Source organism: Theobroma cacao, chromosome 9 (assembly GCF_000208745.1).
Source record: "Theobroma cacao cultivar B97-61/B2 chromosome 9, Criollo_cocoa_genome_V2, whole genome shotgun sequence".
Classification (NCBI taxonomy): domain Eukaryota; kingdom Viridiplantae; phylum Streptophyta; class Magnoliopsida; order Malvales; family Malvaceae; genus Theobroma; species Theobroma cacao.
The window spans coordinates 14,063,004-14,126,458 of NC_030858.1; the positions used below are offsets into that span (position 1 = coordinate 14,063,004).

The following is a 63,455-nucleotide window of genomic DNA, read 5'->3' on the forward strand; positions in this document are numbered from 1 at the left end:
ACCAAACCATAATCTTTTTACACTAACTTTGTCAAGTATTCTCTAAAAACCCAAACACATCCTGTTGGTGATCGGTTAATAAAATGTGAAATAAGTGCAAATTTGAATAAACATTAAAAATTCCATAAAAACAAATAATAGTCAATCAAGCATCCAAACTATACATTAATATCCACCATAATCCTAGAATTTCAACAGCCCACAATAAAATTTCAACAAAATTAAGCATTTGTACAAAGAGATTTAGAGAGAGAGAAATAAATTAAGTGAGAGAAAACTTTTTTGGTGTAGCTTTGTTAAGCTTTTCTTCAAGATTTTTCCTCTTCTTTTCTCCTTGTGGAAAGCTCCTTTTTGCCTTTGAAGTTGCTCCTTAAGATGCTCCCCTTTAGTCCTAAAAAATGATTGTATTTATACTCGCTTTTGATGGCAATTTAATGTAAAATCAAATGGCCAAAACTATGCAAAATTATGTGTCAATGCCTAGGTGCTCAAGGGCTAGAACCTAGGCACCCAAGTTTTTGTTTTGTGGCTTGTTTTAAGATGTTGGATAGTGCATTCGACACCTAAGCACCCAAGCTTCTATCAACACTGACTACAGTCTGTTGCAGTCAATCAAATTCCTCCACATTTTTTACCATGATTTCTTCCAAAGTAGGTGAAGTTTCAAACATTGTAGTTGTAGCTCTTCCTCTTATCTTTTCATAGGTCTAAGAATTGTGTCGATTGGAGTTCTGTAGCTCGAGTTATGCTCAAAACATTGCAGCATGTTTGGAGGCCTTTCTTAAGCTACTTGCACCATCCTTTGCCATTCGAGTTCCAAGTCATTGCACATCCTTCAATATCATAAAGTCAATTAATTAGAGGCAGAAAAAAGGGATTTTAATAAGAAATTCATTGAAATTGCATAAATGATAAATGCCATGACATAAATTAAATTTCTACTACTAAGCATAAACTTACCTATGGATTACTTAAAGCTATAAGACTTAGCTCAATTTTAGGTTCCAAAAACGCATAAGATAACTCTACATAATAGAGTTATCATTGTGGTATGATTAGTGTTATTCATATTATTGTGGTGTTGAGTAGTTCGTATTAATTATTTTGTGTATATTGATCGTTAGATTTTTGTGTATACTAACTAATTGTAGTCAAAAGTTGCTTTTTTTATTGTGGTTTGTGTTAAGATAATCACCATGGCAGCAAAGAAAAAGGCACATGTTAATGGAAGTGGAAGAAGTATTTATTGAAGTAAATTTGTTTCAGCCAAAGTTGAAAAACGCCACCTCAGTCCCTTTTGCAAAAATTCCCAATACTAAAGCATTGCATTGATGTTCAGAGATGGCTTTATCCTAACACATACAACATTATTGATGCACAATAGTGGGAGAAATTCTTTGCCCAACCGGAGCCAGCGATAATGCTAGTTGTCTGTGAATTCTATGCCAACGCTATTAAACATGTGCATGGGCGAACATTTGTTCTAGGACGTCAAGTATCTTTTGACAACTACACTATTAATTAGTTTTATAACACACATGACATTAAGAACGATGAGTACGATCAATTCTTGAATGGTGATGTCGATCTGGATGAGGTTTTTGGATCCATTAATATCTTGGGTGTGAAATAGAAATTAAACAAAGGTGTTCCAATATCTTTTAAAGCTAACGCAATGGACAATAACTGTAAGGTTTGGCATCATTTCTTAGCTATAAAAGTGCTTCCAATGAAACACTTATTGATGTGACAAAGGATCAAATGGTCCTCTTATACGCAATTGTGATCGATAAATCTATTAACATTAGGCAATTAATCTTTAACAATATTATCATGACAACTCGTTCAACACGTGATGGACTGCGGTATCCCTCATTGATCATTGCCTTGTGCCATCAAGCTGGAGTTATTTGGTCATCTAATGAGGAATTGTTACATCCAAAAATTCCATTGGATGTTGGAATCATTCACAAGTTTCACATGCAAAAGCAAACTACCATTAAAGGAAGTTCATCTACTGCACCTCAGCCCCAACCACATAACCAAAATCTTTCAATGTCTTAACGAATGGAACGACTTGAGCATTTCATGGACCATCAAGTAGTGTGTTTTCAAGCCATTGAAGAGATCATGAAAGCATATGCCCAGCATGTTAACATGGACATGGCTACCTTCCCAACGTTGCCAGCTTATCCCACCCTAGATGACCATGATGATGATAAGAAGGAGGATAACATGTGACGTCATCTGCAAGTATAAAGGAGTATTTTCGTTCATTATTTTCTGAAACATTGGGGACAATGTTCACTTTAAGTTTTTTTTTTTAGGGGGGGGGGATTAATATGATTTCGTTTAGTATATTGCATTTACATTTTAAGCTAGTCAGTTTGCATGTTAGATTAGGAGTGTGTTAAAAATAGAAAGTAGAGTTAATGCACCATGAAATTGATTTACCTATCCAATGATCAAACCTAGTTGTCTTGTTATTCTTGTCACTTTTAGTAATATGTTGAATTTTGATGTATAGCATTATTGTAGGATAAAAATTCCACAATTGAGCTCTTTATCTTTTATATTGAGTTATTGTATACATTTACAAAACGATTATGTGAATGCAAATTTTTAGACTATGTCTGGAGTTTTAGAATTTGTTTGATCCGTCTTGAGCCAAAATCCTAGACTACATTTAGTTAGGGAAATGACTTAGGCCATCTTTGGATTGATTGAGCCTTTCAAGCTAACCCAATTAAATTTTATCCCTAGTGTACCCCTTTTAAGGCAAAAATTTTTATCTTTTCTCTTTGTCACCCATATAAGCTTAGTCTAGCTTTTAAATAATTTTCCAATCTTACAACCCTCACTCTTAAGCATATATTATTTTAGGAAATATATGTTGAATTATTCAATGAAAAGAATGAGAAAATGAAATGGAGCAAAATTCAAAATTTAATGTAAAGTGTTCATCCTATTATCACTGAAAGAAATAAGTTTGGGAGGTGCAGACTTGAGAATCCAAAAAAAAAATGCTTGATGAATGAAAAGTGACGGGAAAGAAAAAGGTATACTTGGAAAAGAGAAGTAACGTTATATAGGTCCTTCAATAATTTTATGCTGAGGGTGATTTGAGTCTTATTATATCTTATATCCTATCCTTATCCTAGCCATATATTACAGGCTAAAAAGAGGTCCTAAAGATCCATAGTCAAGTGTTAGCTTGCATTAGTGGAGAGATACGTGAAAAGCAAACTTATGAAATTCTAAGCTAGTCTAAAATTTATATGAGCATAAACTAATATGAAGTGCATGATAATCATTGTAAGAGATTTCACACACACACACAGAGAAAATTAATCCAAACATGAGCTCATATTGGAATGAAATGTAAACTTAAGCAATATTTATGTTTTGCAGTGAGTTGGGAAAACAAGAAAATTTATAAGGAAATTAAAGGTGCTTAATGGATTGGTGCAATTTCCTAACTTGATGTTTTCAACTATGCTATCTTAGTTTTATTTTTAATTTTGTTCAAGGACTAGCAAAATATTAAGTTTGGGGGTGTGATAACTCTATTATATAGAGTTATTTAGCTACATTTTGGATGTTAAAATAGCTAAGTTCTTGTGTTTTAAGTTAATTTTAGCTACTTTTTAGGTTTTTAGTTAATTAGTTTTAAGCAAGTTAACTTAGTTAAATTCAAGTAATTCTATTTCATTTTCATGTCGGAAGTCCTATTTTAAGCCAATACTAATTTAGTCTTTGTTTTTGAAGGTTTTCAAATGCATAAAGTTAACATGTTTCAGTAATTCGGACATAACTCGAGCTATAGAGATTCAATCAACGTGATTCTTGAGCAATTAAAAAGATGAGCGGTAGACCTATAACATTTCTATTTATCATTTCACTAGATTAGCCTCGAGGTAAGAGAAAAATCATGTTGCAAGATGAGGTACTGCAGAAGTTTTACTTCAAGGTAGCACAAGGAAGTAGTGCTTCAAGACCGTAACACCCAAAAGAGCAGCATTGCTCCCATACTAAATCCCCAGAGCTTAACATCATGGAGATCATGGAGGAAGGCCGCAACGCCAATTGGAAGTCATTGAAAAAAATATATTTAAGTGTAGAGCGTCTCATTACCTTGACATGTTTCACTAGAACTCAACTATTCGATATTTCATTTTTGAGGGCTTTTTTATGGCTATAAATATGTGATTTTCAACAGTTGAAAAGGGAGGTTTGAGAGAGGAAAGAAATGGCAGTTAGATAGAAAAGAAAAAGGGTCTACAAAGGGAGGAAACTAGAATAAAGCGAAAAGGATTGAAGATCGAAAATCAACTATAACCTTGTTCTTCATTTTAGTTTTTGTTATTTTTCTCTTATTCTCTTATTGTAGAAATGATTTATTTTCTTGAAACTATGATGTTTGCTGAAGAAATGATGATGGACTAATCTCTTTTTCTAAGATTATGGGAAATTTCAATATGTAGTTTGAAAATACGATTTTTCTTTGCTTAGTATTAATGGGTATTGTATGGTTTATTGAAATCTATGTTCAATGCTTTTCACTACTTGATTACCAGTGAAATGATTAGGTTGTCTATATGCAACTCGAAAAAGGGAGTTTAGACTAAACCATTGATTTAAATAGCTTATGTTCGATTCACTTAGAGGTTAGGTGATAGATTCATATTTAGGATAGACGTATACCTAAATACCATAGGTAGCCAGATTAGAACATAAACTTAATGAGCTTTTCTTAACTAATTTGCATAGGCATATGGGATTAATTTTGAAAAGTATGTGTGCAAGAATCTCTACAGAGACTTGTACATAAAATTGGATTCTAGGTTAGCTATTCACCCCATTAAGCTAAGTTTAAAGGAAAAGATTATAGTCAAATGAAATATTGGAAGACACCATGATCCAAGGTCTTTGCAGTAATAGTTTCTTTAGTAAAAACTTCATTCATATCTTTAATTGATTTCAGTAGCAAATTTCACAATAATTAAATGTTAAAAATCAAGTGCTTGGATAGGACTAATTTTTTTACAACTTCAATACTTAGTGAAAGTTTAGGAGCAAATCTCTGTGGGAAACAATACTTGACTTACCTTTGTATTACTTAAGCAATATGTATGCTTATGTGTACAAAATCAACAACAAATGCCCTATTATGTGAAATTTTTAAAGGACATATTGACAAAGAAGAGAAGATTTGGTGAGTTTAAGATTGTGGCACTCATTAAGGAGTGCAGTGCTATTATTCAAAATAAACTTCCTCCAAACTCAAGAATTTTGGTAGCTTCACTATTCTTTACACTATTAGTGCTTTATTCTTTGCTAAGGCTTTGAGTGATTTTGGAGCTAGTATCAACTTTATGCCTTTGACAATTTTTCAAAAGTTGGGTTTAAGGGAAACTAAGCCTAACACGGTGACACTTTAACTTGTTGATCACTCTCTCACTTATTCTCAAGGTATTATTGAGGATGTTCTTGTAAAAGTTGATAAATTTATCTTCCTGGTAGACTTTGTTGTTCGTAATATGAAGGAGGATCGTGAGGTTCCAATCATACTTGGGAGACCATTTTTAAACACTGTTAGAGCTATAATTAATGTGGAGAAAGGAGAGCTTCCTTTGAAAGTGCAAGACCAAGAGGTAACTTTCAAAATTTTTAAAGCTTTAAAATTTCCCAATGAATATGATGAATGTTTTGTAGTGAATGTTGTGAGTAGAGTCACTAGTGAGGTGTTTGACAAGTACTCCAATGACCCACTTAAGGCAGCTTTAGTTGTAAGTTCTAAGAGGAATAATGATGAGTTTCTTGAATGTTTGAACTTGTTGGATGCTCCATCTTATGTATAAGAACACAATTTAAGTCTTTGGATTTTTCATATAATTCTTCACCAATAAAGCCATCTATTGAAAAACCTCTTACCTTGGATCTTAAACCTTCGCCAACACATGTGAGGTATGCTTATCTTGGTAACTCATCTACTCTTCCTGTTATTGTTTTTTCTACTTTTACTAACATGTAGGAAGATAAGTTTTTGAGAGTGCAAAAAAAGCATAAAAAGGCATTAAGATGGACCATTTTTGACATCAAAAGGATTAGTCCGTCCATATCCATGCAAAAGATCCTTTTGGAGGATGAGCATAGAGCCACCATTTAACATCAAAGAAAACTCAATCCTATCATGAAAGAGGTGGTAAAAAATGAGATCATTAAAACATAGGATGCTTGCATCATTTGTTCAATTTCGAATAGTTTTTAGGTGAGTCTAGTTTAGTGGTGCCAAAAAAAGATGGGATAACCGAGGTGGCTAATTATAGCAATGAGCTCATTCACAAAGGACAGTGACTGGATGGAAAGTATACATGAACTACCAGAAGCTTAACAAAGCTACAAGGAAAGATCATTTTCCACTACAATTTATTGATCAGATGTTAGATAGATTGGCTAGTAAGGAGTTTTATTGTTTCTTGAATGGATATATTGGTTACAATCAAATAGCAATAGCTCTCGGTGATCAAGAAAAGACTACTTTTACATGCCTTTATGGCACTTTTGCCTTTAAGAGGATGTCTTTTAGACTTTGCAATGCATTTGCTACTTTTCAAAGATGCATGATAGTAATCTTTTCATATATGATTAAATAATGTCTTGAGGTATTTATGAAAGATTTCTCTATTTTTGGTAATAATTTTGATGATTGTCTTTTGAATCTTGATAGGGTCTTTAAAAGGTATGAAGAGACAAACCTAGTACTGAATTGGGAAAAATGCCACTTCATGGTGCAAAAAGGCATTGGTGTTGGCCACAAGGTTTCAAACAGAGGCCTAAAGGTAGACAAGGCCAAGATTGAGACAATTGAAAAGCTTCCACCACCAACTTCAGTAAAAGGCATTAGAAGTTTCTTAGGACATGCTGGGTTTTATAAGAGGTTCATTAAGGATTTTTCAAAAATTGCCAAACCGTTGTCAATTTGTTGAAAAAGATATCCTTTTTAAGTTTGATGGTGCATGTCATGCTGTATTTTCAGAATTGAAAAAGAAATTGGCATCTACACTTATCATTATAGTCCTAGATTGGAATCTCTTTTTTGAGTTTATGTGCAATGTTGGTGACTATGCAGTAGGTGTAGTGGTAGGCCAAAGGAAAGCAAAAATTTTTCATTCTATCTAGTATGCTAGCAAGACATTGATTTAAACTCAAATGCACTACACTACTACTTAAAAAATTTGTTGGTTGTTATGTTTGCATTTGATATGTTTCATTCTTACTTGGATGGCACTAAGGTTATTTTGTACATTAATCATTCTGCAATTAAATATTTGATTGCCAAGAAAGATACCAAGCCAAGGTTGATAAGATGGATTCTTTTGTTACAAGAGTTTGATTTGGAGATTAGAGACAAAAAAGGCATAGAAAATCAAGTAACAGACCATCTGTCAAAGTTAGAGAATGATAAGCGAGGTAATGGCTTAACTTTGATCAATCAAACTTTTCCTGATAAACAATTGTTGCATGTTGGTCAAAAGAAATTACCTTGGTATGTTGATTATGTCAATTACATTTTGATTAACCTTCTACCTCCTGATTTAAATTTTCATCAAAGAAAGAAATTTCTTCATAATGTTAAATTTTATGTTTAGGATAACACTATCTTGTTTAAGCAATGTGCTAACAGAATTCTTAGAAGGTGCATTCCGAAAGAGGAGGTTGAAAGCATATTGAAACATTGCCATTCTTCAAATTATGGAGAACATTTTGAAGGAGATAGAACTATGCAAAAGTGCTTCAATCAGGTTTGTATAGGCCAACTTTATTCAAAGATGCTCACAATTTCGTTTTGCATTGCGACAAGTGTCAACGAGTGGGCTACATTTCAAGAAGGCATGAGATGCCACTCAATAACATTCTTGAATTAGAGATCTTTGATGCTTAGGGCATAGACATCATGGGTCTTTTCATTTCCTCCTTCAACAACCAATATATATTGTTACTCATTGATTAAGTTTTGAAATGGGTAGAAGCCATGACATTACCTACAAATGATGCAAAGGTTGCATTGAGGTTTTTTAGAAAGAACATTTTCACCAGATTCAGCACACCACGAGCAATAATGAGTGATGTAGGTAGTCATTTTTGCAACAAGTATTTGACAACTATCCTTACTAAATATAGAATGACACACAAAGTTGTAATTACCTATCATCCACAAATAAGGGGAAAAGTCAAAGTTTCTAATCAAAAAATTAAGACGATTTTAGAGAAGATTATATCTCCATCAAGGAAGGATTGGGTCTAGAGACTGCATGCATTTTGGGCATATAAGATTGCCTACAAAACTCCAATAGGTATGTCTCATTATAGATTGGTTTTTGGAAATGCATGTCACCTTCTATTGGAACTTGAACGCAATGCTTATTGGGCCATTAAGAAGTTGAATTTTGATTTGAAAGCTGCTGGTGAAAAGCATTTTTTGCAATTGAATGAGTTGGATGAGTTTAAACTAGATGCCTATGAAAATGCCAAGATCTACAAGGAAAAGACTAAGAAGTGGCATGATAGGAAAAATGTTGAGTGCTATTTTTAGCCAAGCCAATATGTGCTTTTGTTTGACTCTCATTTGAAGCTATTTCTAGGCAAGCTAAATTCGAAAAGGTCAGGACCTTTTTGTGTTTTGAAAGTGTTCCCACATGGAGTTGTGGAAGTAGTTGATGGTAAGACAAACAAGAAGTTCAAAGTAAATGGGCAATGTTTGAAGCATTATTGGAGAGGTAACATTGATCGTCAACGATCCTCAATTAGTCTTTCCAACCCCAGTTAAATAAAAAAAAGTCTAGCTAATGACTTTAAAGAAAGCGTTACTTGGAAGGCAGCTTAAGTTTTCTATACTTAGTCAATTTTTATAGTGTGGCTCTTTTATTTCTCATAGTTATTTCAATTGCTATTTTCTTTATTTTTAATTTTAGTTATTAATTTTTTTTCTTTTTCTCTTTTGCAGGTTCTCTCTTTATTTTTTACTTTACTTTATTCAAAAAAAAAAGAACCTAATGTCGTCGCGCTAGCCACCCAAGGTTGCGATGCCAGATTAATGCATACAAAAGGCAATTACGTGTTACCCCCTTTAAAAACCTTAATTCCCCCTATTTGCAACCTTAACTTAAATTCTCTCAAAAAAAAATTTCTCTCCAAAAGTGCAACAACCTTTTTCCACCACCACCCACCAAAAAACTCTTTGAAAAACTTCAATTTCTTGTGTCAAAGCACAAGTTTGAAGGATTTTAAGAATCTTTACTCCATTAAACATCAACAAAGTGCAAAAAATTTCAAGTGGCTAGTCCTTTCAAGAATTTTTAGTTTTGTTGGAATTGGACATTGTGGAAGGGATTTTTTGTGCATAGTGATGGGTTTGTGTTATGTTTGCTACTGTGTAATTATGCTTGAAAAATTATTGGTTGGTAGTGGGTATTCTTAGAATTTAGTGTTCAACAAGGGTGAATAGTGCCAATTTATGGACTTCCAATTAATTTATGATATTGTGGTGATTTTCGATAATATTCACATTGTTGGAATATTTTGTGGAGAGAGTTGAGTAAATTGTGATTATTGGTGATTAGTTTTGTGGTGCATTGAGTATTTGTGGTTAGAAGTTGACTTATGAGTTTGCAAAAATTTTGATAATAATATCATGGCATCTAAGAGATCTAAGAGTAGTAATAATAATGGGTTTGATAAAACAAAGTTTATGTCAACTAAGGCCTTTTTCACGGCATACTCAATCATTGTTGCAAAAGTTTTCGGTACTAGAAAAAGGCATCAATGTGAGCCCTACTCGTTTTAGAAATATTCATAACATTATTACTAAGAAGAATTAGGATAAGTTTTGTGCTTAACCAGAGGCGGTGGTGATGCCAGTAGTGCATGAGTTCTATGCTAATGCCCATGAGCATGAAAATGGGATTGTTTCTTGTTAAGGGCGTTGAATGCCTTTTGACAGTCATACCATAAATCAATTTTATAACTCATCGGACATTAAGAATAATGAGTATAGCCAATATTTGGATGGGAATGTGGACATGGATGAAGTCATAAATTTGCTTGTAACCTTAGCACCAAATGGAAGATGTCTAAGGGAGTTCTAGTTTCATCTAAGACTAGTGCTATAGATAGTGAGTATAAAGTTTGGTACCATTTTCTTGTAGCCAAAATGCTTTTGGTCAAGCATCTTAGTGACGTCAACAAGGATAGAGTGGTGTTGCTTTGTGCTATCATTTCAAGTAAATCGATTGATATTGGCCAATTGATTTTTAATAACATTGTTCACACTACTCGTTCAGTTAGGGATGGCTTTTGGTACGCATCACTTATCACTACACTGTGCAAACAAGCGGGAGTTCAATAGACTTGAGAAGCTATTGCATCCAAAGGTTCCTTTAGATGAAGGTATCATCCATCAGCTCCATACTCATGAACACTTCACCACCGATGGGAGTTCTTCCTCTACACCATGACCTCCACTGCGCCCAACAAATCTCACAATACCACAAAGGATGAAGCATCTTGAATGCTAAATGGCACATCAGGCAGAGTGCACTAGGGTAATGGAGCAGATTTTTGGGCTTGTGTGCACCATATGAAAATGGACATATCCAAGTTTCCATTCATGCTAAAGGATCCCAACACTGATGATGATGAAGAGGATGAGGAGGAGGAGTAAATCAGGGGAGTATTCCCTTTTTTACTTTTAGTAACATTAAAGATAATGTTAACTTTAAGTTTTGGGGGAAAGTTTAAGCTTTAAACTTTGCATTTTATGTTTTTAAGATTCAAGTTTAGTTAGTATGTTACTTTTAATTTTTTGCATGTTTTTGGAAAAAGTTAGCTATAGTTAGTTGCACCAATTTCTTTGTTTTACTTATCTAGTGATAAAAAATAGTTATCTTTTTATCCTTTGCTCTTAGTGAATGTAGATATTGTTTGAGTATTATGTTCAACTCTTTTGCTAAGTATCATTGTAGAATGTGATTTTTTCACCATTTGAGTACTATGTTTTTTGTTTTAAACTATTGTGTACATTTAAAGAAAATTTATGTGAGTGTACATTTTTGAATAATGTCTTGAGTTCTAGAATTGTTTGAGTTTCTCTCGAAGAAAATCCTAGGCTACACTTAGTTAAGGAAATGACTTAGGCCATTTTTAGACCAATTGAGCTTTTTCAAGCCACCTTGCAATATTTTTATCTGTAATTTACCCCTTTAGAGCTTAATTTTTTCCTTTTTCTTTGTTAAACACATAATTAAATAACCTTAGCCTTTAAATAAATCTCCACTTTAACACCCATCACTCCTAAATATATATATATATCATTTTAGGGAGTGTATTGAGCTATGTGATGAAAAAGGTAGAAAATGTAAAGTTTGTGAAAATTTCAAAAAGTTGTGTTAGTATTCACCCCACTACCTACTATAAAAAGAAACAAGTTTGGGGATGTTTAATATTAAAGAAATGAAAATGAAAGTAAAAATAGAATAAAGTGTTTGATGAATGAAAAAGGTTGGAGAAAAGTGGAAAAAAGATGTGATTAGGAGAAGTAAAAAATCAAGCTTTTTATAGGTTCTAAAATGATTATGTGCTTAGGGTGATTTAAGCTACATATTATCCCATATCCTACCTTGACCCTAGCCATACATTACAAGCTGAATAAAGTCCTAGGATTCTTGATTATGTGTTAGTCTGCATTAATGGAGAGAGAGAGATAAAAGCAAACTTATGAAACTTTGACTAAATTTGAATCTTGTATAAGCATAAACTTGTCCAAATGACATGATGTTCATTGTAAGAGACTATATACATACACATGAGAATCCATTTGAAAATGAGCTTGCAATTGAGTTGAAATGTGAACTTGGATAATATTAATACTTTGCTTTGAGTTGAGGAAATAAGATAACTTACAAGGAAATTAAAATTGATCTTGGATTTGGTGCAACCGACTTGTAGTAAATGCTTTCATCTTTCATGTTTCTTTCTTTTATTTTAAAGTTTTTCTTTAAGATTAGCAAAATATTAAGTTTGGGGGCGTGATAACTCTATTATATAAAGTTATCTTGCACATTTTGGGCATGAAATCAGCTAAGTCCTGGTGTTCTTAAGTTGGTTTCAGGTAGTTTTTATGTTTTTTCCATTAATAAGTTCAAAGCATGTTGAATTATTTTAATTCTAGTAATTGTAGTTCAATTTCATGTTAAAAGTCCTAATTTGAGCTATCACTGATTCAATTCTTTTTTTTTGAAGGTTCTCAAGTGCATAAAGCTTAATGGATGATGAACCATGCAAGGATGGCTAGGTGTAGACTCTCACCAAATATGCTGTGGTATCTTGAGCATAACTTGGACTACAGACACCTGATCAATGTGATTCTTCACCCACTAGAAAGATAAGAGGAAGGGCTACAACTTTTTTGTTTATCACTTCGCCTAGTTCTGATCCAATCATGGTCAAAATTGTGTTGAAAGTATCTAGATGCTGCAGTTTTACACTAGGCAACTTAAAGGGCCAACGCTGCAACCTCAAGAAATTCAAGGCTGCAGTGCTAAGGAGGCCTGAGCATCCCCTTACATTGGGCAGAGAGTAGGGCACTGAGGCACCAACCACCCAACTTTGTGGCGCTCTAATGCCAACAATCCCCATACATTTTCTCGAGAGCTCGACGCCTAGGTGCTAACCACTAGGCTGCTGGGCACTAGCATGTGACTTTAAATTTTCTACAACTTTCGATTTTTTATTTTTAGGGCTTTTAGAAGGGGTATAAATAGGACTTTTCATAAGCCAAAAGAGGTTTGGAGCATAGTAGCTTTTCAGAGAAAAAGGAAACTTTTTACAAGAGAAAAAAGGAGAAAAAATCAAGAGAAAAAGAGCTTTCGAAAAAAGCTAGAGCTTATTTCTCTCACTAGATTTGTCTTTTTCTCTCTCTTTCTTTGGCTGTAAAAATGACTTATTTTCTTGAGATGTTGATGTTTGTTGAAGATATTATGAGCTAAATTGATTTTTCTAAAATTGTAGTAACTTTCAACATGTAATTTGAATATTATGTTTCTCCTTTACTTAATATTAATGGGTAATGTGATGTTTATTCAAATCTAAGCTTATTGCCTTTGATTGCTTGATCGACAATTGGAATGGATATGGGTATCTAAATGAGACTTGATGAAGTAAGTTTATATTAGACCATGGTTTAAATAGTGTGTGTTCATTTCACTAGAAATTGAGTGAATTGGTTAGCAATTAGGGTAGATATATGCCTAAATGCCACATGTAGTCAAATTGAACATATGCTTAATGAACCTACCTTAATTGATTCCTATAGACATATAGTGACCCAATTAGCTTAAGGATTTGTGCGCACATTTCAACGGAGACTTATACATAAATTTAGATTTCAGACTAGCATCACCACCCATTAATTTAAGTATTAAGAGAAATATTAGTGTAAATGAAATATCGAATGAAACCATAATCCTAAACTGTTAGTCCACTACTTTTCTATTAATTTTAGTTTCCATTTCTTAGACTAGTGTTGTTAACTAAATTTTATCTTTAATTAATTTTCAAAAATTTGGTTTTCATGAATAACACTAAGGTGCCTTAATTTAAGTATTTAGCAAAATTTTAGATACAATTCCTCATGGGATATGATACTTACATACCTCTATATTACTTGTGTGACACATGCACTTGCATATGCAAAGTCAGCAACAATCCCTTGGCAATTATCTTTGGTACTATTTACTAGTACACATAGAAATAGAGAAATATTTTCGTTTTTTAAGGTAAGTGGATTCCAATGGAGGGACTAGTGAATGCAATCCTAAGCTTTGCATCATCCATAAACAATTCTTGTTACAAATATGGGGATTTTATAGTAAATGCAAACAAGAAAGAAAAGGTTCTGTAGGATGGACTACTCCTCCACCAGGCTGGTTAGCATTAAATTTGGATGGTGCATTTATAAGGCCATTGGGGTTGTCTACTGCAAGTGGGGTGATTCAGGATTCTAATGGAGAATGGCTTAGTGGTTTTACCATTAGACTTGGAAGGTTCATAGCATATCAAGTTGAGTTATGGGGTGCTTATAGAGGACTTTGTTTAGCTTAGGAGCTAGGCTTTTAAAAAATAGATTTACAAGTCGATAGTAATTAAGTTAGTAGTGCAAGCCATTACTTCTTCAAGGGGTCATCCTTATCCTAATTTGAACCTAATTCAAGCCATTCATCAACTTCTTCAGAGGGAATGGGAAGTTAATACGTGACACCATCTTCAAATAGGGTAATATGGTAGCTGATTGTATGGCTAATAAAGGTTTTGACGTAGATAATGACTATCTTTTATGATGTTCCTCCAGTAGATACTAGGAAGTTATTATTGAACAATATGTTGGAGATTTGTTTTCCTTGTCTAATTAGAGTTTAATGAATTTTTTTCTTCCCTAAAAAAAGTTAACTTTATTTACATAACAAAAAATATTCTTTAAAAATTTTATTTTCTTTTGTATCTAAGTGTACTTTTTTCACTTTTTACATTTTACTTCACAAGTAAAAGAGTAAGTATGAAGATTAACAAACCAAATGTACCTAGTATTAGGTGAAGTTAGTGAAGTTCCTACCTAGATTATTAAACAAAAACTAGAATTGAAATTAAACCCTATTGATTAAGGATGGATAGATCTTACTGTATATATTTACAAAAAAGAACGTTGAGTATTTTAGCTGGAGATTGGTATAAGTAATCCATTATTCAATTGCATAAATTTTGTTTATAGGTACCATTTTTAGTGAATTATTTTCATGTTATTAATCTAATGTAGAATATCTTTCAATCCATAGGTTACGGCCTTTTATTTTAGTTTAGGCCTTTTATCTAAAAAAAATTAAGCGCTAGATGTTCTCTCTTTTTCCAGATAAATCATTGAGATGTTCCCTTATGATTTTCAATTTAAAACAGTGTTTGGTAAGACAGAAAAACAAAGGAAGGAAATTGGTGGAAAAGAAATAGTTTTTCCCTCTATCTTATCCTTCATTTTGTAGGAGAGAAATAGGAAGAAATTGGACAAATTTGCACATTTTTTGCCTTCAAATCTAATTTTTTGCAAAAGTGAGAGGAAATTACTTAACTTTTTTCATTTATAATTTTACCTCAAATCTCTTTTTTTTCCTCTAATTTTTTTCGTCCTTCATAGTAAAGGAAGGAAAATCAACTTTCTTTCGTCACAATTTTTTCCCTCTCTATCTTCCTTCTTACCATATATAGTGCTAGATTCATAACTGTCTAAAATAGACCACACGTGCATTTATAGTAGTAAAATTGTAACAAATAGTTTTTTGATTAAGATAAACAAGCCATATGTAAAGGTGAGGTGAAGATAGTGTATCCAAAAGTTGTTTTCCAACAATTTAAAGACATTAGCCCTCAAGTTTTATCGGCTTTAACGGCTTCACATCAAAATATTTAAGAACAAAGGTCCCCCGTAGAGGACTAAACCCTTCTCCACCACCTAACTTTTCCTTATCACTCCCTCTTTAATGTATATGGTCCATCTTGGGGGCTCTTATAACAATTAAGTACAATGGTAGTTGTAATCTCAACTTCAGAGGTGTAAGATCCCGTCCCTCGAATGTTAGTTAACAAGGCTTGATAATTGAGTTCCAAGGTGAATTGAGGCTGATAAAAGTGTTGGAAAACATGAGAAGTTGGAAAGAAAAGTACAAAATAAAATAAAGTTTTTATAATAAAATAATATTAAAATAAAGAGAAGGTTAAATTAATAATTAAATAAGTATAAGAGACTTTATGTTATTAAGTTTTGTCTAAGTGGGGGAGATTCGTGTAGATAGCAATTATAGAGGTTAAATAATATTTTAATGTAAGTGGAAGTTGGTGGAATACACATGCACAAACACTTTAAAATGTGTGCTTAGATATATGCATACATGCATGAATTATATATAAGTGTATGCATAAGAACAATGCATGTATATATAAATATATAATTAATTATTGCATACAAGATTAAATAATAAGGTGGTAAGTGGCAAGTGAAAAAAAAAAAAACACTATGCCATGTGAATGTGTCGTGGCCAGCCACATGTGGCCTTATATTGCATGCAATGATCATTGATCAATGCATGCAAGTGGGGGACATGTGGGGCCCCATGTGAAATCAAAACAAGCACAAGTATGCCCATTAAAGGCCATTTAGTCATGAAGATGGTTTTTATAATAGGTGTTAGCTCCATATATTTTTTATGATAGTAAAATATTTTTTTTATTTATTAATGTTTAATTTTACTATTTAAATGTGCAGGGTAAAATTAAATTTCTTTAATAAATCTTATGATTAAAGGCAAGTCAAGAAGCTTGTTAACTTAGAAGAAAAGTTAGTCAGTTAAAGAAGCAAAAAAGAAAGGACTTAGTGAAAACAGAATATTGTTAATTGATTAACGAGAAGTCTTAATCAGTTAAGAAAAATTTGGATGCTATATAAAAGTGAGAGAAAAAAGCCTTAATCAATTAGCACAATGCTTACCTGATTAAAAGGATACTGGAAGCAAAACATAAAAACTTGTTAATTGTTGAAGCAATGAGGTTAATTAGTTAAAACTCAAGACTTAAAAGTGCCTAGAAGCATCAACATTTAAATTCAAAGTGACGTTGATTGTTAAAGGGTGCCAAATAAGAGATTTCAAATTTAAAGATATTTTAATCGATTAACGTTTATTTCAATTGGTTAAAGTTGAAGAAAGAGAAGCCATAATCAATTAAAGGGAGCTGGATAATTTTGAAAACAATATGTTCTTAATTTGTTAAAGCCATCTTTAATCAATTAACACAATAAAAAGAGTCGTTAGACAATGCAAGTAGAGAAAACTTAATCGATTAAAGCTTGTCTTTAACCAGTTAACAGAAAACTATCTATCCATTTGAATTTAAATACTAGAAGACAAAATAATAGCTAGAAAGGCTCAAACATGTTCATAATGGCTAGAAACTATCTTTAACAGCTAGATTTGATTCTCTAAAGATAAAAAGGTCCTCCAATGATCAAAGATAAAGAGAGAAGCTACCAAGATCACATTTTAAGCAAAAAGCTAAAGAACTTTCTTTTACACACTTTGTCTTTCATTTATATTCTTGTTAAAATTTTTGAGCTTGATTGTATTCATCTTAGATCAGCAAGGGTCATCACGTGTATTTCTTTTTCTTCTTCATTCTTGGTTGAGTGTGAAAAGCACTCTAAAATTTATTGTAAGAGATTATAACTTGGGTTAGAAGCTCACCTTGTAAAAGCTTGGTGGAAGTAATTAATTCCACTAATTAGTGAAGTTGGGTTCAAAATCTTTGATTAAGAGATCAAGGTAGTGGATGTAGGTCAAAGGACCAAACCACTATAAATATTTATGTTTTGTCCACTTCTCTTTACATCTTCTTTACTTAATGCTTTTTAACCTTAACAAGTTTTAAACCTTCCATTTCTTAGCATGCAAAAAGTTTTTCAAGCACAAGAGCTATCTTCAAAAATAATTTTGAAGTACTATTCAGCCTCCCTCTAGCACTCCATTGAGACCAACAAGGAGTATTAAAGCCCAACCCTTAAAATTAAGACTTAATATCCTTAAGAGAGATCTAAATGGCTTCGCAAAAATCTGTTGTTACTAAAGGTCAATCCACAAATAGACGTCTTTTATTTGATGGATCAAATTATGTTTATTGAAGTATTAGAAAATCTATTTCCATTAGAGCTTTTGATTATGAAATGTGATATGTGATTATAGGAGGATTTTATATTCCCACCTCACCTAGCTTTGTCATAGGAGAGAAAATTCCCAAAGTAAGGGCAGAGTGGACTAAAGACGAAGTAAAAAAGGTTCAAGACAATATTAAAACCATTAACACTCTCCATTGTGCATTAACTCCTATTGAATTCAATAAAATCTCTGGCTATATCATAGCAAAGGAAATTTGAGAAAAACTTAAAATCATTCATGAAAAGACTTCTCAAGTTAAATTTTGGACTCTTTAACTTGAAAAGTCCCTTCATGAATGACTTTAAGTTTTTCTCAAATTTCCTTGGTTGTGGTACAACTAGAGATTTGAGTTCAAAATTGCTTTACTCACCCATAACAATAAAATGTTCAAAATGGAACCAAGTGAATACAGCTCTACCATGTTTGATAGGTTTACCAACATTACAAGCAAGCTTAATCAACCTGGCAAAACCATTCTTGAACATTAGTTAGTTAAAAAATCACTTAGATGCCTCCCAAAAAGCTAGAAACCTAAAGTCACTGCCATCCAAGAAGCTAAGGATCTTAATATAGTTACTGATGATAAAATCTGTGGCTCACTCCTCACACATAAACTTGAGATGAAAGAAAAAGAAGAGGAGGAAAAGAAATAAGCCAAAGAGAAAAAGAAAAATCTTGCTTTGAATATTAGCACATTTAAGGAATAACTAGAAAATCTTTCAAGTGATGATGATGAAGAGTTAGCTATGATGGCTAAAAGATTCAAAAAACTCACGGGGCAAAAAGGTAAAATGATTGGAAGAAAAAGTTATGAGAAGGATCAAGGTTCTTCATGGAAAAACAAGTGCAAGAGTGATCTCAACAAAAAAGATGAAATGGTTTGCTTTGAATGTAAAAAACTTGGACATTTCATATCCGAATGCCCACTGTTTAAGGAAGAATCTTCAAAGAAGATAAAAAACCAGAAAGAGCAATGGTGACAACAACATGGTCTGACAGAGATTCCTTAAGCTCAGAGGAAGCAAAAGAAAAAGTGGAAGAAATAGCAAATTTCTGCTTAATGGCAAAAAGAAGAAGAATTTGAAGTAACATCTAACTCTTATGATATTTCTTATGATAAACTTCAAGGTGAGTGCAATTGCCTATATGCTGAATTTAAAAAGCTTGCATTGAAATATAAAACTATGAGCAAGATAGCCATAGCATTGGATGATGAATTAAGAAAAATAAACATGATTTTAATTTTGTTTTTGATCAAAGGAATATGTTTTAAATTGAACTTGAATATTCCAAAACAAATTTTAAACTCTTGAAATTGGAACTAGAAAGCAAAAATATAGCTTTGCAAAAGGTAATGGATGAAAATGTTGCTCTCAAAGCTTCAATGGGAGACAGCTCAAAACTGATATTGAAAAATGAAGAGAAACCAAAAGGTAATACAATTTTTAGAAAGAGAAGTAATGCATCTTCATGTCATTGTTATGTGTATGGCAAGAGAGGTCATTTCTCATATGATTGTTATCATAATGGAAATAACCTTCCCAAAACCAAATTGGTTTGGGTGCCTAAAGGGTCTCATGTGCTTTCTAAACCCCACAGACTCATTAAATTATGGGTACCTTTAAAGAAAACTAAAAATTTGTTTTGTAGGTTGAGTAAGAGCAAAAGGATCAATGTTTTGAAGCTCAACCAAAGGAAAGGCAACGTTAATTGGTATTTAGACAGTGATTGCTCAAGACAGTGTTTGCTCAAGACATATGACTAGTAATGAGAAATTATTTACAAAGCTTGACAGAAAGAAAAATTGTAGTATTTCTTTTGGTGATAACTCCAAAGGTATTATTTAAGGAATTAGAATCATTGGTAACATTTCTTAAATCTAAATCAAGCATGTTTTATTTGTTAAAGGTCTAAGACATAACTTACTAAGCATCAGTCAGCTTTGTAATAAAAAGTTTCAAGATTGCTTTGATTCTCAAGGTCAACTATCGTCTATTTCCCTAACTCATTAAGCTCAATTCTAGATCGACCTCTTTTTGAGCCAACCTTATCAACAAACATTCCGTCAGCCGGTGGAGGATCTTTAACTGAATTTACCTCCTTGTTGGAAGCGGCGATAAGGTTTAGAAATATGATATTTTAAATTGTAGATCAGATTGAAATATAATTCTTCAAACGAGAAGAATGAGATCAGAGATTGATAACAGATTTTTTGTGTAGATAACTTATTAGTTATTGACATTTGAAAACCAAATCCAATTGGATTTGGACGAATTATTTGAATTGGGTCATTGAGATTCAGGTCAATTCATATTTAGTTAATTTTGGATTTAATTCATTTTTAGTGAATATGGTTGATTTTTTTTAATCAAGTTGGATTCCAGTGGGTCAAATAGGATTTTAGATTCAAGTCAACTATACTAGCTCTAAGTGGTATATATATATACATGAAGAACCTAAAAAATCATTAACTTGATTTTTTGGATTCAAATGATGCCCAAAATGTATGCAAAAGTCCTTTGATGCTCGTAATAAGCTTAAAATTTGGTTAATCAAACACGACGAGCATAATGAGGCAATATTTTTTAAACAAAAAAAGTGGTGCACTAGCAGCTAAGGTGCATGGGTACCTAATAATCAATGCTAACGGTGGTCTGCATTTTAACTTGGACACAACTAGACACTTTGTGGTTGAGTGCTAGCTTAAGGGTGCAACGGCGCAATTGGCAGGATACTCTTTAATTTTGAACAACTCGTACCAAAATCCAATGATTAAATTATAATATTTATATTTTACTTAAACCCGATTAATAATACCTTATTAAAATATAAATTTCAATTTAGTTAAAAATAAATCAAACTCAAATTCCAAAAAAAAGCATTGTTTATGTATTTTATTAGTTAAAATTAAATCAATAAATCCAAAGTAAAATTTATGTTTAGATCATTTATAAATTTTAAAAATAAATTATTAATTATAAGAAATTCATATACACCCAAAAATAATACAAAAAATTCATTTACAGCTAAGCTCAAATAATAATAATTAATATTAAAGATATTACGGGTACCTTAGCCAAAACCATTTATAAACTAGATAAAATGTCTTTACCCTCATAAATTTTGATCGAAATTACACGAAAATCTATTAATTTTTGAAATAGATATTTTGTTCCAAAAAAAAAATTTCGTTGGACACGTAGGTCCAGCCATTCCGTTAACTTGCTTATGTGACAAGGGTAAAAAAATAATTTTATCTTTGATTAATTTTTATAATTACTATTATATTTTTTATTTTTTTATTAATTAAAAAAAAAACTACCTCATGTGGGAGCATTGGAGCTCCCATGGAGAGCCCCAATTGAGTTCCCTAAGTGACCACCAGTGCTCCCCTTTCTTGGTGAGTTAGGGATTGCTCCCTTATTTTTTTAAAATATAATAATAATTTTTAAATTAATAAAAAAATATTTTAATTTTTTTATAATTTTTATTAACGATATTTGTATTTTTGAAATGAAATATCTATTTTAAAAACTAATAGACATCTATTTAATTTTTATTAAAACTTAAAGAATAAGGATATTTTACTTTTTATAAATTTGATTTTAAACAAATTAAATGGATTGCTGCTATCAAAGTCTCTTTCTTAAGATAATTGACAGTTAAAATATTTGATTTTAAACAAGTTAGATGGATTGCTGTTATCAAAATCTCTTTCTTAACATAATTGGCAGTTAAAATGTTTGATTTTAAACAAGTTAGATGAATTGCTACTATCAAAGTTTCTTTCTTAAGATAATTGATAGTTAAAATGTTTGATTTTAAACAAGTTAGATGGATTGCTGCTATCAAAGTCTCTTTCTTAAGATAATTGACATTTAAAATGATACCATCGAATATGACTTTTGTAGTAAATTGTAATGAATGGAGAAGGACATATGGATTTTAAGGCATACCTAACTACGTAGGTGGGCGAATGCCTGAAGTTTATTGGAATAGGACGCGTAGACTTGGCAATACTAGGCACATTGTTACTTGTGTCACGGCTCTAGATTTGACTAAAATTCCGCACCTGACAACGTGTACTTTCTTACATCAACAGTGTCCCCACCATCTATTGCTGCACCGTCAAAATCTATTAGATTTTGATAAATTATTTTCTAAACATAAAACTTCATTTTTTTCTTTTTTTATCAATTAAAATAAAGGAGGATGGACAAAGAAAGAAACAATTATTGAAAACAAAAAAAAGGGAACCGAAACTAGAAAAAATTTAAAATTGTTGTAAACATAATAACTCAGCACAAAAAATAAAATCATAAGAATTTTAAAAAACATTATTTATATTATGTCAACAATAATATTAAAATAATATAAAATTACATCTACTATTTAATAAGAAAGTTAAATACTATGATTTAATGATGTTGTATTTAATATCCTTTAAACAGTATCATTAATTATATAAAGTATTATAATATAATTAATAGATATTGTTAATTTTTGGTAGCTTCCAGATGCTTTTTTTTAAAAAAAATTTTGGATTTGTGAATAATTAATTTTTGATTGATTAAAAAAATTCTAATTGTAATCTGCTGTGATTGTTAATTCTAAGTAATGTTTAATAACTCAAATTAAGTTAAATATTTAATTCGTTATGAGATGTTCTACTTCTATTCTATCTATTTTTCTCCTGATTATCTAATTGTACTAAATGACTTAAATTTAAAAATTCAACATAAAATTTGTTCATTTTCAAACTTGAATATATTAAAAAAATTTTGTTTACACAAATGAAATGTGAAAGTCAAATTATGCAATTAATTATCATATTATATACAAAAATCTGAATTAATCTCTATATAATATTTTATGTAAATTGAGTTCATGTATTTTTCTAATTTATTAATTTCAATCCTAACATCATTAAATTTTCACCTTTCAAGTGTGAGAATTGGACCTTTTGATTAAGTTAACATAACATTGATTAAGATGATATGACATTTTTTTGTTGATGCAATATTAATTATGTATTGATATGACATTAATTATGTACTGATGTGACATTAATTTGACAGACAACAATTTATGCTGACATGACATTTACCAACGTGACGAGAAATATTGATGTAGCATTTGCTAACATGACTACCTATGGATAAATTTTAAAGAATAAAAGTATATTTAATTTAAGATCAAGTCAATGCAAATTAGTATTATTATTATTATTATTGAAATCAATAATGAAAGTAATGAAACTTTGAAATAAATGACAAATATGAAATTTTTGTAATTTTTGAGAGTTTTCTATGTAATTTATTTTTTATTGATATAATTATTTAATTTCATTGATGTTATTGCATTACTAATTTAATATTTCTAGTAATCATCAAAATAAAGTTGTAGTTAAAAAGAGATAAGATTAAAGAAACAATAGAACGAAATATAATACTTTTTATTAATATTTCTTATTAAGATTAGCGATAACGTTTTGATAACTCTAAAACCAAATGCACTTATTCTCAAGGAATAAAAAAAAGAGTTAAAAATTAAATCTGGCTCACTTGATTATACCATGATTTTTATTTAAATTTAACGCTGATATGTATAAACAAATATTAAAATATTTTTAACTTTTAAATTATAAGACAACATATCTATGAGTGGGTGTTTAGACTTATCCACAAGTCTTAGACAAAATTTTTAATAAATAATACTGTTTAATTACTCTTTTAATTTAAAATATATTTTTAATATAATAAACTTAATTTATGAGCAAGTTTTAAAGTGTAGATCTCTGAGTGTCAAACTTAGTATGAAAGCATTTATTGTTTTCTTTTCAATTATTTGTTTTTCTTTTACTAGCACAAAGAAAATTTTAAAATTTAATTTTTAATATTCCATTGAATATTCTCAACGAAAGAAAAGAAAAACAGTTTTTCGAAAGTATCTTGCGGGCTGTCGAGATAGAGACAGAGACAAGCCATCAGAGTGGGGTACGCCGTAGGCCATAGTTAGCAGATATTTTTTTAGGAGCTGAGAAGCGTATCAAATTGTCTGACAAAAGAAACCTGAAGTAAACAAATAAAAAAAACAATGAATACAAAATTTTTAAATTATTTAAAAATAATTTATCTTATTTAAATATATATAAAAAAAAATTATATTTTTATTTTAAATCAAATAATTTATTATAATTAATAATTTAATTAAAATATTATTTGACGTGATATGTTATCATGTTAATATATTATAATTAATAATAATATAATATATTAATTTAATATAATAATACGATCAGATAATATTTTTTATTTTTTAAATTAAAGATATATTAATAATATGTGAATATAAAATGACATAATTATAAAAATTTATTTAATTTAAAATAAAATAATAAAAATTTATTTAAATTTTTTTATATAATTTAAAATTTTAATTTAAATAATATGTTAATAAAAAATAAAATATATTAACAACTTTAACTTTTAATTATAATTATAAGTATATTTATTAATTTTTTAAGTATACATCCTATCTCAAATATATAAATAATGTTAATACGAAATATAAAATATTTAAAATATTTTTTTCTCTAAAGTCTATTGATAACGCTCTCTTACATTGATTAACCACCATCTCTGTAGACTCCGTTAGGGAGCACCTTAGAAAGCATAAGATCGGTGCTCCTCGGGGAACCTCGATCAAGCTCCCTAGGAGAGCACCGGTCTTCCCTTCACAAATCGAGCTCTCCTAGATTTTCAAGGGAGCACTAGAAATAAGGACCACGGTCGGCAGTTGGAAATTAAAAAAAAAAAAGTTTAAATGTAAAAAATTATAATTTATATAATAATAATTTTTAAAATTAATAAATATTATTAAATTAATAAAAATAATGATGGTTGAGTATGATAAGACTTCAGTGGAATGTGCGTAATTACGGTTAAAAATGGATATATTCTGTATTTTAAAAAATAAAAAACACCTTCTGTGTTGACTATAAGAGAGTAGGCAGGCTACTGTTGCCTCCGGCTATTGCTCTGTTCCAAAATCATTCTCTTTCTGATCCTGATTCTTCCCACCCACCCATTTCTCACATTGTCTTTAGGCTAAATCTCTCTCAAAACCCCCTTTTTTTCCCTTTCTGTTGTCACCTGGATTTTGTTTTATTGGGCAGTCTTTTCTCTTATGAAAGTACCTTTTTATTTAGTTTTTCTTTGATTGATTGAGTGAAGAAAGAAAAGTTTTGGGGCTTCAACACTTCCATGGATGCTTTGATTCTTGCGTCCTCTACTGGGGGACTTTCTTTGTTCGCCTCTGGTGTGTTTTTCTTTTTCTTTGCTTTATTATTATTATGTGAAGTCAAATCTTTCATTTCATTCTTCTTCTTCTTCTTCTATTGCTGCTTTGGGCTAATTTATGATATTTTGTATTTTCCTTGTTTGATGCATGTAATGAACAAAAATTAGGAAGGAGTAGCTGGAGGAGTAATGATTTGAAGGCTGTACATTCTCCAAGTACGATTACTATTTCTCCCTTCTTGGTCTGTTGTTATAGTCATTTCTATTTGACAAAAATGAGAAAGAGTTTGAATAGCTGTAATAGTTAAGATTTATATTCCTGGAAAAAATTTGTTTGTTTGTTTTTTTTCTTTAATACAAAGCACCATGTAAGGGCTTTGAATTCTCAAAGTTGTAAGCACCATGTAATGCACAATTTTTTTTTTTTTTTGAAAGTTAATAAAGTATTCAGATCAGAGGAAACCAAACTGATTTATCTCTGGGAAAAAGACAAGCAGTTCAAATCTGTTACTCTTCACTTAGAAGGTAACCTCCCTGCATCAACAACACTTGCCCTGTACCCAAAAATCTATACAAAAAGGAGGGGATTCCTGGCCTCCCTATACCTCCCCAGTAGCCCTCAAAAGCAATGTCCACAAAAAACCTTCCCTGTACGCTTTCCATATACAAGCATAACCTCCTAAGCCTAAGAACAAAGTAGGCAACTGACTGTCCAGTACACATCATATTCATACTCTGAACAATCAAGCAAATCCAAGGACCAAAATCCCTACAAAAAACCTGGATTGCATTCAGCCACCAAAGGGTCTTCCTAGCACAGTCATCCCAACATAAGGATATGAAATCCAAAAAGCCACAGATCCCATAAACACACAGAATCGGGTAAAAGCATCTCAAACCTGATTTGCTAATTAATGCACAAGTTGCTAATTAATGTTTTCATGAACTACTTTCAACAAATTCTTCAACTAATGAGTTTTGCTGCCGTCACTCTCATCCGCCTGAGCAGTGTAAAGTGTTGGGATGGAGAGGGGAGAGTTGTGACAGATTTCAATAGATTTGATGGTTTAGGCTTCCCTTTGATGTTTGTTAGTAGTATACTATTTATTTCTTTTAGAAGTTGCTAAAAAGCAAAAGCAAACAGTAAAATGTAATTTTTTTTTTGTTAAAAGTAAGCAAATAATTGTTTCATATAATAGTTAAATCACATATTATGCTATTAAAATAAGTTTACTTTTTTTAATAAAAAAAGATATTCTTTAAAAAAATTATCTTCTTTTGTATCCAAATTTACTTTTTACTTCACAAGGAGTAAAACTACGAAGATTAACAAACCAAGTGTACCTCTATTTACTATTTTCTCTTTTCTTGGTGGATACCTAATGATCATGGCTTTTAAAATGTATTAGGTGAAGTTAGTAAAGTTCCTACTTAGATTTATTAAACAAAAACTAAAAATGAAATTAAACCTTATTGATTGAGTGTGGATAGTTCTCTCTGTATTTACAGAAAAGAAAGTTGAATATTTTAGCTGGGGATTGGTATAAGTAATCCATTATTCAATTAATCATTGAATAGATTTTGTATATAGGTACCATTTTTAGTCAATTATTTGCATGTTATTAATCTAATGTAGAATATCTATCAATCCATAGGTTATGGCCTTTTATTTTGGTTTATGTTTGATAAGGCTCTGTTTGAAACGTCACCAACTTTGTGCTTTACCTTGGCTTATATTTCATTTTGTTTAAATTTTTTGCTCCTAACTTTTCTATTCTTTACAACTGATTTAAATGGATGGCATTTCATATTTTTCCAATCATCGGGCCTATAGGTTCTTCAATAGGAGTGCAAGTGCCAACATGCAGTTCATATAACGTCGTAGGAAAGTATTATACTCTGAGGTTTCACCGGCAGGTTATGAAGCATTATGGTAGAGGTATCCAGGATACACCTACAGCCTTCCAGAAAAGTAATACAAAGTTTCTGCTGAATGCCTCCTCTGATCACCCACTTGAATCAGAGCCAGGAGCTTATCCCAAGAATACTTGGAACTCTGTAAAAAGTGCATTGGATGCTTTTTACAGGTTTTCACGGCCTCACACGGTTATAGGCACAGTTAAGTTTTTAGTGTGATTTTACAAATTACATAGAAGTTATATGTGGATGCGAACCTTTCAAGATTCCACATGTTATAAATAGTAAATTTCATTTGCATTGGTTATATTTGCTTTTATCTTTCAGAGCTCATTTCCCTTCTCTCAGCAGGCACTCAGCATTGTTTCAGTTTCTCTCCTTGCCATTGAGAAGGTGTCGGATGTTTCTTCCCTGTTTTTTACTGGGGTGTTGGAGGTGACGAAATGGACTATCTTGATAATTTAATCAGATTATTAGTAAATTAATAAGTATAATCCTTACACATCTATTATTTTGTTTTACAGGCTGTGGTTGCTGCACTTATGATGAATATTTATATTGTTGGTTTAAATCAGTTGTCCGACATTGAGATAGACAAGGTAGCTTGATGTAAAGATACAATTGTTAGAAGTTTATTTAATTAATTAAATATGAATGAACCTGCACTATATCTTGCTGTCTAGATGCCCTCATTATTCATTGCTTTTTCTTATATCCTTGTTTGTGTTTGGTTCTATGTAAAATTTTTTGCCAAGGTGGGATCCTGTAGTTTTGCAACTCCTTTTTAATTGGGTCATGCAGTAACATCTTTCTTTTTCTTTTTTTTTTTTAAACAAGAGATTTAAGTACTTAATTTGCTTGGTGCATGATCCTAGAAATTAGTAGATGCATAAATTCATAAATTGTCTAATTATAGAAATGTTATATTGCAGGTTAACAAGCCTTATCTTCCATTGGCATCAGGGGAATATTCTATTTTTACCGGCATCATAATTGTCACATCCTTTTCCATCATGGTATCCACAATCTGTTCTTTGCAAATGTTTTCATGTTCTATTCATTATCTTCTGTGGTAAATATATCTTTGCATCTGATGCAATTATGTAAACTATGAAGCCATGTAACAAAAAATCATATTGTCCTTCATGGAAAGTAAAATACTAGTTCTATACATTTTAAGACCATCAAAGATGGTAACAGCAGAAATGAGTAAGGTTTAGATGTGGAGAAGTCTAAGTACCTGCAGGTGACTAGATGGTTTCCTGACCTTCGGTATAAGAATAAAGACGCTTCAGTAGCATAACAAATAGAAAACTTGAAAACAATGCCATTAAACATTCATAAAATGACTATGATTTACACTTATTCTTAAATGAAAAAGGAGGTTTCTTGCCTGGTCACTATCTCTTTAAGTTAGCTTTTAAAGAGAGTAAATACTTACCTGGCTGTGGCTTCAGCATCCCCAAGTCATCTTTTGGTTCCTGCAAATGTTGTTTCTGAATGGTGATCTTCATTTTGCTTTTCCTGATTTGCTGTTTTTCTTCATGTACTATAAATAGTTTCCCACCTCTCTTGAGTATATGTTATCATCGTTTTAAGCATACAACTACTATTCCTTTGGCCTGAAAACCTCTAGAAATAAAAGTGGATCAGTACAGACAAAGTAATCCCATTTTGAATTGAATGGCTATGTTTGACTTTGTTTCAATTTTGGGAAAGACTTTTGACTTTAAGTTTTTTGTTTTAAAACATTTATCTTTTTTTCTTTGTTAAATATTATGTTTGACTATTTTTAACATGAAGAAGTTAACAATGAATTAAGTAAAAAATTGAATAAGGAATATAAAGACTTTGTTCTTAAAAAGAGGAAAAGGGACATTATTTTGAAACATCTCAAAGTGGAAAGGACATTTGATTTGGAAATGGAGGGTGTATTGACATACTAGTACATCATTCTGAGATGTACTATGTATGTCTACCAATAATCCAACTTATTAGTCATTTATTTTTAATGTTTAAGCAGCCAAGCTGGATTCTTAACTAAATGCTCATTATATCCTTCTCTTCTTTTTCAGAGCTTTTGGCTTGGATGGATTGTTGGTTCATGGCCATTATTTTGGGCTCTTTTCATCAGTTTTGTGCTTGGGACTGCATACTCAATCAATGTGAGTTGGTCTATGGGTTTATCCATCAAGTAGATACGTGAAGCATAAAAATACATGACACTTCATTTTAGTATGTGTATAGTTTGTTCTTGCACCTGTTTGTTTGAAATTCTTTTGCAGTTAATTGCATCAAGGCTCTGCTCAGGATTGGTAGATAAGGCATACTTTTTCTATGAATAAAATGCTTTCGTACACAGTATTACATTTATGAGTACTGAGTAGTAAAGGCAAAGGAATGGGTGGGGAGGTTTTTAGGCTGCCCTGCCCCCTAATTCTTTTGCCTTGCCCTACATGGGTTGTATCCCTATGTGCCACCTGTACTCCTGTGCCAAAGAATTGACCCCATCCCAGTCCCTTCTCAGTTCCTCCGAACTAGAAGAATAAGAAATACCTGCATCAAAAAAGAAACAAGAATTAGTCCTCATAACAAAACTAATACAATGACAGTTCTAAGCTAATGGTTTGCAAAGAAAGGTTTATCAATTAAAAACCTATATAACTGATAAGATTTATATATTAATACTTTTAAAAGAAAATAAAAAATAATTTATCTTATTGTTTAAATCTCCTATCTTCAATACCTTGTAGTGACTTGCATTTATAACTTGTCCAGCTTATAAAGAGCCCTGCATTATTTAATTGTCCTTAGAAACATAAGGCATTTATTTGGAGAAGAAATGAAGGAGTGAAGAGATAGAAATGTAAATTAAAATAATTTATTTAAGGGTGGAGTTAGAAGAGATAGGATAGGAAAGATTATAAATAATTTCTTTAATTGTCTAAACTCTAAAACTTATTTTTAATTTTTAATTTGTTATTCAATAGTGTGTAAAACTTGCTTCTTACTCATTTACACCATTTAGAACTGTGCTATTTAATTGTGCTTAGAAATATAAAGGTGTTGTTTTGAAGGAAAGATAGAAAAGTGAAGAGATATTAAGAAAAAAGAATTATGAAAGGAAAGAAAAACGATTTTTCCCTTCCCACTTCCTTGCTTGGTGGGGAGAATGAAAACTGGATCCATAGGAAAATATGTTGTTTTCCTTGCTTGTTTAAGAGAAACAAAGAGAGGAAAGAAAATCATTACATATTAGCTTTCTGTTAAACTCTTTATAAGTGAAGATAGAAAAGGAAACTTGAAAGGAGGGAAAGAGGGACAATTTAGTGAACTCATAACTTTTGACTTTCATTCTTGCTTATTTTCTTACCTAAAATTTTCCAATTTGGAAATATTGGTATAATGGGTCAAAGAGAAAAGGTCCATCTCTCACATATTATTTTGCCTGCCACTTTTCCTTCTTACCAAGCATGAGTTAAAACATGTACTTACCCTTTTTCAAGTAATTCTTTCATTCTACCACTTATTTCCTACCAATTGTATATAACGATCTATGTATACAATGGATGTTTGAGCTTATTAGGCTAATGACATGAGGTTTATGCATAAATCTATGAAAAGGCCAAGAAAACAATGACTAAGTGCTTGTTTATTTCTTGGTGCCAGTTCCAATGCTGAGTTTATTGCTATCAATATACTTGTAGAGAGTTTTCTGACTTCATGGAATCTTTAGAACTTTCTAGTCTTCACCTCATTATCACAAATTGGGACAATTATTCTGATGCTCTGACTTAAATGATATTTAACAATGGTTTTCATAATGATTTGGTGATACTGTAAACTTTCTGTAATTTCAGTTGCCACTATTGAGATGGAAAAGGTTTGCATTGGTTGCAGCAATGTGCATCCTTGCTGTTCGAGCAGTGATTGTTCAACTTGCTTTTTATTTGCACATACAGGTGCCTTTTTCTCTTCCTTTTTTGTTTCATTTTCCCATTTTCCCAAAGAACTCGATAACATTTTTTTTTTATTTTCTCCAGTCTCTTGTTAGGTACGTGGCCTCTAGATTGAGACATAGCTACATCGAAAGTACTCTTTGTTAAAGTATATCTTAGTGTGGCATTGGTGCCATCAAGTCAGTGATGAAAACTCGTATTTGATGTGCACCTTGTCAATATTGTAAAATGAGTAAAAGGAATAGTTCTAATTTTGATGTTTGAGAACTCAAAAGGGGTCCTCAATATGTTGGAACTTGGTCTCTAAAGGGCATTCCAGCTGTTAAAACCTGAGACTTTCCCTTGGGAATGGTGAAGTGGTCTTTTTAGGATGAGGGAGGTACCATGCCTTGTCTAATCAAGGCCCAATGGGCCTATATATGTATACCAAAATGTACAAACTTGATATATATTTCATGGTCGAAAAATTTTCTTACAAGCATGTTTACCACTCTGTCCACTTGCAGAATTTATTTATTTATTTATTTTTTTACTGTTGATGCTTTAGTTACATGGTCTGATCAATTTAAAATGCTATAATATTTTGTGTGATGTTCCCAGACCCATGTATTCAGCAGACCAGCTATCATTTCAAAGCCTCTAATTTTTGCTACTGCATTCATGAGCTTCTTCTCAGTTGTTATAGCATTATTTAAGGTAAATGTTGCCCTTGATTTTAGTGAATTGCTGTATCTGTTCTTTTGCGTTTTATTTTCATCCACTAATTCATTTAATTTCTCATGGTTAAAGTGGTAATTGCCGTTCAAAGTTTGTAATTGATATCATGCAGGATATACCTGATATTGAAGGAGATACGATATTTGGAATCAAATCTTATACAGTACGTCTAGGTCAAAAACGGGTGAGTTAAGCATATAAACAACTCATAAATGAGGGCTCTCTCATATGATTAAACTTTTTATTATCATTTTATTGCCTTAATTTACTTTCGCAGGTGTTTTGGACTTGTATTTCACTTCTTGAAATGGCTTATGGTGTTTCTATTTTGGTTGGAGCAACATCTTCCTATACCTGGAGCAAAGTCATCACTGTATGTATTCAAGATATCCATTACTCACTGAATGTGTTACGTTTTGTTTAAGAAATATACAGCCGTAAATGTTTCCCCAAGCTTGAAATATTGGGTGTTTCATATTATGATTTATATTTTAGATTCACCTACTAGTGCATAGGCCCTGAGGCTGCCTTTTTTTTTCCTCCTGAAAGAATATTAAAGAATGACATGAACTATAGTCCTGTACTTTTTGTTTTTTGGGTACTAGGAAGAGAGTTAAATATCTATGCTTTCCACTCATCTGTTATTTATGCGAAATCTCTTATTGGTCTCCCTTGACGTTTTGTGAGATATCATTCATTTTCTGCCGAGAATTTGGTTCATCACTTTATCCTCTTTTTTCTTATATTATTGTTCACTAAAGTGCTTGAGGGAAGAAGCTCTTATTATTCTTCTTGTTATTTTAACTTTTACTGTCACTGATTAAGTGTTAAGGATTGATTGGTATTTTATCATAACGTTATGGGGCAAGAAAACTCACAAAAAAATGTCAGGAGAGACCACTGTCTTATTCAGAATCTTTGATTTTTATTGTTGGTATATCTGTTATTCATTTACTCATTGCAAACAATGGTGAAATTTTCTGGTAGATGCTATTTATGTCCAATTAAATAAACAAGTATATGAGCAAACTAATATACAGTCGATTCTCCTTGAATTGGATTAGGTTTTGGGTCATTCCATCTTGGCTTCAATTTTATGGATCCGTGCCAAATCTGTTGATCTGAAGAGCAAAGCTGCAATAACATCATGTTATATGTTTATTTGGAAGGTAATCATCAATCTTGGCTTATCAAATTGTTATGTTGGTACAAGATGATGCTGGCAACTCGACAATTTATAACTGCAATTCAGATAGGAATAATTGGGAAAAAAAGATATATCATGGAATATGAGGCTTCATTCTTTTGTCTGCTTGTCTGAGAAAAATATATAATCTTTCTTGATGTCAGTGTTTTATTCGGTCTTAATAGGGAGCAAACTAGGATGCAATAAAATACTAGGTATATTCTAGCATGGGTTGGTTTTAGCCTACTCAAATAAGCTTGAGCCTCATTGGAAATGACGTGGTAACGAACTCCACAAGCAGAGTACCTCTCCTCTGTGCACGGGCTTGTTGAAAATGGCAAAGAGGAAGTGACTACTGCTCCTGAAGAATTTGACGAACCTTTTCCGTTGCCAGCTCTACCAATTTTAGTGCCCTTTCGGAGTATAATTTATCATTTAGACTCTCATTTCTAGCTGAGGTTTTCCAATTTTCTCTTCAAATCAAAATGTTGGAAACTTTTGTTGGTCATCTTCAATAACTGCTTGGTTTCTTCTTGCAGCTCTTTTATGCAGAGTACTTTCTCATACCACTTATAAGGTGAGAGGTCTACTTCATTCCAAAAGTAGAGAAACATAAGATGCCATCAAAATTCAAGAGCCAGTAACTGATTCTTTGAAGATAAAGAAATGCAAATCCAAGGAATTTGTCGGCAGAATTGTGAGATTCTGGATGATTTGCACACCATTGTATAAATGTGATCTTGTAAGCAATTGTAGTATTGCTAGAATTCTATAATGCCCAGAAAAGTGACATCAACCATCTCTTGTCCAACTTTTTTTTTTTTTAACAGATTGAATAGTACCGACTGACAGAATGAGCAAAGTATTAATATTTTGTAATGGTGGCCCTTCTGGGGTTGAATGAGTTTTCTTGGGGGTGCAAAGTGGAGGGCAAAGCTAATACTTAGAATAGATGGAGACTTAATTATGGTTTATGAAAATCTTGACTATCAACAGAGTCCATTGGCTAAGTTGCTCAAACGCACCACGGGAACATTGTTTCGAATTCAGAAATAGACGATGCTCAAAATGGATTTCTTTAGGAGGATGATTGATAGGCTCAACAGGGAACAATAAGCAGATGCAAATTGGAGGGGCTTATGGGAAGGCATCAAGCTTCTCTTGAATAACAAATCATTGCATTCATTATAAATCACTCTTTTATAAACAAAGATCCAACAGATTACGTTAACAAAGCAAGATAAAGAGTAACGTGCCGAATTCTGTAGTGTCTAGGAAAAGAAAAGGGCACAAAATATCAAATTCCTTGGATGCCACAACGGTGGAGGTGCCCTTGCCATTTTAGATGAAAAGCTTCAAACAATTTTAAGAGGTGGCAGGGAATGACACAGGTGACTACATGTCATTGGACGTCTAGATATGAGTCCATCCAAAGTTGGTAGGCATATTCTTGCAGAGAATATACCAATAAATAGATACTGAACATCAAGACTGGGCATTTGGTCTAGTGGTATGATTCTCGCTTAGGGTGCGAGAGGTCCCGAGTTCAATTCTCGGAATGCCCCAACCACTTTTTATAATGTAGTAAAACATTTGAGCACATGAACAAACCCTGTTGGCTGATGGTGCAACCACATATTGTTACTGACTTTTAGATTTGTCTGTTTCTGACAAGCTTCCCTACCAGTGAGTTGCATATACATAAACAAAATAAATAAACATTAGGATGTATGTTCCATTTTCTGAGGTAGGTAAGCTATCTCATACCTGTAATCCCCGTCTTCAGAAAAAGATCTGCCTTAATCCTGCAGAATTAAGAGCACCCCATTTTATAGAATGAACATATATTTGAAAAGCAAGAGAATAAAAGACAAACTTTCTCATCAGATTTCTTTTCTTTTTCTTTTTTCCCTGCAAACTAAAACTTTATATCATTTTACGATTACTAAGTTAAATATTCTAACAGCAGAATTGGTCGGACAGTTCATCAAAATGAAGGGAAAATAATAAAAAAAATCCGGAAAATTCATAATTTGTAAAAGATTCGTCTTCTATTTCATCTATATCCTAAATTAAGCATAAGCCATCATTAGTACTACCTTTAGACAAAAAGCTTCAACCCAAACCAAGATACAAATACAATTTTAAAAGCCTCTCAGTGATAAATACACTGAACTACATCAAAAGAGAAGACCGGAGAGCAACTGTCCATCTTGGGATGAGTTAATTGAAAATTAACAGGAATCCTTTGGAGAGAACAACTAATAGATAAAAACTAACATGAAAAACGTCCAATACTGTCCACCTGGAAAGCATTTTCACAAACAAGTTTAACCACTCCAACTGTTGAGCAGATATAATATTGCCAGGAAAGTCAACTCAGACATTAAAATATGACTTTTCATCTTCAATTCCCAAGGTTACAGCTAAAACTCTGATCAAAATAAATCCTGGCCTGGAAGTCAACAAAGAGACTAAGATATAAATACCCCAGCAACACCAGAGAAATATTCCTTTCCTGAGACTACAATTTGCCACAAACTTTAGGAGATTTTAAGCATAGGCAAGTTTTATATCAAAGTGACAAGCTAGGATCATAGCTGCAACAAGTATAAACCAGCGTCAGAAACATGCATAAACAAAGAAGCTATGAACCTGACCAAGGTTCAAATTCAATCCTAAAAGCCTTTGGTATCCAACTTTAGCAGGGAAAACAATATACTCTCATTATCCCAAATTGTATGTCCCTCTTTGACTTTCACATAATTTATCAAACTTTAAACCTTTTTTATAAAATTGATATTCCATGGTTTTTAATGTCAAAAAGTAAAAAACATATTATGAAAAATAATTTTGGAATATAGAAAAAGACTTTTAGGTGTTTAAAAAAGGAAAGAAGACATTGTTTGAGACATCTTAAAAAGAAAAGATAGACAAAGAAAATAAGACGGAGGAAGTATTAAACTGCATAATCATCTACAAACCATAGAACATTGGTCTTTTTAAGGATAAGTAGACAGAAAATTAACATGAATCTCCTAAGGATGAGTAGATTGGATATTAACATGAATACTTTAAAGAAAAGAGCTTATTACTATAAAATAAACATGATAAGCATCAAAAGCTGGGCATTTGGTCTAGTGGTATGATTCTCGCTTTGGGTGCGAGAGGTCCCGAGTTCGATTCTCGGAATGCCCCAACCTCCTTTTTCTTTTCATTGTAGAATTTAAAATCTCACATTAAAGGAATCTAGCCTGAAGTTGGTGTGAGATCTAGCCTGAAGTCAACTTTAAAATTATAATATAAGATTTTATTGACTTCAGACTATTTTTTTTTTTTTTTGACAAGATTCCTTGAAAAATGTAAATACATAAACAAGTATGAATTAACTTTCAGGGGAGGCAAGCTATCCCCAAACCTGTAATCTCATTGCCACAACGAAAGAAACAAAATCCACCTTACCCAGCCGAAGAGAAGGCACTGCATACGTACTGTACAAACATACATTTTAAGCGTACAATAACATGTTTTAGTAACAACATCTACTAGAAGAAAGCAAAACTAGAGAACGGAAAGCCAAACACACCAATTTCTTTTCTGCTCTGTGAGAATTTATGCCATTTTATCAATGCAAGGCTTTTCTCTTCCATTTCTGATTCAATGGCTGGGCCACACCATGTGAGACAGCCCTCCTCCTTCCCTAGATCTCCTGGCAATCCCGAGGTCTCCCATCTGTTGTTAGGTTGGATTTAGTTCCAGGTTTTTGATAAAATCACCAAATAACTTTATTAGTTAAAATATATGTAATACGCCAATAATTTTTGAATTCAGCTTTGACATCTCCACAAAGAAAAGGTCATTAAGACCTTGACAATTTCTGATCTCTGAATCATTGCCTGATTGTACTTGAGCTCATATCTCTACCATTTTAAAAGAACTAAGCCACACATCCAAACAGCAAAACAACTAATATCTAGTTACTGGCTAAAGCTGTTTCATCAAAAATAGAAAAGATTTTGCTGCAATTCTGAGAAAAGTACATGACTCTTTCTTTCCAGTTGATCCATATTCAGTACTCTGCTAGACAAATAGCTTCCACCAAAACCAAGGTCCAAATGACATTGTAAGAGGCTCTGCCATCCCACTCTAGAATGGAAATGATGCATTGAACTACAACAAAAGCAGGAGATGCAAAAACATTTGTCCTCTAATAAATAAAGACTAAACATGATAAGCAGTGGGCATTTGGTCTAGTGGTATGATTCTCGCTTAGGGTGCGAGAGGTCCCGAGTTCAATTCTCGGAATGCCCCGACACCTATTTTTTGCCTCCAATTCCCCCTCCTCGCATATTACATTGAAAACATTTGATCGGAGGAATCTGAGCTGAAGTCAACTCTATATTTGTTTTCTGACAAGATTGCTCAGAATGAGCTCCACAAGATAAATGAATAATTAAATAAGCACAAGTGCTATTTTCAAGGTGGGCAAGCTATCATACCTTCAAATCTTAGTCATCAGGAAAACAACAAAAAGAACGTCAATGAACCAAATGAAGGGTGACATAAAATAATTGATCAAGAACATATTAGAAGGTAAGAAAAATTAGAAAATATAAAAAACTAAAAAAATTTCCATTTTACTTCACTTAATATGTCTTTTATCGACAGAAGACTACGTTTTCTTCTTCTTTGATCCAATGGACAGAAAAAATACAGTGAGTATCCTCCTCCACCCCACTCCCCCCCTTCACTTAATTTATCCCAGATCCCTACTCCCTAACCTGTCATGAAGGTTTCAATTCTAGGTCATTAGTACAAATACAAAATGACTTTTCTGCAAAAGTGCTTGACACCTCTAGTGTCAGTACAACACTTTCACATTGAGATAGCAGAACCCCATAAACAAAAGGTAATCTGAACAAGAAACTCATTATCATATTTTTCTCAATGATACCATTTTTAAGTGCTAAGCTATGTATTCTTGCAGCAAAACAACTAACAGACTGTCTAGTTACTGTTCACGCATTCATGAATAAATAGAAAAGATTTTGCAGAAATTGTGAAAAATGCATGATCCATAAATTGTTTCTCTAGCCGATTTACAACCAGTTCTATGTTAGGCAAATTAACTTCCATTAAATTCAAGGTACAAATGCAATTTTGTGAGGCACTGCCATCCCAATCTAGATAGTGAATAATGCACTGAACTACAAAAAAAGCAAGAGATCTAAAAACATTCGCTTAGGGTGCAAGAGGTCCCGAGTTCAATTATCGGAATGCCCCTACGGTGCTAGACAATTAGCTTCCACCAAAACCAAGGTCCAAATGCCATTGTAAGAGGCTCTGCCATCCTACCATAGAATGGAAATGATGCATTGAACCACAACAAAAGCAGGAGATGCAAAAACATTTGTACTCTAATCGATATAGACTAAACATGATAAGCATTGGGCATTTGGTCTAGTGGTATGATTCTCGCTTAGGGTGCGAGAGGTCCCGAGTTCAATTCTCGGAATGCCCCGCCACCCTTTTTTTTTTTTGCCTCCAACCCCCCCTTCCCCCTGAAACATTTGATCAGAGGAACCTGACCTGAAGTCAACTCTAAGGGTATCATGTAAAATTTTTATCAGCTTTAGATTTATTTGTTTTCTGACAAGATTGCTCAGCAATGAGTTCCACAAGATAAATAAACAATAAAATAAGCACAAGTGCTATTTTCAAGGTGGCCAAGCTATCATCATACCTTTAAATCTTAGTCATCAGGAAAACAACAAAAAAATCATCTATGAATCTAAGGAAGGGCGACTTAAAATAATTGATCAAGGACACATTAGAAGGTAAGAAAAATTAGAAAATATAAAAATCTAAAAAAGTTCCTTTTTACTTCACTTAATATATCTTTTTATTGACAGAAGACTACTTTTTCTTCTTTTTTGATCCAACTGCTGACTTTGCTGACTTTGCCCCTAGACTTTGCTTTTTGCCCTCCCCCCCTCTCTTTCTCTCTCTCTCTCTCTCTCTCCCACTTTATTTTACAATTCAAATATTTGATCAGAGGAATCTCACTTGAAGTCAACTCTAAGAGTGAAATGTAAAATTGTCATTAACTTCAGATTTATTTGTTCGATGAGAAGATTCCTCAACAATGAATCCAATAAGATAAACAAAGAAATACATAAAATAAGCTACAAGTGCAATTTTCAACAAGGACAAGCTACTAGAAAACCTTGATATCAATAGAAGAACTTGGTATTAGGCTAGGAGAGCCCCATCAAAATAAGGTTATCAGGACACAACATTTTCTAGTTGAATTTCTGCTAGACGTATTTTAAGCACTTTATACCATCTTTTAGGTACTAAGCCAAGTATCTAACAGCAGAGCAACTCAAAAACCATCTATCTTCTTGCAAGACATTATATCAACAAATGAAGGGAAAATAGAAACAAATTGCAGAGAATTCATAACCAGTCCATTTTGTTGATAGAGTAACAAATCTAAACTTAGGTGAGTGTTTGACCCAAATCATGGAAGAGTTTTTCTACTGCAAGAGCAGAAGCAAAGTGTTTATCTCTCAAATTTTTAGAATTTTTAACTTATGTGGGAAGCTTATTTGGGCTTTCAGACAAAGCTATAAATTAAAACTTCTTCAAAAGGTGCTCCTTTGTAGTAACAAATATTTAATTAGAGTTTTTTATATTCACTTTACCCTTATATAATTCATAAATTAATAAGGAGAATTATATATTTTTCACTTTCATTTTTTTTTATTTAGTTCAATTTTTTCTCTCTTTTTCCATTTATTTTTATTTTTCTTAATAAAAATTTTTTTTTTTTTTATTTCTTTCACTTAAAAAAAATTATGTTTTGGTTCAATAAAGTTAAGTCTTTTATTTTTTTATTTATTAGAAATAAATTAAATTATCATCAAATAGTCTTTTACACACTACAACACTTCTGCATTAAGTTTGCCAAATACTATCTTGACTTCTTTTACAGAACTTTCACAACAGCTCTACCTAAAGAACTTCTTAAAGAAACTCTAGCAGGGCCAAACAAGCTCTAAAATGTATAAACAACCATCAGTACTGTGTTTAGACAAACAGCTTTAACCAAACCCAAGGTCCAAATGCAATTTTAACGACCTCTGGCATCCCACTTTAGCAGGGATATAATACATTAAACTGCATTCAATGTGCAAGACCAGAAAGAGTTGGTCCACTTAGGACAAGTCCATTGAAATTAACAGAAACCATTGGAGAAAACCAAAAATACATAAAAAACACAACAATCATAAACAATTGGGCATTTGGTCTAGTGGTCTGATTCTCGCTTTGGGTGTGAGAGGTCCCAAGTTCTATTCTCGGAATGCCCCATCCCTTGTTTCTTTTTAATTCCCTAAACTGCAATTTCAAATACTTAATCTGGAATAAGTCATCTTTAAATGTATAATTAGAAGTTTGTTAAGTTTATATTCAGTTGTTTTCTGACAAGATACCTCAGCAGTGACATGCAAAAATAAAAAAAATAAAAAAAGGTAATATTCTCAAGGTCAGCAAGCTATCATCATCATACCTTTAATATTGTAGCCATCAGAAAATTGAAATCTGCCTCAAACCTGCCAAACAAAAGGGAACAAATATACAGAATGAATATACATTTCAAGAGCAGGCATTAATATTTAACCAACAACTATTTATAGGCAAGCAAAAATATATGGACAGAAAAGGTCAAGCAATTAACCAAAAGTACTGTGCTTAGAAAAAAATAGCTTCGGTCAAACCCAAAGTTCGAATGCATTTTTAAGACCCACTGGCATCCCACTTCAGCAGCAGTATGATACATTGAACTGCATTCAATGTGAAAGACCAGAAAGCATTGCTCCTCTTGCAACAAGTCCTACAAAAATTAACAGAAATCTGTTTAGCAGATCAAGAAAAATAAAAATTAAACATGATAAACATTAAATATTAGGCATTTGATCCAGCGGTGTGATTCTCGCTTAGGGTGCAAGAGTTCCTGAGTTTGAATCTCGGAATGCCACATTCCTTGTTCCTTTTTAGTTCCTATACTGGCCCTGAGGTTAACTTCAAAAGCATAATTAGGAGCTTATTTAACTTCAGATTCATTTGTTTTCTTAAGATTCCTCAGCAGTGAATTGCAAAATTTTAAAATAAAAAAATATATTAAAAGTTGCGCTACTTTCAAGAAGAACATGCTATCCTCGTACCTTTAATCTCATAGTCATTAGAAAAAAAAGAAATCCACCTTAAACCTGCCAAGCAAAGGGCACCAAGAACACTTAGAATCTACACATTTGAAGAGCAGATGAAAATACTTAACTGACAATTCTTATTTATAGACAAGCAAAATCAGTGACTAGAAAAGCCAAATACATTTTCCTTGTCTCAGTGAGTTTTCATCTTTTCTATCAATTCAAGACTACTGCTTTTCTTTGATCTTGATCTAATGGCCAGGCTAAAATACATGGGATTAGCTTTCCCCTTCCCTATATTTCTCCTCCCATCTCCCCACTCCCTTTCCACGTTGAAGGAAGAATTCAACTACCAAAAACCTTACCAGCTAAACTAATCAGCACTTCTCATATCAATAAAATATTTTAGCATTCAACCTGAAAGGCCCCACAAAAAACATGTTATTATGACATTTTATCTTGTGATCTGATTTATGCAGAACCGCCTAATTTTTTTTTTCTTTGGGCCACAAACTGCCTAATTGTTGTCTAGGCTCTTTTTCAACCATTTCTGCAGTTTAATATAAATATTCTTACAGCATTATAACTTGCAAAGTATGTTTTCAGGGTCACATATTTCATCAAAAAAAAACCCCTAGGACAATCATAACCCCATGGATGTTTAGGCTTCTAGTTGATCAATATTCTGAATTAAGAAGTATCAACCAGTATCAATATTGTAGTAGAAATCAAATTTTGAAAGCCTCTAGCACCCACCATAGCAAGGAAATAATACAAGCATAAAGAGAGACAGTGCAAAACCTTGGTCCTCTTGGGATGTACCACTGAATTTTAACATAAATCCTAGGAGAAAAAGAGCTAACTGATTAGAAATTTGATATCAGAATGTGGACATTTAGTTTAGTGGTATGATTCTAGCTTTAGGTGTGAGAGGTCCCAAGTTCAATCCTTGGAATGCCCCACTCCCTTGCATCTTTTTCTGTTCCCTATACCTTGAAAATTTTTATCTGAGGAATCTGATTAAAAGTCAACTTGAAGAGTATAAAAAAGAAATTTATCAACTTCAGATTGATCCATTTTCTGACAAATTCCTGAAAATAAGTTGCGAAATTAAATAATAAATAAATAAGGTGTATATGCTATTTTTGCATGTGGGCAAGCTAATGACATACCTGCAACTGTAGTCATTAGAAAAAAGAAATTTGCCTTAACCCTGAAAAATAAAGGGCACCACATAACAATGGAATGAACATAGTTCTGAAGAACAGGTTAAAAAACTTAATTAACAAAAAAACATAAATAAAAGATAAGCAAAATTGGCTAATAGAAAAGAAATTTTCTGCCTCCAGATGAGAAGTTTTTGTTTATCATTCTGACTCAATGACCAAGCTACAGACTGTGGAATAGAACTTTCCTTTCCTTAAGCCTCTGCTCTTGCAACCATACTCTCCAACTCATAGTGAAGGCAGGATAAGAACCAAGGTGAGAACAATTGGTGAATGAACTTTACCCTCTAAAGCAGTTAGCTCCACTTGTATGATTGGAAGATTTTAATACTCATCTTGCAGGCCCCATAGAGAAAAGGTTACTAGGACATGGCATTTTGCAAAAGATTCCTGCATAGTTAATTGTCCTGTATGCCAATCTTTTAATCATTTTGAAGCACTTAACCATGTATTTCTATAGCAGAACAGCCCACAAAACAATCTAGACGTAATCATTAAACAAAGGAAAGAATGCATAATTGTCTAATATTCATCACCCATAACTGCCTGGTTTTCTTAGTGATCCATAACCTGAATTAAGTAGTATAAACCATCATCAATATTTAATAATGGCAAAAAGCTTCAACAAAAGCTCAAGTCTAAATCCAATTTAAAAGCCTCCAGCACCCCACTCTAGCAAATAAAACATTGGTGCTCTTGGGATGAGTCCAGTTAGTTAATATTAGCAGGAATCCTTGGAGAAGATACCTCATAATTATATTAAAAACACCCCATAGCTATCAACTGGGCATTTGGTCTAGTGGTATGATTCTCGCTTTGGGTGCGAGAGGTCCCGAGTTCGATTCTCGGAATGCCCCAGACCTTGTTTCTTTTTAGTATCTTGTGCTACAATTTTTGATATATTTGGTCAGGGAATCTGGCCTGAAGTAAGCTTTCAGGTGTTAATTTTCTCTGACCAGATTTTCCAGCATTGAATTGCAAAAAAAAAAAACAAAAACAATAAAGCTGATTGTATGGTTTTTTTTATGTGAGCAAGCTACTTTCATACCTGAGATCTCAAAGTACCAGGGAAAATTTTCTTTCTAGCATTACGCTGCCAAAGTAGGGCACCACACAAGCTTGTAGTAAACATATATTTCAATAGCAGGTTTATACTTAATCAACAACCAATTTGAAGGAAGCACAATTACTAAATAAAAAAGGTAACCATGTTTTTCCCTTTCTTTTCACAGTGTGAGACTCATATATGTGTTTTTGTAAACACAAGACTCATTTTTTTATAGCAATGACTGAGCTAGACAGAGTTGGGTAGCTCCCCCAACCATGGTGGATGTGGGATTCATTTCTAGGTCCTTAGAAAAATTACCAAATGGCTTTAGCAGCTAAAGTAGGTAACAGCAGCATCTCACATCTTCTACCAATAGAAGACTTTTTCATTCAGCTTGCAGAACCCAAATACAAAAGATTATTAGAAGATGACATTTTGCAATTAGGTTGTTGCACGAATGCCTGATTGTCCTCTAAGCTCATCTTTAAGTGCTAAGCTAAGTATGATAACAGCATAACACAACTTGATAACAGTATATTAACTTGTAAGAAAGACAATAAATTATCAAAAAAAAAAAAACATGTAAAAGTGCATAAATTCCAGAAAATTCATAATCTGTATCTGTTTTTCTAGTTGGTCCATATCCTGAATTTTGAACTATAACCAACATCAATGCTAAGCATAGGCAAAAGTTCGAACAAACCAAGGTCCAAATGATATTATAAAAGCCTTCGGAACACTGCTCTAGCAAGGAAATGATATCTTGAAACCACATCAAAAGCAAGACATAAAACATTAGTTCTCTGCAGATGAGTCCATAAAAAGTTAAAGAGGACCTTTAAGAGAAAAGCTGGTAATTAGAAATGAGAACGTTATAAACATAGAAAACTGGGCATTTGGCCTAGTGGTATGATTCTCGCTTTGGGTGCGAGATGTCCCGAGTTCAATTCTCAATATGCCTAGCTCCTTAGTAAGTAAGTAGAACTAGCAAATGACTTTAGCAAGCACCTTCACCTCCTGTATGCATAGAAGACTTTGGCATTCAACTTTGCAGAGCCCCAAAAACAAAAGGTCTTTTAGACATAACATTTGTAATCAGATTGTTGCATAACTGACTAATTGTTCAGTAAGCTCATCTATCAACCATTCTTTTAAGTACTAAGGTAAGTATTCCAACAGCAAAAGAACTGGCTAACAATCTAGTTACTGCTTCGACAGATAAGTCATCAATAAATAAACAAAACTGCGTATGTACCAGAAATACATAACCAACAAATTTTTTTCTTCTACTTGGTGCATATCCTGAATTATGAAGCATAAACTAGCATCAATACTAAAACACATAAAAAAGCTTCAATCAAAACAAAGTCCAAATGCTGCTTAAAATGCTTTGAGTCCTACTCTAGCAACAAGGATACCTTCAACCACGTCAAAAGTGAGAGACAATAAAAACACTAGCCGTCTTAGGTTTAGTCATTGAACCTTAAAGAAAAGAGCTAATAATAAAAAATTAAAAAAAAAGGCACATGATAAGCATCAATATATAGGCATCTAATCTAGTAGTATAATTGTCACATTAGGAGAAAGAAGTCTGACCCCAGGTTTGATTCTCAAAATGCCCCCTACCATTTCTTTCTATTTCGTATATTACAATTTGAAATATTTGAGCAGCAGAGCCTGTTATGAAGTCAACTTTAAGAGTATAACACAGAACTTACGGCTTCATATCAATTTATTTTCTGACAAGACTCCCAATTAACGAGAAGCAAAAACCGATAAATAAGAAGTTAGGCTACACTTGATATTTTTTGTATGTGAGTATGCAAGCCTCATACCTGTAATCTGATGACCATCACCTTAAGCCTGCCAAACAAAGGGATCCTGCCTAGAAAAGTAGTGTTTTTTATACAAATTAGTTAGAGATTTAAATCCTTCATCACCAAAATCCTATTTGAAGGCAAGCAAAATCAAAGAACACAAAGAAAGCATAATGTGATGTGCTCTTTTCTTCTTCTCATCAGTAGATGATAAGACAAGAAACAAAGAGAAAATTTCCTTCTCTACAGTACATAATCTAAGAGTTAACTGACAGCTCCAACAGGTTAAAATATCAGAGATCTTTGCCTCCACCATGGAGAAGTCCACATAATGGGGAAAAAAAAGGTGACAAGATGTTATGCTTCACTTTATTTAAACAGGTTCTCTAAGTTCAAACAATCAAGCCACGAAGAAAATTACTGAATGGCTTTTGGCAACTTAGGTGCTTCTGACTTTAGGAAAACTTGAAGTAACTCATATTTTCAGTTCCAATCATCAATGATATAATCATATAAACAGGTTAGTGTAGCAGATATTGTTTAAGCAAAACAACAACCCTGTCATGCAGACATACTGCTCAAAATCAAAATGTGATAAGTAAAAAATAAGTATTTAATTTATGCCTTTCTAAACCGTTTTCATTTTTTCCAATAAGTCATGACAACAAATGTGATTCAGTATCTCAATCATATTATTACAAAAGGGCAGCCATAGCCCATAGGTGTCTGTTGTTGTAGCTTCCTGTCCATTTAAATTCAGTAAAAGGGAAGCAGTCCATATACTCAACTAGAAAAGAAAACACGGCTAAAATTAAAGAAAAGTACAGTAAATCTTGCGCAAGACCCTTCTTTTACAGCTCTAGCCCGATCAAATACTCATTAAAATAACTCAATGCATGACTCCCAACTAATCAAAACACCCTGGACAAAGATGCCAGACTACTGCTAGTAGTCAGGAAACCATCAAGCAATAAGATGATAAGTTTCGATTATTGAGGCCTCACGAACAGGATAGGGTTAGTTTTCAGTCGTTGATACTTTTTATTTTTTTTATTCTGCTATTTTTCTTTGGGTTTGTATTCATTTGTTATTTTCTGATTTTCCCTTTCTATTCATTTTGTGCAGAAAGAAGAAAGCAAAATGTAAAACGTAACACCATAACCTAAATTTCCCACACACTATTTACTGATTTAAATACGTAATTTTTTTAACAAAAAAAAGGGAAATAATGACTGGAGAAACTTTCACTTACCGCTGATAAAATATGAGGAGCAACTATGATCATGTAGTAGGTCGAGAGTCATGAAGCTCCGCCTTGGTTAGCGTCTGAGGCGACGGCGCTTCTGTTTGGGTGGGCGGAAAAATTAGAGCAAAACAAGGGATGGGTTTCGATTGTTAATTCTTTTCGCGGGAACCGGACGGACCAGGCTGAGAGCGCTTTGACTATGGTCAAAATGAAGTGACTGACGGAATATTTGTCTTCGGTTTTTGGTCGGTCGATTTTGCTTTTATTTTTTATTTAATATATTTATTATATGATAATGTCTAAATTTATATTTTATTTAAAAAGATTAATCAAATTTATCCTACGAATCAAATTTACCATTTATCTTTATATAAATAAATTTTTTTTAAGAAAATGAATACTTTTATTATTATGCTTGAATCAGTTTCAAAAAATAAACTCCTAACATGTCATATATTAACAATCTTTTAGCTCCAATTGGAGGTCTCTCAAACATAGCATAAACATCAATTAGATTAAAGCCATAGTTAGCCATTTAATCAGCTACCATGTTATCTTCACTATAGATATTTAATAGATGAACTTCCCATTGTTTTTATAAGATATCCTTGATTGCACGTATTAAATCCAATTTGCGCATGGAGGTAACTTATCCATCAAAATTGTCTGTACTACCATCTTGTTTTCAACTTGAACCATCACCTTCCTAAGCCTCGAATCCCAAGCCAATCTAAGTCCGTATAGCACCCCCCACAATTCTGCTCTATATGTTGAACACCTGCCAAATTTTGCCACAAAGCCAACTTGCCAATAACCCTCAAAATTGCTAAAATCGCACCCCATGTAGTAGCTTTGCCTATTGATTTCTTATACGTTCCATCAGAAATCAAGCTTACCCATCCAACCGGTGGTGCCCTTCATCCAATTAATACTTCTTCTTTCCTTCCCTTTTGGACTGTTACACCATCAAAGTCTGCAACTGTTGTTTTTGTAGCAATCAACATGCTTCTAACCAAACTCAAGCAATTCTCAATTGGTATAGAGATAGCATCAAACATAAAGCTATTGCGTCACTTCCACAGATACCAACAAACCAGGCCAAATGAAACAAACCATGGAGTATTGTAAGGTATCGGCTTATGATTTTGAAGGTTGTTTACCAACCATTTCCATAATGATAGTGAAAAGAACTTGTAACATGCTTGTTGAGGGACAATTCTTGCCCATAAAGAAGTTGCCACCATGCAATTTCTTAGCACATGCATCACAGTTTCATCATCCATCTTGCATTGTAGACAAACTGGATCTAATGTAAGCCGTCTACGCTGCCTTTCTCTATTAGTCGAAATTCTCCCATGCAAACATTGAACTAAAAACACTCTCACCCTTTGTGGCCCTTGCCACCTCCATGCAACTTGCCATATTCCATTTGGCGCAACATCTGTCAAGGACGATAGCTACCTCAAATAATTATATGCAGTTGCCGTGGTAAACTAATCCGATAAAGACAAGCCCCAATACGATTCATCTTGTGAGATAGCTAATTGCGAGTCATAACTTGTAGCACCTACATCACAACCTCATAAGGAAGACAATTAAACAATTTAACATGGTCCCATGACCATTTGAATTCATGAAGTCTTGCACCAAGTCTTTATCTAACGCCGAATTTACTACTCTATATGTAACATTAACCAAAGTTTTATCATCTAGCCATGTATCCTTTTAGAAATTTACTAACATAACATCTCCAATTACCCATCTGATAGTGGAAGTAAAAGTTAGCCATAATCGACTTAATGCAATCCACAAATTAGAAGCTCTTATTCTTTGAATGTTTTTTAGTCTTCAAAAAACATTAACTTTATATTTACCATTTAACACCTTAACCCAAAATGCATCCTGTCTATTCATAAGTTGCCATAATAACTTCAAAAGAAAGGCCTCATTCATAAGCTTCAACTTCCTTATTCCCATACCACCTTTATCCTTGAGTTGGCACAATTTATCCCAACAAATAAGATGAAGTTTTCTATGACTTTCATCACTTCCCCATAGAAAATTTCTGCAAAATCTCTCAATTTTCTGGCAAATGGTGAAGGGAATTGACATTGTTTACATTACATAGCTGGGAACAGTCATCAATACAAATTTAAGCAATGTGAGGCATCTTGCAAAAGAAAGCGTTGATGCTATCCAAGAACTAAGTTTATTACGAACTCTATCAACTAAATAATTAAATGAATGAATTCCCTTACAACCAGTCAATAATGGAACCCCAAGATATTTACCAAGATCATTAGAGTAATGGAAGCTTGAAACACTCATTAGATTATTGATGATACATCTACTCACATTTTTTGAACAATAAAATAAAGACTTTTCCACATTCACCTTTTGTCCAGATATACACAAAAATCATCAAGGACTCATTTTATCACTCTATCTGCTTAATTGAAGCCTCTGCAAAAAGTATAAGATCATCAACAAAAAAAAATGTGTCAAAAGTGGACACCTAGGACTTAACTTCACCGATTTCCATGTACCATTTGCAACAACTGCATTAATCCCATGAGCAAGTCTCTCAATGCACAATACAAACAAACAAGGAGATAAAAGATCTCCTTGTCTAACCCTCCTCGATGGGTTAAAAGATGTTGAATGGGAACCATTCCATAAAATCCTCGTATTACTACACTACCAACTCCGAGTCAATAAATTCACAATTTTATTAAGAATTCTAGCCTCCACTAATGTGTCGCAAATGAAAGGCCAATCATGCCTATCGTATGCCTTATCTAAATCTATCTTCAACATCATCCATCCAGTTCATCCCTATTTTTCCCAAAACGAATGCATCACTTCCTGAGCTACAATTATATTGTCTATAATTTGTCGCCCTAGTATAAACCTCACTTGTGGTCTTGCCACTAAAAAACTCATCAATTGTTTGAGTCTGTTAGTAACAACTTTCATTAAAACTTTAAATGCAACTACAAGAAAGCTAATAGGACAAAATTGAGAAATTACCTTCGGAGTAGACACTTTAGGAATTAAAACAATAAGTGAACTACACATATTATCTCCAATGTCACCACCCTCAAAAACATGTGATACATACTTAATTAGACTCTATCCAACAGTTGCCCATTGAGATTGAAAAAATAGAGCATGCAATCTGTCTAAACCCAAGGCTTTCAAAAACTTCATTTCAAACAAAGCACCATACCCTTTTTTACTTTCAATTGGACAAGTGAACCGTAAATAATCCTCATCACTGAGTGTGGGAAATGCACCTCTAATAGGGTAAGATGACAAGGTCTCGTTATCTTTCAAAAACAATTTCTAAAAAAATGCTACAGCTTGTAATTTAAAGTATCGACTAGTCATCACACCAGCAACCATTCTCATATCGTAATCTCAAGATCTTTAACTTGTTTCTTTTACGAGCCATACAGACTTGAAAATACTCAGTATTAGCGTCTCCAAACTTGACCATTCAATTTTAACTTTCTACATCCCAAAAACCTCCTATTGCCTAAGTACATTCGCATACTCTAATCTCAAGTTATTTTCCAACTCTCAAAGTCGATGAGATTGTCTATTCTCCAAAGCTTTTTCAAAATATCCCAAGCAAGCCAACAACTTTCTCTTCTTGTAAAAAAAATATTCCCAAATACCTCCTTATTCCATTTGGGAGCCTTAATAATAAAGCTCAAAATATCTGCAGCTAGATTATCTGAATTGTCCCATGCCTGCTGAACAAAATTACCAAAATCATTATGAGTTAACCATGCAGCCTAAAACTAACAAACAGATGATGGGTGGCGAATGTTGTTATCATCTAACACTACAAGTAGCGGTCAATGATTTGATTGCACTCGGGTAGGTGATGAACTACTGCCTCCTAAAGTAAAAGTCTCCATCCCATATTACAAATAGCCCTATCAATTCATTCCAATACCAATCTTCTTCACCAAGTGAATTTTGTTCCCTTGTAACCCAAATCCAACAACTCAAAATTATTAATAAACCTTTGAAATTGTGTACAAGGTCGACTCCTTCTCAGTGATCCTCCTACCTTCTTGTGATCAACGAGAAAGGCATTAAAATCTCCTATTAGTAACCACAGTTTATTAACACCACTACCAAATGTAAACAATTCCTCCTATAAATGCCGTCTAGTTGAACTATTGAGATTACCATACACTGCTGAAACAAGCCAAGTAGACCTAACAGGATACTCCACTGACAAACGTACACACTGAAAATGACTGCGAACCACTAAAACTTGAACATCATCTCACCAAAGAACTTAAATCCCTCTAGAAAAGCCAAATGCTTCAACCTTGTGAAAATCTGGTAAACTTTAGAGAATTAATTATTCTATCAACAACGCCTCCACTAACTTGAGGCTTAACTAACATGAAGATTGAAAAATTGTATTGAGCAATCCCATCATTCATCATTGCAATAAAATCACTACTTCCTGCACCCTAACAATTCCACATAAAAACGTTTAGGCCCATAATTATATTATAAATATAAAAAATAGATTAAGAGTTCAAAGAACCCTTATTGTTACCCTTGACCATCATGTCATTATTCATTTATTGGAATATCATATCACCCAATGTTAACCTAAAGCCTCTTTTGTCACTATCTAATGTAATACATCTGTAGAGGTTGATAACGTTGTTCTTTTTGGCTCATGCTATCTTTTTTAGTGAAAGGTTTTATGGCTGAACAACACCAAACTTATCAGGTACCTTACCATACTTCTTTGATACACGGATACCCTTGAGCTTCTCAACCATCACGTCACGTTCCACTGGTTTACTTAATGGCCTAGTAGTAAAATTATTTTCAACTGCTCTCCCACTCAGCGTAACAATCGAATCCTTTAAAGGGTCAAGTACCCTTTTTTGGGCTTAACGATCAGTTTTTCTAGAGTCACTATTTGTATTTTTGAATACTGTTTGGGTTTTGTCAACCCTATCTACATTTTTATATTCATCTTTTGTCTCTAATGATATTTCATTGGGTTGTTCAATCGTAAGGTCCCCAACATTACTCTTATTAATACTTGTGTCAACCTTATTAAAACGTGTGCTTCTACTAAAGTTAATGGCTTGCTCGACCTATTTTACTTTTGCTCCCATTTTGTTTCAGTGGCATGTCTTTTTTTGTGGAAGAAATTCCACTCACAACATTTTGTGTTTTCCTTTCATGCACAAGCACCACATCAGTCACATTATTGTCAACTTGTGAATTAAGCACATCAATAAGAGTCTCATTCAATATTGCAAATCAAGGACCAAACCTTGCTTGGTTGTTATCCACAATTACTGCTTACAATTTGTTCTTCCCATCATATCCTTTCAACTTTCTCCTACTGACTAACATCCAAGGGTCATTTCAACTTTCTCATACTGACTAAAATCCAAGGGTCATATGGTGAGGTCTCTTGTTATTGTTCATCAACTCTTCCTTCCTCATCTACACTAGCAAGCTGAGTAACTTATTTTTTTTTACATTCGTCTTGGTCATGTCCATACAATCCACACACAAAACAAACCCTAGGGAGACATTCATACTCAATCTTCCGCAATTTCCCTTACACATAGACAAATGGTACCAAGGGCTTTGTTAAATCCAATTCCACCTCAAGTCTTGCAAATTTTGCCTTTTTTTCTAAGCATGTGTTACAATCAATCTTTAGCAAACGGCTTAAGAGAAATGCTAGTCTTCTCAACACTGACTTATGGTACAGATGGAACGACATTCCTGGAAATCTAATCCAAGCTACCACAACAGTAAGGTCACTTGTACCTCACACATAATTTGGTGTCCATGGGTGCATTAACAAATAACTTCCCTGTATCACCTAGGGATCATCTAAAAGAGCCCTAATATAATCCCTTTCATCTGAAAATTTGACCAAAAAGCTTTCATCATCCAAATCAACCACTAAATATTTGCCCCTAGGATTCCACATAGAGACAATCTTATCACATAAGAGTCTGTAAGAGATTGGGCAACCCAGCATTCTAACTACAACTAATATGCTTCAACGATTGATAAGGTCCTCGTACTTATTATTCAAAATTTTAAGTGTAGGAAAACCATCTATTGTATCTTCCAAAACATCCTTTGAGCCATCTCCAAGGTTGTTTACATTTTCCAAATTGCTTTTGTCATTTCCATCAGGTTCACTCGCCATATCCTCATCAGAAAATAAGTTGCCTTCCAATTACAGAGGCTCATTTTCTAAGTTCATTAACACATCCCTAAAGGAGGGATTGTTATGCATGGTCACCGCTGGCATTATACTCAGATCGGCCACATTCTCCTCCCTCAAACGCACCTTTTTTTAGATTTATCGTCTAAGATATGAGGCGTAGGTTTTTTTGCCAAAGAGTCCTCAGCAGTCGTCATTCTTTTGTGTGAGGAGTTTAATATACTTTTACCATCATTTAATAAATGAATGATAAAAGAATATTTGGTGAGAGATAAAAAAAATATTTTAATATTTTATTATTTTTAATCAAATTAAAAAATGTAGTGATACAATTACACTTAAAAACTAATGGAATTTGTTATCTATCACTTTAAATAAAATAATTAATTTCAGTCTTATTCCATTTATTATTGTATTTAAATTTGCAATCGAATTTGGTGTAACGAATTAAATAATTAAAATTTCTTATGAGCATGCTTCATATAATATATATATATATATATATATATATATATTTTATATAAATTATAATATATANTATAAATTATACCTTTTGGATTTGATGTAAACAACTTATTTTACGGCACATTAGAAAATTTTAAATTTTGACTATTAATCATATAATTTTGTTTAATAAATTCAGTTATCGTAATCTATCAAAAATAAAATGAAATGAATCTTTGGTGAAAATATAAGAAAATAACCAAATGTCACTACTTATTCGAAAATCACAAATTATCTTTTAATTTCAAAGTTTTCTTTTTTCCACATCTTTTTTTAATATTTAGAAATCACAAAGTAAGTTGATTAAGAAAATTTAATTAAGTAGATTAACTATACCTTCTTCATTTGAACTAAAAGAAGGGAGAACAAGGCAGAAAAAAAAAAGCTTCATAGTTGTAGCAAAGTTATCCCAAATTGCCATTGTGGAGAAACGACATATTTGAGGACTTCATGGACGGTTCAAAATCCTTAAAAAAAAAAAGGAATTGAAGTTTTTTTCTTGGCATAATATCTAAAAAAAGTCCTAAAATTATTTTAAAAATTCAAATAAGTCTTTATATTTTTATTACATTCAACCAAACCTTTATACTTTTATTTTAAGCCAAATAAGCTTCTATATTTTTATTTTGAATCAAATAAGCTCTTATGACTAATGATTGACCTAATTAGCTCTTATGACTGATGATCGACACTAACGTGACATACTGACATATCATAATTGATGATGATGTGGCATGTTAATATATCATAATTGATTATGACGTGACATGCTAATTTAGCATGTTAATATATCATAATTGATTATGACGTGACATGCTAATTTAGCATGATAACATGATTTTGTGACATTTTTCATCCTCCACATTAATGTCATGTGGATATAAAATGATCAGTGGCATTTTGACTAATGACACTTAGTCAATCATTAGTCATAAAAGTTTATTTGATCCAAAATAAAAGTACATGAGTTTGATTGTACGCAATAAAAAAATAAAGATTTATTTAAATTTTTTTGAATAATTGAGGGGCTTATTTGAGCATTATGCTTTTTTATTTTTAGCCAATTAAATTTTATGATGTTGAGTTTATAAACTATAACTCGACTATTTTATGAACTAAGTTAAAAGTAGCAAGCTATGAAAAGTAAACTGTAAATAGTTAAAATAATGCCATAATACTAGACAACTTCTTATTGCTAACCAACACATCTATTAATATACAGAAACATTTACTTCTGGCCAACATCACCCGTAAACCATAATAAGAATTATACAAAACCAAGTTCAACATATTCTTGACAACATCAACCTTAACTAAAAAAAAAAACCCTTAAAACATACTGTCACCTTCATTATCAGCCATAAAACATAAACTAGAGATTATGCAAACTATTTATGGCCACTTTATCAATTTTCACTACATAGAGAAGAGATTGGCTTGGTTCCAGAACTTTTCCTTTTCTTTTCTCACTTGTATTAGTTCCCCTCGCCTGTGCACCATGACAAGAAACTCCACCCTTAGTTTAAGCAATTAGAGTAAACCTTCCCTTACCTATGTATCAACCCAAATAAAAGCCTACTAAAGTAGCCCTTCTTTTTCTTTTACCAATAAGAGTAGCAGTAGTACCAACACAAGTAGCACCATTCCTTGGCAATAAAATATGTGCCAATTGAAGCAACTTTTCCCCTAGCAAAAGTGTAGGCAAAAATAAGTGTTGCCTTTCCTCTACGAGCAGCAACAACAACAGTTGAAATGGAAATAATATCAGTTCCTCCTTTACTTACAATAGCCCTTTCTTTTCCCTTGGAACCTGCAACAAGAACATAAGCAGTTCTTCTTCTTCCAATAGTAAATTCAATAGCATCTTTTCCTTTACCAATATTAGAAATAAAAGCACATTTTCCCCTGTTAGCCTTTCCCCCACCTTTTCCATGTCCCTATGCAGTAGCTCTAGCTTGTAACTTTTTTTTAAAACAATCTTCCCCAAGTAACACTATCCTATATTCCAACATGATTATACAAGTCCTTGTATGCTATGGTTTAGGTTATTATTATTAAAATAAAATAACAAAGCTATTACTATAAATTCATATCTACAATTATTTGTAGCTACATCTAACAATACTTCATCCATGTTTTAACATGGGGTATGGCTACTACCTTGTTACACAAAAACGTATGCAAGATTTATCCTTTGACAGTTGCAATCAGAGTCATGGACATCTCTAAAATGTGTTGCTGCAATATTCACGTCCAACATACATTCTACTATGAACTCATGTCTTGTTGTTGGCTGTGTGTTTTTGTTTACTTTCGATGCATTATTAGTTGTTTTTGATTGGCTAAGTGGTTAGCATTTTATGTTGTTTTCCACAAAAATCATGTTTTTATTTTATTGCATTTCCAATAATTAAAGTATAGTTACAAGTAATTTATACTTGCAAATTCTATCTGATCTTTTTTACAAAAATAATAATTATAATACTTGCATGTAATCTTGAGCTTGTACATTTCTATCCACTCCTGCATAAACATTGACATTAGTTTGCACCAACTTAGGTACTGCTCTACATTTCTAGCTTCAATGTTGCTTATCTACATTTCAAGCCTTATAAAGGATCCATTCTCTCTTCAATGACTCTTCTATAACATGTCTTGGAATTGTGTCCAAATTCTCAAACGTCTAACCAGCCATTTGTATTCCATGTCTACATAGTTTATTAATACCACCAACTTGGTTTTCAAGTTCTATAACACTTTTCTCCTTTTAATTGAGTGTCTTCCTTTTTATGCTTTATCATTAGAGACTTAATAGGATCTTCAACAACTTCTGGCCATTTTTTAAGGTCATAAACGAGGTTAATCACATTTTCGTAAACCTTTATGTAAGTCTTAATATTATAACATTCATGAACATACTGGGTCCTCGTGATTATGAAGTATAACAGAAACTCTATGTGGACATGGGATATCATTAAACTTCTATCCCCCTACAACTATAAGTTTTTTCCTCAATGTCAACCACAAACTAGGATGCCTAACTTGATATTTAAGGCCATTAGAAGGTTGTGGCCAACAAACATTAACTTGTGTCTTAATTTCTACCTTTTTTTAAAAAATAAAATTAGTATAAATAGGGCTATTATGTTTTTTCAAGCATCCTTCTTTATAAAAAGCCTATTCATTAACTTGCATCTAATAATTTCAAGCATGGTTGTTATAGGTTTACCTCTTGTCTCTAGAATCCATTTGTTCAAATACTTGCATAGATCGTTTAACAACATGTCACACTTGAGGAATTCAAGAATTCCTTAATTTGTTACCTAGTCCAAGTAAATAAAGGCTTCTCTGCAAAACATTTCCATGCTTTCTCTAACATTCTCCAATTCATTCATCCAAGAATTAAGCTCTGCACTATAGCTAGCTTTGACAACATTTTATAAATAATCCTAGAGTGTCTTCTCTGTAAACCGAGTATCACTGAAATGAGTGTAAAAGTGCCTCACACAATTCTTTTACTCTATCACAATAAACATTACTGTTGTTGAAATTGATCTCAATAAACATTCTATAGAATAATCCTAGAACTAACTCCATGATTTTTTAGTTTCACCCTCTACCATTGCATAGGCAATAAGGAAAATACAATTATTGGGATTAATTTCAACAACAATCAATAGCTAACATCCATATCTTATTTTCATCCAAGTTCCATCTATATGCTTATGACAAGTCTACAAGTAGCTAAAAAACCTCCTTTTCAAGCATTTAAACAAATAAACATTCTATAGAATAAGCCATTATGAGTGTTTAATTTCATTGTTGAGCCAACATTGGAGTACATTCTCTTTTCACAGTAAAATCTTAACTTTATATTTTGCTACCTCTTTGAGCCCTCTATTTTTTTCTACACCAATCAACTTTGCTTTATAGCATATAGTTCAAGGTAAATCAATGTTAAATTCTTTTAGTATAGTACCTCAAATGCTCTGCAAACTCCATTGTGGATTATACCTAAACATATCTAGGCATTTATTTGCAATCAACTTAGCATCAATGTACTTATTGACAAACTCCTTACTAAATTGGTGCTCATCACAACACCTTTTTATTTGTAATGTCTTCCCATCTACATATAAATATGCATCTAACCCATAGACACCATTTCTTACAATAACTCTTTCTTTGTCATTCTTGTCAATGTCTATACCCACCCTGTGAATTATAGATTGTAGTTTGATTACCTTTTCCTACTCCTTAAAATCTCTGAACAACATTCTTAAGCAAAATGCAGTGTTTCAAATCAACTTCTGCATTGAACTTTGACAAAATGTCACGTTTACTTATAAAGCGTACGTTATCTCTGTTACAATCATCTTTAACTATTTGTTCCATCTTCAATTTTGAACTTGAACTGATAGTATCAAAAAACATTTCTCCTTACCTTTGAACGTCTTTAGTTATCACATCTTTGTAATGCATATAATCCAAATAAATTTCAATTAAAAGTTTGTTCTTATCCACATTAATCACTTTGGTAAAATCTTTTAAAAATAAGCAATTTGGCAAAATAATAAAAACATTAAATTGATGTTGACATAAGATACACATTCTTAAGTGGCTTAACAAAATATCGAAACAAATAGCAAAGTATAATTTTAAACTAAGTAAATAATATAGCATGCACAAACATTGACAATATTTTCAACATATTGTAGACATCATTTTCAATTTTATTAATCTCTATTTATTTTTACCACTTTTTATGATTCGTTTATTTTATTGATAATTTAGTTTTAGGTTCATGGGCTCACATTAGATCCAAATTCCACAACAGGGCTCGTGTCTAAGTTTGGAGGGCCTATAAGTCCATATTCATTTTAGTCTAGGCCTAAAATACATGAATTATTTTTAAAGCCTTGTTTTGGTTTTTCTATTCAAAGCCTTCTAGTTAAACAAGATTTGCAAAATTTATCAAAACTAAAATGAATCTAACATTGAAGCTAAAACCATATTAGGGAATTAAAACAAAGGAACAAGAAGAACATTCTGGAATAAAAATTGAAAGACCAACTGACTAGAAAAAAACAAAAAAGGACAACAAAATGCCTTCTACTAAGAGCGTTTTCATGCCCTAGCAGAAGCCAGCACACAGGAAAATTAACGGCCAATCAAAGAGTACCCAAAATGGCACCCTTTTGAATCGTATATATACAACAATACATCACCAAATGAAGGGCTTGAAGAAAAAACCCTAGAGGTAGAAACCCTAGGAAAAAAAAAGAGAGAGAAACCCTAGAACCTTAAATATTTTTAAAAATCCTAAAAAAAAATTTTGATAAAAAACTCTATCTGAAAAACCAACCCTAGTTTCCACCAGCCACAAATAACCACAATCAGAGAACAAAAGCAAAAAAACAAAAAACAAAACCAAACACAAAAAGTGATAAAGCAATGCTATAGGGAGTTTCTTTTCTAGTTTTGTAAGGTTTAGGAGTTTTAAGGCTTCATAGTTTTTTTTTCTTTTTCTATTTCAATCAAGGAAGAAAATAGGTGGAGATTGGTGATATAAACAGCTGAGCAACAATAGTTTTAGGGGTGAGAAGTTAAAATTTGGGTTAGGCTTTGAAGAGGAGAAAATAAGGTCGCTTGAGTAGAAAAAGAAAGTGATGGGAAAAATGAAGAGAAAGAAAGAAAAGAGAGATTAAATAGCTAGGTTGGTTTCTAAATGACGATGTTGTAGGGAATAGAAAGAGAGCCTTAGAAGCTGCTAAAATTGCAGCATTTTGAGGAAAAAGAGACCGGCCTTTTGAAACAATCCGTAGGCTTTCAAAAGCCTAGTCACCAAAATCAATTCAAGCTTGAAGATAAGTGAAGCCTACTCTCTTATGCTTTTGGTTTAATTTCTAGGCTTGAGATTATTGAGTTTGTTTGTCTGGCTTGCGTGTGTTTGGGTTCAATAGAACTTAAGGAATGAAAAAATGAAGTAAGATTTTTATATAGATAAAATAAATAAAAAATATAAGAAGATTTACTTTAAAAATAATGAACCTTGAGAGTAGAAAAGCATAAGTTGTGGATAGGTGAAAAGGAATATATTTAGTTAAAAAAAATTTATGGAAAAGAAATAAATTTTTGGTTATGAAAATTCATCGATAAATAAAACATATGTAGAAAAGAAATGAACATCTAGTCATGAAATGTTAGATAGAAATAAAATATAGGAAAAATAAATATTTAGTTATAGAAATAGATTTAACTATATGTATATAGGAAAAATGGATATTTAGCTCTAATATATATTTAAAAAGAAATTTAAAATATAGAAAAATAAAATATTAGAAATAATCATAAAATGTTTAGTTATGCAAAGTTTAAATAGACATAAAGAAAAGGATGAAATACATTAGGGAAAATATAAAATTAAAAAATAATAAAATAATATAGAATAATATCAAATTATGTGAAATAGGTAGCTTTATGTAAAATCAAGATGGGTACAAATAAATTGAGGGAATGAAAATAGGATAAGATAAAAATTATTGGTATAAACGGGATAATTATTTGACTTAATACCGATAATGGAATATTCGTTCGGGACGCGAGAAGTCACTATCTTGAATTACTTTTTTTAGGTGAAGGATTTTGGTTAAGACTCCACTAATACGATGGGGGGGTTTTAATTTCGAGTATCAATATTTATAATCCTAAATCAATATAAAAGAAATTCTAAATAAAAAATATTAATCAAATAAAAAACATAGAAACAAAAAAGAAATAATATAAAAAATAATAATGATAATAATAACAAACACAAAAGAGAATAGAGGAAACATATAGCTTTAAATTAATGTAGAGTTGTAAAAAATTTAAAAAATAATATTTATGATGATAAAAAATAAAATTTAAATTTTGAAAAATGAGAAAGGTAGACAAAAAAATAAAATGTCTAACTATATATGACACAATTAGGAAAAAATAATACAATAAGTAAACAAATGATTTTGCTTTCTAGGGATTAAAAAAATAAAATGCTTGAAATAAATAAGGATAATATAGTGAATAGAAGATTTCAAAAATGGTAGACTTATAGAGATAATGATTAATAATAATTTATTGCATGACACGAGTCATCATTGCATTTTTTAAATGTCACAGCATATCGATATTTTTGTGCATGCAAGCGAAGGCCCGATGATGGGACTTCTCGAGAGAGGTTGCGAAGACAAGTTCTTTCGAAAAATTTCCTAGGTGAAAGGATACCTTCGAGTCCCACCAGTTTGATAGAAGGGCTCGATGAATGTTTGTAATAAAAGGATTTTGTTCATATTAGGGTTTACATTCATGAAGAAAAAAATTATTATTTTTACCTACAAGTGATCACCCCGATGATGGGATTTGCTCGATAAACTTACGAAAGCGAGCTTTTTTGAGTAATTTTGTATAATACCCCGTACTTCAATATAGTGTCTAATTGTGAAGCCTCGACCTCCATAGATGCGTCCCTAGAGGTAGACTGTTGAGTGCATCAAATTCATATATTTAATGGGAGATTAAATACCTAATTAGTCTAAGTTAGATTAGATTTACGATTGTATTTAGGTATTTTTATTTATTTTATTAGTTTAGTTAATTTATGTTTAAATGTTTATTTTGAGTTAATGATGCTAGTTTTACATTATTTATAATTATTTTATGTTTTTATAGGAGTAGGATCAAAAATAATTTCAATTGGTGAAGAAAGGTGCATAATTAATTATTGCTCTATTTGCATATGTTTTGATTTTTCAAGCACATATCCCACTAAAGAAGTCCAAATGACATAATTTTTAGATCATCAGAAAGCTAAGAGGCAGAGCTACAACTTTAATTTTTACCACTTTGCCCAGTTCTAATTAGAAAGTGGTCAAAATCTTTGTCAAAATGAAGGCACTGCACTAGAAGAACAAAAAGGGGGTATTTTTGTAAATTTTGTGAAACTTTGATTAACTTTAGGATATATATCTCATTTCTTCCAGCACCTTCTCCTCACTTCCAACAGCTTCTTCTTCTTCTTCCCATCCTTTTCCCTCACTAAACATTTTCCCCCTTCCATGGAAAAGAAACCTTAAAGCCTCCATAACTTTCTCGAATTAACTCCGATTCTCATGCTTTTGTACACTTTTTCATAGGGTTTTTCATACTCTTTCACTTTTACACCTCAAGAACCCTCAAAAGCTCTTCCTTTGCACTTTCTCTCACTAGCTGAACATTTTGAGAGAGACAGAAAGATAAACTTTCCTTGATAGCTTGAAGAACTCTTGAAAAGAATTCCACTATAAAGCCACTAAGGTGACTAATGAGTTAGATTTGATTTTTGAGTTGTTGATGATGGCCAATAATTAGGTTTGTGGGCTAATTTATTGTTAAAGGTTATTTAATCATGTCTAGTGAGAACAATGACTACTTAAATGGTAATTGGAAGCTAGTTAGGAATAACTAGTAAAACTTGATTTAGGAAACAACTTTGGGAATAATATTTATGTAAATTGAGTTGGTGTGATGCTGTTGTGTATGATAGGTTCCAACGAGACTCCCCATCTCCATTCGGAGCATTAGACGCAGTTAGAGTTTATCAAAGCATCAACAAAGACACTGTGAGTGAACTTGCATTAAAATGTTTTGAAATAAATGATTATATGCTTGATTGAACTACTTGAAATATATTATTGGTTTTTCTTTAAAATTTGCATGGGAACAAGCCCTTGATGAAACATTTTTATGTTGTGAAATATGAATGTGATGAACTCATGTGTTCCTATATTATATGGATATGTATGTTATGCTTTGAGTGATAATGCTACATAATAGCTACAACCATGCACGTGCGGTGTGGGAGTGCATGTGATGGTGCCGGTGGTCTACGGTGTAGGAATGCACATGTCGGTGATGATGTGGGCCAGAGTGCGTGTGATGATATTGAAATGTGCGTGTAGGGAGTGCACATGATGATATTACCTTGTGCATGTAGGGAGTGCACATGAGCTGAGTAAGGCAGCGGTGGTGTACATGTGTGTGTATGTGTGTGTATATATATATATGCTATAGACAAGTTATAAAAATAAAAAATGTGAATGTACTATATTTTATAGAATGCCTTTCCGCTGTAGCGAGAAACCCTCTGTTTTGCTTGTCTTGATTATATATTTGTTGTAGTTTTCACTTTTTTCAACTCTATTGTGGATTATAAATCCTTCACCTTAAAGGATTAAATAATCAAGGGTTGAATTAAGGGCTTTACAAGAAATTAAACTAAATTGCATTATTTTTAAAATAAGTGCATCGTGTTTTCAAAATCTTTCCGTATCGTTTGCTTGTTCCCTTCCTATGTTCACTTACTGAGTTTATACTCATTATTTTCAACTTCATGTTTTAGTTTTCAGGTTCGAAGGTAGTTGGATTCCTAGGCCGAGGTGTCAAACCCTGTTCTATAAAATAATTACGACGTCATTTACATGCTCAATAGAATGTTTGCAAATTTAGAAAGTTCGAGGAATCGTTAAAAGACGATATTGCCCCTAATGGTACCATTGAGTCGATTAAGCCTCGAACTAGTTCAAATAGGAATTTAAGGTGAAATTAAGAGTTTCACAGTTCATGGATGACTCAAAATGGTAATTCGGAGTTCGAGGATCAATTTGGAGTCAAACCGGAATTTTCACTATCCAAGGGTAAAATGATCATTTGCCACTTGGGGACAAAATGAGAATTTTTAGAAAAGATCTTTTTAGTCCATTTGACTTATTGGAGTATGATTTAAGTATTGGAGTATGATTTGAAGTTTAGAAGTGAAAAATTTTAATTTCGGTATAATTTGGAGTATAAGGGTGAAATGGTAATTTTGCCACTCCGGGGGCAAATCGATAAATTTTCACCCCCCGACACTTGTCAAGACCAAGGGATTTTATTCATCACGAAAATGGATAAACATGATAAATGTGTGGTGGAGAATTAAAGAATTAAAAGTCAAATATTTAAAATTTGAGCCAATAAGGAAATGCCATGTGTCATGTTTTTATTATTTTATTATTTCTTTATAAAAAGGTAAAAAATCAGCCCATTTCTCCCATAGTAATCAGCCAAACTAGAAGAGAAGAGAAACCAAGGAAGAACAAATCCTAGGTGGGAAAAATCAAAGAGAAAGTGTTGGAATTCAAGGATTTGATCAAGCAAAGGTAAAATTTCTTTGATTTTGCTAGTGATTTACCTTACCCATGCATTTTTCCTTAATTTC

General features: G+C 32.4%; 2 protein-coding genes and 5 non-coding genes across 41 annotated transcripts; 6 read left to right on the forward strand and 1 right to left on the reverse strand.

Moving 5' to 3' along the window:
• On the forward strand, positions 24,795–33,810 carry LOC18589276 (homogentisate phytyltransferase 1, chloroplastic). Of its 4 annotated transcripts, none has more exons than XR_001929231.1 (14): positions 24,841–25,127; positions 25,277–25,324; positions 26,943–27,226; positions 27,353–27,460; positions 27,550–27,624; positions 27,958–28,041; positions 29,101–29,190; positions 30,886–30,987; positions 31,585–31,680; positions 31,814–31,885; positions 31,979–32,074; positions 32,766–32,870; positions 33,073–33,345; positions 33,427–33,740. XR_001929231.1 is itself a non-coding variant. In XM_018126967.1 (13 exons), the coding sequence occupies exons 1-13, from the start codon at positions 25,073–25,075 to the stop codon at positions 33,466–33,468; spliced, it is 1,257 nt and encodes a 418-aa protein (XP_017982456.1). In that variant the 5' UTR covers positions 24,795–25,072; the 3' UTR covers positions 33,469–33,810. The 4 variants fall into 4 exon arrangements, 2 of the variants coding, with proteins under 2 accessions (XP_017982456.1, XP_007014227.2); XR_001929232.1 differs by having other exon boundaries at positions 33,073–33,308; XM_018126967.1 differs by lacking the exon at positions 33,073–33,345 and having other exon boundaries at positions 24,795–25,127; positions 33,427–33,810.
• Positions 33,700–46,652, reverse strand: LOC18589274. Of its 32 annotated transcripts, none has more exons than XR_001929258.1 (7): positions 46,444–46,652; positions 45,210–45,259; positions 42,273–42,313; positions 41,902–41,943; positions 41,116–41,160; positions 40,461–40,784; positions 33,700–36,619 (listed from the first exon to the last, which is right to left on the reverse strand). XR_001929258.1 is itself a non-coding variant. In XM_018126991.1 (6 exons), the coding sequence occupies exons 3-6, from the start codon at positions 41,131–41,133 to the stop codon at positions 40,076–40,078; spliced, it is 390 nt and encodes a 129-aa protein (XP_017982480.1). In that variant the 5' UTR covers positions 41,134–41,160; positions 45,210–45,259; positions 46,444–46,645; the 3' UTR covers positions 39,762–40,075. The 32 variants fall into 32 exon arrangements, 12 of the variants coding, with proteins under 12 accessions (XP_017982487.1, XP_017982483.1, XP_017982484.1 ...); XR_001929246.1 differs by lacking the exons at positions 41,116–41,160; positions 41,902–41,943; positions 42,273–42,313 and having other exon boundaries at positions 33,700–34,567; positions 34,655–34,692; positions 36,474–36,619; ... (1 more) ...; positions 40,669–40,784; positions 46,444–46,645; XR_001929253.1 differs by having other exon boundaries at positions 42,273–45,051; positions 46,444–46,645.
• TRNAP-AGG lies at positions 34,381–34,452 on the forward strand. Its single transcript has one exon. It is a non-coding gene; the product is annotated as a tRNA-Pro (tRNA).
• On the forward strand, positions 36,014–36,085 carry TRNAP-UGG. The gene has a single exon. It is a non-coding gene; the product is annotated as a tRNA-Pro (tRNA).
• Positions 37,127–37,198, forward strand: TRNAP-AGG. The gene has a single exon. It is a non-coding gene; the product is annotated as a tRNA-Pro (tRNA).
• TRNAP-AGG lies at positions 38,337–38,408 on the forward strand. Its single transcript has one exon. It is a non-coding gene; the product is annotated as a tRNA-Pro (tRNA).
• On the forward strand, positions 43,112–43,183 carry TRNAP-UGG. The gene has a single exon. It is a non-coding gene; the product is annotated as a tRNA-Pro (tRNA).

Bases quoted from the DNA above. Each gene is read 5' to 3' on its own strand.
- LOC18589276 (XM_018126967.1), top strand. From the start codon at position 25,073: ATGGATGCTTTGATTCTTGCGTCCTCTACTGGGGGACTTTCTTTGTTC. The intron at 32,075-32,765 runs GTATGTATTCAA...GAATTGGATTAG, and splicing joins CCTGGAGCAAAGTCATCACT to GTTTTGGGTCATTCCATCTT. The intron at 32,871-33,426 runs GTAATCATCAAT...TTCTTCTTGCAG, and splicing joins GTTATATGTTTATTTGGAAG to CTCTTTTATGCAGAGTACTT.
- LOC18589274 (XM_018126987.1), bottom strand. From the start codon at position 46,495: ATGACTCTCGACCTACTACATGATCATAGTTGCTCCTCATATTTTATC. The intron at 45,260-46,443 runs GTAAGTGAAAGT...CTACTTTTCTAG, and splicing joins CTCCTCATATTTTATCAGCG to GCAGGATCCCTTTGTTTGGC. The intron at 40,289-40,460 runs GTATGATGATGA...TTGAAATTGCAG, and splicing joins TGATGGCTACAATATTAAAG to TTTAGGGAATTAAAAAGAAA.